Below are 70,704 nucleotides of genomic sequence, written 5' to 3' on the forward strand. Positions count from 1 at the left end.
AACTGACCTCAGGAACCTGGCCTCGTGTGTTTTGTTTCTCACAGCAAAGGCCATCGTACCTGTCCAGTGTCCCCAGACCCGCAGTGGCCAGGTGCCTGCTGAAATTTTGAACGTCTCAATATACCTCCCAGAAGCAAAGTGCCACCACAGGCAACTGTGGCTTGTTTGACAGTGCCAAGTGCCTCCTGTAAACTGACATTGGGATCCTGGCCTGGTGACTTTTGTTTCTCAGGGAAAAGACCATCATTCCTGTCTATGGTCCTTTAGCCCACAGTGGAGAGGTGCCTGCTGAAATTTTGAACGCCTCAGTATACATCCCAGAATCAAGGTGCCATCTCAGGCAACTGTGGCTTGTTTGACAGTGCCAAGGGCTTCCGGCAAACTGACATCAGGAACCTGGCCAGGTGACTTTTGTTGCTCACAGATTAGGCTCTCGTTCTTGACCACGGTCGTGTGGCCCGAAGTGCCCGGCTACCAGCTGAGATTCAGAACGTCTCTGGATGCCTCCCAGATGCAAGATGCCACCACAGGCAACTGCGGCGGATTTGACAGTGCCAAGTGCCTCCTGCAAACTGACATTAGGAACCTGGCCTCGTGTGTTTTGTTTCCCACAGAAAAGGCCATCGTACCTGTCCAGAGTCCCAAGGACCGCAGTGCCCGGCTAGCGGTTGAGATTCAGAAAATCTCATGGTACCTCCCAGAAGAAAGGAGCTAGCATAGGCAACTGTGGCTGGATTGACAGTGCCAAGTGCCTCATGCAAACTGGCATCAGGAACCTGGCCTGGTGAGTTTCCATTCTCAGAGAATAGGCCACCGTTCTTCTCAACGGTCCTATGGCCTGCTGTGGCCGGCTGACGGCTAAGATTCGGAACGTCTCTGGATGACTCCCAGACGCAAGATGCCATCACAGGCAACTGCGGCGGATTTGACAGTGCCAAGTGCCTCCTGCAAACTGACATCAGGAACCTGGCCTCGTGTGTTTGGTTTCCCACAGCAAAGGCCATCGTACCTGTCCAGTGTCCCCAGACCCGCAGTGGCCAGGTGCCTGCTGAAATTTTGAACGTCTCAATATACCTCCCAGAAGCAAAGTGACTCCACAGGCAACTGTGGCTTGTTTGACAGTGCCAAGTGCCTCCTGTAAACTGACATTGGGATCCTGGCCTGGTGACTTTTGTTTCTCAGGGAAAAGACCATCGTTCCTGTCTAGGGTCCTTTAGCCCACAGTGGCCAGGTGCCTGCTGAAATTTTGAACGACTCAATATACATCCCTGAATCAAGGTGCCATCTCATGCAACTGTGGCTTGTTTGACAGTGCCAAGGGCTTCCGGCAAACTGACATCAGGAACCTGGCCTGGTGAGTTTCCATTCTCAGAGAAGAGGCCACCGTTCTTGTCAACGGTCCTATGGCCTGCTGTGGCTGGCTGACGGCTAAGATTCGGAACGCCTGTGGATGCCTCCCAGACGCAAGATGCCATCACAGGCAACTGCGGCGGATTTGACAGTGCCAAGTGCCTCCTGCAAACTGACATCAGGAACCTGGCCTGGTGAGTTTTGTTTCTCTGGGGAAAGACCATCGTTCCTGACCAGGGCCCGCTGATCCGAAGTGGCCGGCTGCCTGCTGAAATTCAGAACGTCTCTGGATGCCTCCTGGATGCAAGGTGCCACCACAGGCAATTGTGGCTTGTTTGACTGTGCCAAGTGCCTCCTGCATACTGACCTCAGGAACCTGGCCTCGTGTGTTTTGTTTCCCACAGGAAAGGCCATCGCACCTGTCCAGAGTCCCCAGGACCGCAATGCCCGCCTGCCTGCTGAAATTGCACACGTCTCATGATGCCTCCCGAAGGCAAGATGCCACCACTGGCAACTGTGGCTGATTTGACAGTGCCAAGTGCCTCCTGTAAACTGACATTTGGATCCTGGCCTGGTGAGATTTGTTTCTCTGGGGTATGGCCGTGGTTCTTGTCCATAGCCCTCTGGCCCGGAGTGGCCAGCTGCCGTCTGAAATTCCGAACATCTCGGGATACCTCCCAGAATCAAGGTGCCATCTCAGGCAACTGTGGCTTGTTTGACAGTGCCAAGGGCTTCCGGCAAACTGACATAAGGAACCTGGCCTGGTGACTTTTGTTGCTCACAGAATAGGCTCTCGTTCTTGACCACGGTCGTGTGGCCCGAAGTGTCCGGCTACCGGCTGAGATTCAGAACGTCTCTGGATGCCTCCTGGATGCAAGGTGCCAGCATAGGCAACTGTGGCTGGATTGACAGTGCCAAGTGCCTCATGCAAACTGGCATCAGGAACCTGGCCTGGTGAGTTTCCATTCTCAGAGAAGAGGCCACCGTTCTTGTCAACGGTCCTATGGCCTGCTGTGGCTGGCTGACGGCTAAGATTCGGAACGTCTCTGGATGACTCCCAGACGCAAGATGCCACCACAGGCAACTGTGGTTTGTTTGTCAGTGCCAAGTGCCTCCTGCAAACTGACCTCAGGAACCTGGCCTCGTGTGTTTTGTTTCTCACAGCAAAGGACATCGTACCTGTCCAGTGTCCCCAGACCCGCAGTGGCCAGGTGCCTGCTGAAATTGCACACGTCTCATGATGCCTCCCGAAGGCAAGATGCCACCACTGGCAACTGTGGCTGATTTGACAGTGCCAAGTGCCTCGTGTAAGCTGACATTGGGATCCTGGCCTGGTGAGTTTTGTTTCTCACAGAAAAGGCCATCGAAACTGCCCAGAGTCCCCAGGCCCGCATTGGCCGGCTGCCTTCTGATATTCCGAACATCTGTGGATGCCTCCCAAAAGCAAGGTGCCACCGCAGGCAAATGTGGCTTGTTTGACTGTGCCAAGTGCCTCGTGTAAACTGACATTGTGATCCTGGCCTGGTGACTTTTGTTTCTCAGGGAAAAGACCATCGTTCCGGTCTAGGATCCTTTAGCCCACAGTGGCCAGGTGCCTGCTGAAATTTCGAACGTCTCAATATACCTCCCAGAAGCAAAGTGCCACCACAGGCAACTGTGGCTTGTTTGACAGTGCCAAGTGCCTCCTGTAAACTGACATGGGGATCCTGGCCTGGTGAGTTTTGTTTCTCTGGGGTATGGCCGTGGTTCTTGTCCATAGTCCTATGGCCCGGAGTGGCCAGCAGCCGTCTGAAATTCCGAACACCTCGGGATACCTCCCAGAAGCAAGGAGCCACCACAGGCAACTGTGGTTTGTTTGTCAGTGCCAAGTGCCTCCTGCAAACTGACCTCAGGAACCTGGCCTCGTCTGTTTTGTTTCTCACAGCAAAGGCCATCGTACCTGTCCAGTGTCCCCAGACCCGCAGTGGCCAGGTGCCTGCTGAAATTTTGAACGTCGCATTATACCGCCCAGAAGCAAAGTGCCACCAAAGGCAATTGTGGCTTGTTTGACTGTGCTAAGTGCCTCCTGTAAACTGACATTGGGATCCTGGCCTGGTGAGATTTGTTTCTCAGGGAAAAGACCATCATTCCTGTCTATGGTCCTTTAGCCCACAGTGGCCAGGTGCCTGCTGAAATTTTGAACGTCTCAATATACATCCCAGAATCAAGGTGCCATCTCAGACAACTGTGGCTTGTTTGACAGTGCCAAGGGCTTCCGGCGTACTGACATCAGGAACCTGGCCTGGTGACTTTTGTTGCTCACAGAATAGGCTCTCGTTCTTGACCACGGTCGTGTGGCCCGAAGTACCCGGCTACCAGCTGAGATTGAGAACGTCTCTGGATGCCTCCTGGATGCAAGGTGCCAGCATATGCAACTGTGGCTGGATTGACAGTGCCAAGTGCCTCCTGTAATGTGACATCAGGAACCTGGCCTTGTGTGTTTTGTTTCTCACAGCAAAGGCCATCGTACCTGTCCAGTGTACCTAGACCCGCTGTGGCCAGATGCCTGCTGAAATTTTGAACATCTCAATATACATCCCAGAAGCATAGTGCCTCCACAGGCAACTGTGGCTTGTTTGACAGTGCCAAGTGCCTCCTGCAATGTGACATTGGGATCCTGGCCTGGTGACTTTTGTTTCTCACTGAAAAGACCATCGTTCTTGACCACGGTCGTGTGGCCCGAAGTGCCCGGCTACCGGCTGAGATTCAGAACGTCTCTGGATGCCTCCTGGATGCAAGGTGCCAGCATAGGCAACTGTGGCTGGATTGACAGTGCCAAGTGCCTCATGCAAACTTGCATCAGGTACCTGGCCTGGTGAGTTTCCATTCTCAGAGAATAGGCCACCGTTCTTGTCAACGGTCCTATGGCCTGCTGTGGCCGGCTGACGGCTAAGATTCGGAACGTCTCTGGATGACTCCCAGACGCAAGATGCCATCACAGGCAACTGCGGCGGATTTGACAGTGCCAAGTGCCTCCTGCAAACTGACATCAGGAACCTGGCCTCGTGTGTTTTGTTTCTCACAGCAAAGGCCATCGTACCTGTCCAGTGTCCCCAGACACGCAGTGGCCAGGTGCCTGCTGAAATTTTGAACGTCTCAATATACCTCCCAGAAGCAAAGTGCCTCCACAGGCAACTGTGGCTTGTTTGACAGTGCCAAGTGCCTCCTGTAAACTGACATTGGGATCCTGGCCTAGTGACTTTTGTTTCTCAGGGAAAAGACCATCATTCCTGTCTATGGTCCTTTAGCCCACAGTGGCCAGGTGCCTGCTGAAATTTTGAACGTCTCAATATACATCCCAGAATCAAGGTGCCATCTCAGGCAACTGTGGCTTGTTTGACAGTGCCATGGGCTTCCGGCAAACTGACATCAGGAACCTGGCCTGGTGACTTTTGTTTCTCACAGAAAAGGCTGTCGTTCTAGACCACGGTCGTGTGGCCCGAAGTGCCCGGCTACCGGCTGAGATTCAGAACATCTCTGGATGCCTCCTGGATGCAATGTGCCAGCATAGGCAACTGTGGCTGGATTGACAGTGCCAAGTGCCTCATGCAAACTGGCATCAGGAACCTGGCCTGGTGAGTTTCCATTCTCAGAGAATAGGCCACCGTTCTTGTCAACGGTCGTGTGGCCTGCTGTGGCCGGCTGACGGCTAAGATTCGGAACGTCTGTGGATGCCTCCCAGACGCAAGATGCCACCACTGGCAACTGCGGCTGATTTGACAGTGCCAAGTGCCTCCTGCAAACTGACATCAGGAACCTGGCCTGGTGACTTTTGTTTCTCAGAGAAAACGCCATGGTAACTGTCCAGTGTCCCCAGGCCCGCATTGGCTGGGCTGCCTACTGATATTCCGAACATCTCATGGATGCCTCCCAAAAGCAAGGTGCCACCACAGGCAACTGTGGCTTATTTGAGTGTGCCCAGTGCCTCCTGCAAACTGACATTGGGATCCTGGCCTGGTGAGTTTTGTTTCTCAGAGAAAAGGCCATCTTTTTTGTCCAGGGCCCGGTGGCCCCAAGTGGCCAGCTGCCGGCTGAAATTCCGAACACCTCGGGATACCTCCCAGAAGCAAGGAGCCACCACAGGCAACTGTGGTTTGTTTGACAGTGCCAAGTGCCTCCTGCAAACTGACCTCAGGAACCTGGCCTCGTGTGCTTTGTTTCCCACAGAAAAGGCCATCGCACCTGTCCAGAATCCCCAGGACCGCAGTGCCCTCCTGCCTGCTGAAATTGCGCACGTCTCATGATGCCTCCCGAAGGCAAGATGCCACCACTGGCAACTGTGGCTGGATTGACAGTGCCAAGTGCCTCCTGCAAACTGACCTCAGGAACCTGGCCTCGTGTGCTTTGTTTCCCACAGAAAAGGCCATCGCACCTGTCCAGAGTCCCCAGGCCCCAGTGGCCAGCTGCCTACTCATATTCCCAGCGTCTCTGGATGCCTCCCGGACACAAGGTGACATCACAGGCAACTGTGGCTAATTTGACAGTGCCAAGTGCCTCCTGCAAACTGAAAACAGAAACCTGGCCTGGTGAGTTTTGTTTCTCTCAGGAAAGGCCATCGTACCTGTGTAAAATCCCCAGTTCTGCAGTGGCCGGCGGCCTACTGAAATTCCGCACATCCTAGGATGCCTCCCAGACGCAAAGTGCCACCACAGGCAACTGTGGCTTGTTTGCCAAGTGCCAAGTGCCTCCTGCAAACTGACATCAGGGACCTGACCTGCTGAGTTTTGTGTCTCTGGGGAAAGGCCATCGTTCCTGGCCAGGTTCCTGTCTCCCGCAGTGGCTGTCTACCTGTTGAAATCCAAAATGTCTCCACATGCCGCCCAGAAGCAAAGCGCCACCAGAGGCAGCTATGGCTGGTTTGACAGTGCCAAGTGCCTCCTGCAAACTGACATCAGCAACCTGGCCTGGTGAGTTTTGTTTCTTACAGAAAATGCATTGTTTTTTCCAGGCTCCCGTGTCCCAAAATGGCTGTCTGGCTGCTGAAATTCTAAAACACTCAATTAACCTCCCAGAAGTAAAGTGCCGCCAGAGGCAACTGTGGCTTGTTTGACAGTGCCAAGTGCCTCCTGCAAATTGACATCAGGAACCTGGGTTGGTGAGTTTTCTTTCTCTGGGGAAAGGCCATCGTTCCTGGCCAGGGTCCGGTCTCCCACAGTGGCTGTCTGCCGGTTGAAACAGACAAAGTCTCCATATGCCTCCCAGAAGCAAGGTGCCACCAGAGGCAAGTGTGGCTGGTTTGACAGTGCCAAGTGCCTCCTGCAAAATAACATGAGGAACCTGGCCTGGTGAGTTTTCTTTCTCTGGGGAAAGGCCATCGTTCCTGTCCATGGCCCGTTGGCCCAATGTAGCTGGCTATCTGTTGAAATTTCGAACAACTCAGGATGACTCCCAGACTCAAGGTGCAAGCACAGGCAACCGTGGCTGGTTGGCCAGTGCCAAGGGCGTCCTGCAAAATGACATCAAGTACCTGTACTGGTGAGTTTTGTTTCTCTGGGGAACGGCGGTAGTTCCTAGCCAGGTTCCGGTGGCCAGTAGTGGCAGGGTGCTTCTTAAAATTCTGAATTCAGGAAACTTACCTGGTAAGTTTGGTTTCTTACGGAAAAAGCCTTGTTTTTTTCTAGGTTCCCGTGTCCCGAAGTGTCCGTCTCCCTGCTGAAATTCTGAAAGACTCAATTAACCTCGCAGAAGCAACATGCCACCACAGGCACCTGTGGCTTGTTTGACTGTGCCAAGTACCTCCTGCAAACTGACATCAGGAAACTGGCCTGGTGAGTTTTGCTTCTCTGGGGAAAGGCCAGCGTTCTTGTCCAGTTTCCGGTGGCCCGGAGTGGCCGGGTACCAGTTGAAATTCCGCTCATCTCGGGAGGCCTAACAGACGCAACGTTTCACTAGAGGCGACTGTGGCTGGTTTGACAGTGCCAAGTGCCTCCTGCAAACTGACATCAGGAACCTGACCTGGGGAGTTTTGTTTCTCTGGGGAAAGGCCATCGTTCCTGGCCAGGTTCCTGTCTCCCGCAGTGGCTGTCTACCTGTTGAAATCCGGAATGTCTCCACATGCCGCCCAGAAGCAAGGTGCCACCAGAGGCAACTGTGGCTAGTTTGACAGTGCCAAGTGCCTCCTGCAATGTGACCTCAGGAACCTGGCCTGGTGACTTTTGTTTCTCACAGAAAAGGCCGTCGTTCGTGTCCAGGGTCCGGTGGCCCGGAGAGGCCAGGTGCCTGCTGAAATTCCAAACTTCTCTGGATGCCTCGCCGTCGCAACGTGCCATCACCTGCAATTCTGGTTGATTTGATAGTGACAAGTGCCTCCTGCAAACTGTCATCAGGAACCTGGACTGGTGAGTTTTGTTTCTCTGGGGAAAGGCCATCGTTCTTGTCCAGTTTCGGGGGGCCTGGAGTGGCCGGGTACCAGTTGACATTCCGCTCATCTCGGGAGGCCTAACAGACGCAACGTTTGACTAGAGGCAACTGTGGCTGATTTGACAGTGCCAAGTGCCTCCTGCAAGCTGACATCCGGAACCTGGCCTGGTGAGTTTTGTTTCTCAGAGGAAAGTCCATTGTTCGTGTCCTGGTTCCCGTGGCCCAGGTTGGCAAGCTGCCTGCTGAAATTCCGAACTTCGCAGGATGCCTCCTAGAAGCAAGGCGCCACCAGAGGCAAGTGTGGCCGATTTGACCGTGCCAAGTGCCTCCTGCAAACTGACATCAGGAACCTTGCCTGGTGAGTTTTCTTTCTCTGGGGAAAGGCCAGCGTTCTTGTCCAGTTTCCAGTGGCCCGGAGTGGCCGGGTACCAGTTGAAATTCTGCTCATCTTGGGAGGCCTAACAGACGCAACGTTTGACTAGAGGCAACTGTGGCTGATTTGACAGTGCCAAGTGCCTCCTGCAATGTGACATCAGGAACCTGGCCTGGTGAGTTTTGTTTCTCAGAGAATAGGCCATCGTTGCTGTCCAGGGCCCGCTGGCATGCATTGGCCAGCTGCATTCTGAATTTCCAAATATATCAGATTGCCTCCAAGATGCAAAGTGCCAGCACAGGCGACTGTGGCTGCTTGGACAGTGCCAAGTGCCTCCTGCAAACTGACATCAAGAACAAATCAAAACAAACCCAACCATTCCAAAAATGTGTCAAAATATTTTACAAACCCTCAGATCTAATCAAAACATTTTGAAAAGGAGCCAAAGTATTTTAAAACCAGTCAGAAGTGGTCAAAACATTCAAAAAAACCCACCAAAACTTGATAAAGCCCAGCAAAAGTAATCCAAACACACCAGAAACCCGACTAAAAATCATCAAAACAACACAAATCATTCCAAAATCCTGCTAAAAAGTTTTAAAACCTGCCAAAATTGATCAAACCATTTTGAAAAGAAGCCAAAATACTATAAAACCAGCCAGAACTGATCAGAACATTCAAAAAACTTGACAAAACAGAATAAGAACAAATCAAAACCAACAAAAACATTCTAAAAACCCGCCAAAATATTCTGAAAACTTGCTAAAACATAACAAAAACGAATCTAAACAAACCAAAACATTCTAAAAACCCCACAAAATATTTCAAAACCCATCAAAAGTAATTAAAACATTCTAAAGCACAGCTAAACAATAATAAAAACTTGCCAAAACATGATAAAGCCCAGCAAAACTAATCCAAACACACCAAAAACCCAACTAAACATCATAAAAACAAATCTAAACAAACCAAAACATTCCAAAAACCCGCCAAAAGATTTTAAAAAGCCGCCAAAATGAATCAAAATTTTCCAAAAACCAGTCAAATCTTTATAAGAACAAATCAAAGGAACAATTAAATTCTAAACACCAGCCAAAATATTATAAAACCCGCCGAAACTGGTCACAACATTCTAAAAACCAGCCAAAACACACTAAAAACAAATCTCGAAAACCAAAACATTCAAAAATACGACTCAATTTAATAAAACCCGCACGAACTGATCAAAACATTCGAAAACCCCGTCAAAATATTATAAAACCAGCCAGAAGTGATCAAAACATTCAAAAAACTAACCAAAACCTTATAAAAACAAATCAAAACCAACCAAAACATTCCAAAAACCTGCCAAAATATTTTAAAACCCGCCAAAAACAAATCAAAACATTCCAAAACCCGCCAACACAATAAAAACAACACAAGAAAAAACAAAACATTCTAAAGCACCACCAATACCTTCCGAAAACCCGTCAAAACATAATAAAAACCCTTCAAAACAAACCAAACAATAATAGGAACAGGGCAACATATTGGCAACCAAGAGACGGAGAGCGCGGCACCTTCTAGGAGGTGAAGAAGGAAGCTGCTCAACACCTGGACTGTGTCTGCACCTTTCAAACTGCTAGAAGACAGTGGCTTGCCACTCGCCTGCCTCTTCAATTCGCATTAGCATTCGAATGGGAGGTATTCTTGGACAACTTTTCTGTGCTTGCTGCTAGTTCTGCCCCAGCCTACCATAGATAACCTTGCTCTTCCCTTTAGGCTCTGAGATGCCAAGAACTTGTGAACTTCAAAGGGCGGGCCGTGGTTCATATACTGAGCTGGCACAGTTTCTCCTTGCTAGACATAGTGGAAAAGCATTTTGCTGAGATGCAGAAGACAAGAAATGCAGAATACAGATACACGGAGCTGTCCGAAGTTAAGTGCCACTGCCAGGTGTCTTTCGGTAGAAGGAGCGGCCCGGAGCGCACCGCAACCGGCACCGTAATCTCTGCCCAAACAGCCAAAATATCCTAAAACCCGCCAAAACTAATAAAAAAATATTTTAAAACCCGCCAAAATATAAAACCAGACAGAAGTGATCAAAACATTCGAAAAAACCCGCCAAAAGATGATAAAGCCCACCAAAGCTAATCCAAACACACCAAAAACTGGACTAAACATAATCAAAACAAATCAAAACAAATCAAAACATTCTAAAAAACTGCCAAAATATTTCAAAACCTGTCAAAAGTAATCAAAACATTCCAAAAACCAGCCAAAACATTCCAAATACCCGCCAAATTATTTTAAAACCCACCAAAACTGATCAAAACATTCTGAAAAGACTCCAGAATGCTAGAAAACCAGCCAGAACTGACCAAAACACACAAAAAACTTGCCAAAACATAATAAAAATAAATAAAACCAATCAAAACATTCTAAAAACCCGCCAAAACATGATATAGCCCAACAAAACTAATGCAAACACACAAAAAACCCAAATAAACACAATAAAAAGAAATCAAAACAAACCAAAACATTCTAAAAACACGCCAAAATATTTCAAAACCCGCCAAACTAATCAAAGCATTCTAAAAACCTGCCAAAACATCATAAAAACAAATCTAAACAAACCAAAACATTCTAAAAGCCCACCAAAACAATTTAAAACCCGCCAAAACTAATCAAAATGTTCCAAAACCCGCCAAAAAAATAAAAACAACACAAGAGAAAACAAAACATTCTAAAACCCCACCTAAACATTCCGAGAATCCGACTAAACATAATGAAAACAAATCAAAAAAATTCAAAACATTCCAAAAACCTGCCAAAATATTTTAGAACCCGACAAAACCAATCAAAACATTCTGAAAAGACGCCAAAATACTAGAAAACCAGCAATAATTGACCAAAACATACAAAAAACTTTCCAAAACATAATAAAAATAAACCAAAGCAAAACATTCCAAAACCCCACCAAAACATTCCGATAAACTGCCAAAATATTTCAGAACCCCCCCAAAACGGATCAAAGCTTTCTGAAAACTCACAAAATATTATAAAATCTGTCAGAAGTGATCAAAACATTCAAAAAAACCACCAAAACATGATAAAGCTTGCCAAAACTAATCCAAACACACAAAAGACCCGCCAAAATATAATAAAAACAAATCTAAACAAAACAAAACATTGCAAAAACCAACCAAAATAGTTTAGAACCCACCAAAACTGACCAAAACATTCTGAAAAGCCACCAAAATACTATAAAACCAGCCAGAACTGATCAAAACATTTAAAAAACATGACAAAACATAATAAAAACAAATCAAAATAAACCAAAACATTCTAAAAACCCTCCAAAATATTTCAAAACCAGTCAAAACTAATCAAAACATTCTAAAACCAGCCAAAACATAATAAAAAAAAAATCTAAACAAACCAAAATATCCAAAAGCCAGCCAAAAATAATTTAAAACCCGCCAAAACGAATCAAAACATACCAAAACCCACCAACACAATAAAAACAACACAAGAGAAAAGAAAACATTCTAAAACCCCAACAAAACATTCCGAAAACCTGTCAAAATAATTTAGAACTCGCAAAAAATGATCAAAACATTCTGAAAAGACGCCAAAATACTAGAAAACCAGCCAGAGCTGATCTAAACATACAAAAAACTTGCCAAAACATCATAAAAACTAATGAAAGCAAATCAAAACATTCTAAACACCCCCCAAAACATTTTAAAAACAAATTAAAATATAACAAAATTCCATAAAATTGCCAAACTATTAAAAAACCCGCCGAAACTGATCACAACATTCTAAAAACCAGCCAGAACATACGAAAAACAAATCTAAACAAACCAGAACAAAAACCTGACCAATTATTATCAAACTAGCCAGAACTGATCAAACTATTCCAAACCCCTGTCAAAACGCAATAAAAACCCCCCAAAATAAACCAAACAAAAATAGGCACATGGCAACATATTCCCAAGAGACGGAGAGTGCGGCACCTTCTAGGAGGCGAAGCGTAAAGCCGCATGACAGCTGGACTGTGTCCACACCTTTCTAACTACTAGAAGATCATGGCTTGCACTCGCTCTGCCTCTTCAATTTGCATTAGCATTGGAATGGAAGGTTGTCTTGGACAACTTTTCTGTGCTTGCTGCTAGTTCTGCCCCAGCCCTCCGCGGATAACCCTGCTCTTCCATTTAGGCTCTGAGATGCCGGGACCTTCAGAATTTAGAACACCAGTCTGGGTACGTATACTGAGCCGGCACAGTTTCTCCTTGCTAGACTCAGTGGAAATGCTTTTTGCTGAGTTGCAGAGGGCAAGAAATGCAGAATACGCAGACACGAAACTGTCCGAAGTTAAGTGCCGCTGCCAGGCGTCATTCGACAGAAGGAGCGAACCGGAGCACACAGCAACCGGCACAGTGCTCTCTGCGCAAAGAGCCGCTTACTTGCATCTGAGAGACGGAGAGCGCAGTACCATGTGGGAGGCAAAGAAGGAAGCAGCACAACACCCGGACTGTGTCTGCAGCGTTCTAACTGCTAGAAGATCATGGCTTGCGGCTTGCTTCATTTAGATTTGTTTTTATAGTGTATTGGTGGTTTTTTTGTGTGTTTGGGTTAGTTTTGGGGGGCTTTATCATGTTTTGGCGGGTTTTCAGAATGTTTTGGCAGGTTCTAAAATACTTTGGCCTGTTTTTGGAATGTTTTGGTTTGTTTTGATTTGTTTTTATGATGTTTTGGCGGTTTTTAAAATGTTGTGGTGTGTTTTGATTTGTTTTTATTATGTTTTAGCAAGTTTTTGGTATATTTTGATCAGTTCTGGCTGTTTTTTTAATGTTTTGGCATCTTTTCAGAATGTTTTGATCAGTTTTGCGGGTTCTAAATTATTTTGGCAGATTTTTGGAATTTTTTGATTTCTTTTTTTATTTTTTGGCGGGTTTTCGGAATGTTTTGGGTTTTTTTTATTATGCTGAATTGGGTTTTTGGAGTGTTTCGATTAGTTTTGCTGGGCTTTATCATGTTTGATGGGTTTTTATTATGTTTTGATTACTTTTGATGGGTTTTGAAGTATTTTGTCGGGTTTTTAGAAGGTTTTGTTTTGATTGGTTTTTATTGTGTTTATTCGGGATTTTGGTGTGCTTCGATTAGTTTTGGCAGGCTTTATCATGTTTTGGCGGGTTTTTTTAAATATTTTGATCACTTCTGACTGGTTTTATAATATTTTGGGAGGTTTTCAGAATGTTTTGATCAGTTTTGGCAGGTTCTAAAACATTTTGGCAGGTGTTTGGAATGTTTCGGTTGGTTTTCATTTGCTTTTATTATGTTTTGGCAGGTTTTCGGTATATTTTGGTGGGGTTTTTAGAGTGTTTTAGTTGGTTTTCATTTGTTTGTATTATGTTTTGTCAAGGTTTTTGAATGTTTTGTTCACTTCTGGCTGGTTTTCTAGTATTTTGTCATCATTGAACAATGTTTTGGTCAGTTTTGGCAGGTTCTAAAATATTTTGGCAGGTTTTTGGAATGATTTGATTTCTTTTTATTATGTTTTGGCAGGTTTTCGGACTATATGGTGGAGTTTTTGAATGTTTTGTTTTGTCTTGTGTTGTTTTTATTGTGTTGGCAGGTTTTGGAATGCTTGGATTCATTTTGGCGGGTTTTAAAATATTTTGGCCGGAATTTGGAATGTTTTGGCGGGTTTTCGGACTGTTTTGAAATATTTTGGTGGGTTTTTAGAATGTTTTGATTTGTTTTGATTATGTTTAGTCCAGTTTTTGGTGTGTTTGGATTAGCTTTGGTGGGCTTTATCATCTTTTGGCGGTTTTTTTCGAATGTTTTGATCACTTCTGTCTGGTTTTATATTTTGGCGGGTTTTAAAATATTTTTTGATTAGTTTCGGCGGGTTTTAGGATATTTTGGCTGTTTGCGCAGAGATTACGGTGCCGGTTGCGGTGCGCTCCGGGCCGCTCCTTCTACCGAAAGACACCTGGCAGTGGCACTTAACTTCGGACAGCTCCGTGTATCTGTATTCTGCATTTCTTGTCTTCTGCATCTCAGCAAAATGCTTTTCCACTATGTCTAGCAAGGAGAAACTGTGCCAGCTCAGTATATGAACCACGGCCCGCCCTTTGAAGTTCACAAGTTCTTGGCATCTCAGAGCCTAAAGGGAAGAGCAAGGTTATCTATGGTAGGCTGGGGCAGAACTAGCAGCAAGCACAGAAAAGTTGTCCAAGAATACCTCCCATTCGAATGCTAATGCGAATTGAAGAGGCAGGCGAGTGGCAAGCCACTGTCTTCTAGCAGTTTGAAAGGTGCAGACACAGTCCAGGTGTTGAGCAGCTTCCTTCTTCACCTCCTAGAAGGTGCCGCGCTCTCCGTCTCTTGGTTGCCAATATGTTGCCCTGTTCCTATTATTGATATTTTGTTTTGGAGGGTTTTTATTATGTTTTGACGGGGTTTTTGAATGGTTTTATCACTTCTGTCTGGTTTGATAAAATTAGTCGGGTTTTTGAGTGTTTTGGTTTGTTGAGATTTGTTTAGAATATGCTTTGGCTGGTTTTTAGAATGTTGTGATCAGTTTCGGCAGGTTTTAAAATATTTTGGCTGGTTTTTGGAATTTTTTAATATGTTTTGATTTGTTTTATATAATATTTTGATGGGTTTTTTTGATTAATTTTGGCGGGTTTAAAAATAATTTGGAGGGTTTTAAGAGTGTTTCTGTTGGGTTTCATTTGTTTTTATTACGTTTTGTCAAGTTTTGTGAATGTTTTCATGAGTTCTGGCTGTTTTTATAGAATTTTGGCACCTTTTCAGAATGTTTTCATCAGTTTTTGGGGGTTCTAAAATATTTTGGTTGTTTTTTAAAATGTTTTGTTTTATTTTGATTTGTTTTTATTATGATTTGGCGGGTTTTTGGATTGTTTTGGTTTGGTTTGATTTGTTTTTAATATGTTTTGGTGGGTTTTGGAATGTTTTGGTTTGTTTTGTTGGGTTTTAAAATATTTTGGCAGGTTTTTAGAATGTTTTGGTTGGTTTTCATTTGTTTTCATTATGTTTTGGCAAGTTTTTTTAATATTTTCATCAGTTTAGGCTGGTTTTATAATATTTTGGCAGGTTTTCAGAATTGTTTTGATCAGTTTTGGTGGGTTTTAAAATATTTTAGAGGGTTTTTTTCATATTTTGGTTTGTTTAGATTTGTTTTTATTATATTTTGGCGGGTTTTTTAAATGTTTTGATCACTTCTGGCTGGTTTTATAATATTTTGGTGGGTTTTTAGAATTTATATTATTTTGGCTCTTCTCGCAGAGATTATGGTGCCAGTTGCGGTGCGCTTCGTGGCGCTTCTGTGGCATGACACCTGGAAGTGGAACTTATGTTCTAAGGCTCTGTATCCAGACGCAATGTGCCACCAGACGCCAGTGTGGCTGCTTTGACAGTGCCACGTGCCTCCTGTAAACTGACATCAGGAGCATAGGCACATGAGTTTTTTTTCCCCAGGGAAAAGGGTCGTGTCCCTGTCCATGGGAAAGAGTCCTGGAGTGAATGGCTGCCTGCTGAAATTCCAAACATCACACGATGCCTCCCAGATGCAGCTGCCACCAAATGCAACTTTGGCTGTGTTGCAGTCCATTTCGGGAGGGAGCACCCCGGGGAGTCACCGGAGGGCCCCCTAGGCTGTGAGTGCACTGGCAGCAGCAGGCAGGCAAGGAGATTCCACACAGATTCTGAGGGTGCTGATTAAATGAGGGTTTATTGGGGGTCCCATCCCCGGGAACAGCATGGTTTCTGAGGGAAAAAGGGGGAAGGGGGAGGGGGAAGGAGGGGGAGCCTAGGGGAGGGAAGAGCCAAGAGGGTAGGAAAGCGAAGAGGGAGGAAAGGCTAAGAGAGCGACTGGTGTCGCTCGCACGGTTTATAAGGCAGATTGAAAGTGGGCACGGAACGAGACTTGTGGCAATGGGATTACAGATACGGGATGCTTCAGGGCAGGACCACAGGCTTGGGATAGACAATAACTTTTGGAGGGGTGAGACAGAGCATACCATTTAAATAAAATGCAATACTACATGGATGGTTTGACAGTGCCAAGTGTCTCCTGCAAACTGACATCAGGAACCTGGACTGGTAAGTTTTGTTCCCCAGTTAAAAGGGCCAGCAGTTGTGTAAAACAGCCAGTGGCAGGGAGTGGCCGGCTGCCTGCTGAAATTCCAAAGGTAGCAGGATGCCTCCAGGACACAAAGTGCAAACTTCAACAAGTCTGGCTGCTATGACAGTAACACGTGCCTCCTGCAAACTATCAGGAACCTGGGCTGATGAGTTTTGTTTCCCAGGGAAAAGGGCCAGTGTTTGGGTCCAACCACCAGTGGCCCAGACAGGCCAGATGCCTGCTGAAATTCCAAAGGTCGCAGGATGCGACCCAGACCCAATGTGCCACCATCAGCAACTGTGGCTGGTTTGACAGTGCCAAGTGCCTCCTGCAAACTGACCTCAGCAATCTGGGCTCCTGAGGTTCATTACCCAGGAAAAAGTTTCAGCTCTCGTGTCGAGGCGCAAGGGGCATGGAGTGGACAGCTGCCTGATGAAATGCCAAAGGTCGCAGGATGACTTCCAGACGCATGGTGCCACCATCAGCAACTGTGGCTGGATTGACAGTGCCAAGTGCCTCCTGCAAATGGACATCAAGAACCAGGGCAGATCAGTTTTGTTCCCCAGCCAAAAGGTCCACTGTTTTTTTGCAAGGTGCCAAAGGCCCAGGATGGCCAGCTGCCTCCTGAAATCCTGAATGTCGCAGGATGCCTCCTAGATGCAAGGTGCCACCATGAGCAACTGTGGCTGGTTTGACAGTGCCAAGTGCCTCCTGCAAACTGACATCAGGCATCTGGCCTGTTCAGATTCATCTCCCAGGCAAAAGGCCCAGTGTTCGTTTGCATGTGACAGTGGCCCAGAGTGGCTGGCTGACTGCCAAAATTCCGAACATCGCAGGATGCCTCCCAGTTGCAAGCTGCCAGCAAATGCAACTGTGGCTGATTTTTCAGTGAAAAGTGCCTCCTACAAACGGACATCAGGAACCTAGGAACGTGAATTTTGTTTCCCAAGGAAAAGGGCCGGTGTCCCTGTCCATGGAAAAGAGCCCTGGAGTGACTGGCTGCCTGCTGAAATTCAGAACATCGCAGGATGCCTCCCAGTTGCAAGCTGCCAGCAAATGAAACTGTGGCTGATTTTTCAGTGAAACGTGCCTCCTACAAACGGACATCAGGAACCAAGGCACGTGAATTTTGTTTCCTAGGGAAATGGGCCAGCATTGGTGTCCAACGAGCATTGGCATGGAATGGCCTGCTGCCTCCTGAAATTCCGAACGTCGCAGGATGCGTCCCAGACGCAAGCTGCCGCCAAATGCAACTGTGGCTGTTTTGACAGTGCCACTTGCTTCCTGCAAACTGACATCAGGAACCTGGACTGGTAAGTTTTCTTTCCCCTGCTAAAGGGCCAGCGAACGGGTCCAGGGCCCAATGGCACAAAGTGGCTGGCTGCCTGGTGAAATTCCACACGTCGCAGGGTGCCTCGCAGAGTCAAGGTGTCACCAAATGCAACTGTGACTAGATTGACAGTGCCAAGTCCCTCCTGCAATCTTACATGAGGAACGTGGGCCGGTGAGTTTTGTTTCCCGGGGAAAAGGGCCAGCATTTCGGTCAATGGGTCAGTGGTCCGGAGAGGCCTGGTGCCTGCTGAAATTCCGAACATCGCAGGATGGCTCCCAGATGCAAGGTGCCCCCACAGGCAACTGTGGCTGCCATGACAGTGCCAAGTGCCTCTTGCAAACGGACATCAGGAACCTGGCCTGGTGAGTTTTGTTTCCCAGGGGAAAGGGCCAGCATTTGTTTGTAGCTGCCAAAGGCAAGGGGAGGCCAGCTGCAGACAGAAAGTCCGAAAGTCGCAGGATTCCCCCAGATGCGAGGTGTCACCAGAGGACACTGTGGCTGGATTGACAGTGCCACGTGCCTCCTGCAAACGGAAATCAAGAACCAGGGCTGATCAGTTTTGTTCCCCAGCCAAAGGGTCCACTGTTTTTACAAGGTGCCAATGGCCCAGAATGGCCAGCTGCCTCCTGAAATTCCGAATGTCGCAGGAGGCCTCCTAGATGCAAGGTGCCACCAAAGACAACTGTTGCTGGTTTCACAGTGCCAAGTGCCTCCTGCAAACTGGCATCAGGAACCTGGCCTGTCAGTTTTGTTTCTCTGGGGAAAGGCCATTGTTTGTGTCCCGGTTCCGGAGGCACTGAGTGGCCCGGTGCCCCTTAAAATTCAAATATCTGAGGATGCCTCCCAGAAGCAAGGCGCCACCACAGGCAACTGTGGCTGCTTTGACAGTGCCAAGTGCCTCCTGCAAACTGGCATCAGGAACCTGGCCTGGTGAGTTTTGTTTCTCAGAGAAAAGGCCATTGTTCTTTTCCATGGTCCGGTGGCCCGGAGAGGCCTGGTGCCTGCTGAAATTCCGAACGTCCCATTATAACAGCCAGAAGCAATGTGCCAACACTGGCAACTGTGGCTGATTTGACAATGCCAAGTGCCTCCTGCAAACTGGCATCAGGAGCCGAGCCTGGTGAGTTTTGTTTCTCTGGGGAAAGGCCATCGTTCCTGGCCAGCTTCCAGCGCCTCGCAGTGCCCGGCTGCGTGCTGAAATTCCGAAAGTCGCCATATAACTCCGAGAAGCAAGGTGCCAGCCCAGGCAACTGTAGCTGGTTTGAAAGGGCCAAGTGCCTCCTGCAAACTGGCATCAGGAACCTGGCCTGGTGAGTTTTGTTTCTCAGAGAAAAGGCCATCGTTCTTGTCCAGGGCCCACTGGTACGCAGTGGCTGGCTGCATTCTGAAATTCCGAATGTCTCAGGATGCCTCCAAGACGCAGAGTGCCGTCTCAGGCACCTGTGGTTTGTTGGACAGTGCCAAGTGCCAAGTGCCTCCTGCAAACTGGCATCAGGAACCTGGCCTGGTGAGTTTTGTTTCTCTGGGGAAATGCAATTGTTTTTGTCCCGGTTCCGGTGGCACTGCGTGGCCTGGTGCCCCTTAAAATCCAAATATTGGAGGATGCCTCCCAGAAGCAAGGCACCACCACAGGCAACTGTGGCTGCTTTGACAGTGCCAAGTGCCTCCTTCAAATTGGGATCAGGAGCCTGGCCTGGTGTGTTTTGTTTCGCATAGAAAAGGCCATTGTTCTTGTCCATGGTCCAGTGGCCCGGAGCGGCCTGGTGCCTGCTGAAATTCCGAAAGTTGCCATATAACACCCAGAAGCAAGGTGCCAGCCCAGGCAACTGTAGCGGGTTTGAAAGTGCCAAGTGCCTCCTGCAAACTGGCCTCAGGAACCTGGCCTGGTGAGTTTTGTTTCTCTGGGGAAATGCAATTGTTTTTGTCCCGGTTCCGGTGGCCCTGAGTGGCCTGGTGCCCCTTAAAATTCAAATATCGTAGGATGCCTCCCAGAAGCAAGGCGCCACCATGAGCAACTGTGGTTGGTTGGACAGTGCCAAGTGCCTCCTGCAAACTGGCATCAGGAACCTGGCCTGGTGAGTTTTGTTTCTCTGGGGAACGGCCATAATTCCTCGCCAAGTTCTGGAGGCCTGTCGCGACAGGGTGCTTTTTAAAATTCCAAACATCTCAGGATGCCTCCCAGAAGCAAGGTGCCACCAAAGACAACTGTTGCTGCTTTGACAGTGCCAAGTGCCTCCTTCAAACAAACCTCAGGAACCTGGCCTGGTGTGTTTTGTTTCTCAGAGAAAAGGCCATTGTTCTTTTCCATGGTCCGGTGGCCCGGAGAGGCCAGGTGCCTGCTGAAATTCCGAAAGTCCCATTATAACAGCCAGAAGCAATGTGCCAACACTGGCAACTGTGGCTGATTTGACAATGCCAAGTGCCTCCTGCAAACTGGCATCAGGAACCTGGCCTGGTGAGTTTTGTTTCTCTGGGGAAAGGCCATCGTTCCTGGCCCGCTTCCAGCGCCTCGCAGTTCCCGGCTGCGTGCTGAAATTCCGAAATTCTCCATATAACTCCGAGAAGCCAGGTGCCATCACAGGCAACGGTGGCTGGTTGGACAATGCCAAGTGCCTCCTGCAAACTGGCATCAGGAACCTGACCTGGTGAGTTTTGTTTCTCAGAGAAAAGGCCATCGTTCTTGTGCAGGGCCCACTGGTACGCAGTGGCTGGCTGCATTCTGAAATTCTGAATGTCTCAGGATGCCTCCAAGACGCAAAGTGCCGTCTCAGGCAACTGTGGCTGGTTGGACAGTGCCAAGTGCCTCCTGCAAACTGGCATCAGGAGCCTGGCCTGGTGAGTTTTGTTTCTCTGGGGAAAGGCCATTATTTGTGTCCCGGTTCCGGAGGCACTAAGTGGCCCGGTGCCCCTTAAAATTCAAATATCTGAGGATGCCTCCCAGAAGCAAGGCGCCACCACAGGTAACTGTGGCTGGTTTGACAGTGCCAAGTGCCTCCTGCAAACTGGCATCAGGAACCTGGCCTGGTGAGTTTTGTTTCTCTGGGGAACAGCCATCATTCCTGGCCTGGTTCTGGAGGCCTGTCGCGACAGGGTGCTTTTTAAAATTCCAAACATCTCAGGATGCCTCCCAGAAGCAAGGTGCCACCAAAGACAGCTGTTGCTGCATTGCCAGTGCCAAGTGCCTCCTGCAAACTGACCTCAGGAACCTGGCCTGGTGTGTTTTGTTCCTCAGAGAAAAGGCCATTGTTCTTTTCCATGGTCCGGTGGCCCGGAGAGGCCAGGTGCCTGCTGAAATTCCGAACGTCCCATTATAACAGCCAGAAGCAATGTGCCAACACTGGCAACTGTGGCTGATTTGACAATGCCAAGTGCCTCCTGCAAACTGGCATCAGGAGCCTGCCCTGGTGAGTTTTGTTTCTCTGGGGAAAGGCCATCGTTCCTGGCCAGCTTCCAGCGCCTCGCAGTGCCCGGCTGCGTGCTGAAATTCCGAAAGTCGCCATATAACTCCGAGAAGCAAGGTGCCAGCCCAGGCAACTGTAGCTGGTTTGAAAGGGCCAAGTGCCTCCTGCAAACTGGCATCAGGAACCGGGCCTGGTGAGTTTTGTTTCTCAGAGAAAAGGCCATCGTTCTTGTCCAGGGCCCACTGGTACGCAGTGGCTGGCTGCATTCTGAAATTCTGAATGTCTCAGGATGCCTCCAAGACGCAGAGTGCCGTCTCAGGCACCTGTGGTTTGTTGGACAGTGCCAAGTGCCAAGTGCCTCCTGCAAACTGGCATCAGGAACCTGGCCTGGCGAGTTTTGTTTCTCTGGGGAACGGCCATAATTCCTGGCCAGGTTCTGGAGGCCCGTCGCGACAGGGTGATTTTTAAAATTCCAAACATTTCAGGATACCTCCCAGAAGCAAGGCGCCACCACCGGCAACTGTGGCTGGTTGACAGTGCCGAGTGCCTCCTTCAAACAAACCTCAGGAACTTGGCCTGGTGTGTTTTGTTTCTCAGAGGAAAGGCCATTGTTGGTGTTCAGGATCCCGTGGCCCGAAGAGGCCTGGTGCCTGTTGAAATTCTAAACGTCCCATTATAACAGCCAGAAGCATGGTGCCAACACTGGCAAATGTGGCTGATTTGACAGTGCCAAGCGCCTCCAGCTAACTAACAGCAGGAATGTGGCCTGGTGAGTTTCGTTTCTCTGGGGAACGGCCATAGTTCCTGGCCAGGATCCGGAGGCTCGTAGTGACAGGGTGATTCTTAAAATTCCGAACATTTCAGGATACCTCGCAGAAGATGCAAGGCGCCAACACAGACAACTGTGGCTGGTTGGACAGTGCCAAGTGCTTCCTGCAAACTGGCATCAGTAACCGGGCCTGGTGAGTTTTGTTTCTCTGGGGAACGGCCATAGTTCCTGGCCAGGACCCGGAGGCTTGTAGTGACATGGTGATTCTTAAAATTCCGGACATCTCAGGATACCTCGCAGATGATGCAAGGCGCCAACACAGACAGCTGTGGCTGGTTTGACAGTTCCAAGTGCCTCCTGCAAACTGGCATCAGGAACCTGGCCTGGTGAGTTTTGTTTCTCTGGGGAAAGGCCATCGTTCTTGTTCTGGTTCCGGTGCCCCAGGGTGGCAAGCTGCAGGCCGAAATTCCGCACGTCTCAGGATGCCTTGCGGAAGCAAGGTGCCATCTCAGGCAACTGTGGCTGGTTGGACAGTGCCAAGTGCCTCCTGCAAACTGGCATCAGGAACCTGGCCTCTCAGTTTTGTTTCTCTGGGGAAAGGCCATTGTTTCTGTCCCGGTTCCGGAGGCCCTGAGTGGCCCAGTGCCCCTTAAAAATCAAATATCTGAGGATGCCTCCCAGAAGCAAGGCGCCACCACAGGCAACTGCGGCTGGTTTGACAGTGCCAAGTGCCTCCTGCTAACTGACATCAGGAACCTCGCTCGGTGAGTTTTGTTTCTCTGGGGAAAGGCCATCGATCTTGGCCAGCTTCCAGCGCCTCGCAGTGCCCGGCTGCGTGCTGAAATTCCGATAGTCTCCATATAACTCCCAGAAGCCAGGTGCCATCACCGGCAAGTGTAGCTGGTTGGAGAGTGCCAAGTGCGTCCTGCAAGCTGGCATCAGGAACCTGGCCTGGTGAGTTTTGTTTCTCAGAGGAAAGGCCATCGTTCTTGTTCAGGGCCCACGGGTACTCAGTGGCCGGCTGCATTCTGAAATTCCGAATGTCTCAGGATGTGTCCAAGACGCAAAGTGCCGTCTCAGGCAACTGTGGCTGGTTGGACAGTGCCAAGCGCCTCCTGCAAACTGGCATCAGGAACCTATCCTGGTGAGTTTTGTCTCTCAGAGAAAAGGCCATTGTTGGTGTCCACGGTCCGGTGGCCCGGAGAGGCCTGGTGCCTTCTCAAATTCCTAACGTCCCAATATAAGAACCAGAAGCAAGGTGCCACCACTGGCAACCTTGTCTGGTTGGACAGTGCCAAGTGCCTCCTGCAAACTGACCTCAGGAACCTGGCCTGGTGAATTTTGTTTCTCTGGGGAATGGCCATCGTTCCTGGCCAGGTTTCCTTGCCCTGGAATGGCTGCGTGCCTGTTAAAATTGCAGACATCTAAGGATGCCTCCCAGAAGCAGAGCGCCAGCTGAGGCAATTGTGGTGGATTTGATAGTGCCAAGTGCCCCATGCAAACTGACCTCAGGAACCTGGTCTGGTGACTTTTGTTTCTCTGGGAAACAGCCATCATTCTTGGCCAGGACGCGGTGGCCCGGAGAGGCCTGGTGCCAGCTGAAATTCCGAACGTCCCAATATAACAGCCAGAAGCATGGTGCCAACACTGGCAAATGTGGCTGATTTGACAGTGCCAAGCGCCTCCGGCTAACTAACAGCAGGAACGTAGCCTGGTGAGTTTCGTTTCTCTGGGGAACCGCCATAGTTCTTGTTCTGGTTCCGGTGCCCCAGGGTGGCAAGCTGCAGGCCGAAATTCCGCACGTCTCAGGATGCCTTGCGGAAGCAAGGTGCCATCTCAGGCAACTGTGGCTGGTTGGACAGTGCCAAGTGCCTCCTGCAAACTGGACTCAGGAAGCTGGCCTGTCAGTTTTGTTTCTCTGGGGAAAGGCCATTGTTTGTGTCCCGGTTCCGGAGGACCTGAGTGGCCCAGTGCCCCTTAAAAATCAAATATCTGAGGATGCCTCCCAGAAGCAAGGCGTCACCACCGGCAACTCTGGCTGGTTTGACAGTGCCGAGTGCCTCCGGCAAACTGGCTTCAGGAACCTGGCCTGGCGAGTTTTGTTTCTCTGGGGAACGGCCATAATTCCTGGCCAGGTTCTGGAGGCCCGTCGCGACAGGGTGATTTTTAAAATTCCAAACATTTCAGCATACCTCCCAGAAGCAAGGCGCCACCACCGGCAACTGTGGCTGGTTTGACAGTGCCAAGTGCCTCCTTCAAACAAACCTCAGGAACCTGGCCTGGTGTGTTTTGTTTCTCAGAGGAAAGGCCATTGTTGGTGTTCAGGATCCGGTGGCCCGGAGAGGCCTGGTGCCTGTTGAAATTCTAAACGTCCCATTATAACAGCCAGAAGCAATGTGCCAACACTGGCAACTGTGGCTGATTTGACAATGCCAAGTGCCTCCTGTAAACTGGCATCAGGAACCTGGCCTGGTGAGTTTTGTTTCTCTGGGGAAAGGCCATCCTTCTTGTTCTGGTTCCGGTGCCCCAGGGTGGCAAGCTGCAGGCCGAAATTCCGCACGTCTCAGGATGCCTTGCGGAAGCAAGGTGCCATCTCAGGCAACTGTGGCTGGTTGGACAGTGCCAAGTGCCTCCTGCAAACTGGACTCAGGAAGCTGGCCTGTCAGTTTTGTTTCTCTGGGGAAAGGCCATTGTTTGTGTCCCGGTTCCGGAGGCCCTGAGTGGCCCAGTGCCCCTTAAAAATCAAATATCTGAGGATGCCTCGCAGAAGCAAGGCGTCGCCACCGGCAACTGTGGCTGGTTTGACAGTGCCGAGTGCCTCCTGTAAACTGGCATCAGGAACCTGGCCTGGTGAGTTTTGTTTCTCTGGGAAACAGCCATCGTTCCTCGCCAGCTTCCAGCGCCTCGCAGTGGCCAGCTGAGTGCTGAAATTCCGAAAGTCTCCATATAACTCCCAGAAGCGAAGTGCCGTCACTGGCAACCTTGTCTGGTTGGACAGTGCCAAGCGCCTTCTGCAAACTGGCATCAGGAACCTGGCCTGGTGAGTTTTGTTTCTCTGGGAAACAGCCATCATTCCTGGCCAGGATGCGGTGGCCCGGAGAGGCCTGGTGCCAGCTGAAATTCCGAAAGTCCCAATATAACAGCCAGAAGCATGGTGCCAATACTGGCAAATGTGGCTGATTTGACAGTGCCAAGCGCCTCCAGCTAACTAACAGCAGGAATGTGGCCTGGTGAGTTTCGTTTCTCTGGGGAACGGCCATAGTTCCTGGCCAGGATCCGGAGGCTCGTAGTGACAGGGTGATTCTTAAAATTCCGAACATCTCAGGATACCTCACAGAAGATGCAAGGCGCCAACACAGACAGCTGTGGCTGGTTGGACAGTGCCAAGTGCGTCCTGCAAACTGGCATCAGTAACCGGGCCTGGTGAGTTTTGTTTCTCTGGGGAACGGCCATTGTTTGTGTCCCGGTTCCGGAGGCCCTGAGTGGCCCAGTGCCCCTTAAAAATCAAATATCTGAGGATGCCTCCCAGAAGCAAGGCGTCACCACTGGCAACTGTGGCTGGTTTGACAGTGCCGAGTGCCTTCTGCAATCTGGCATCAGGAACCTGGCCTGGTGGGTTTTGTTTCTCTAGGGAACGGCCATAATTCCTGGCCAGGTTCTGGAGGCCGGTCGCGACAGGGTGCTTTTTAAAATTCCAAACATCTCAGGATACCTCCCAGAAGCAAGGCGCCACCACCGGCAACTCTGGCTGGTTTGACAGTGCCGAGTGCCTCCGGCAAACTGGCTTCAGGAACCTGGCCTGGCGAGTTTTGTTTCTCTGGGGAACGGCCATAATTCCTGGCCAGGTTCTGGAGGCCCGTCGCGACAGGGTGCTTTTTAAAATTCCAAACATTTCAGGATACCTCCCAGAAGCAAGGCGCCACCACCGGCAACTGTGGCTGGTTTGACAGTGCCGAGTGCCTCCTCCAAACAAACCTCAGGAACCTGGCCTGGTGTGTTTTGTTTCTCAGAGGAAAGGCCATTGTTGGTGTTCAGGATCCGGTGGCCCGGAGAGGCCTGGTGCCTGTTGAAATTCTAAACGTCCCATTATAACAGCCAGAAGCAATGTGCCATCACTGGCAACTGTGGCTGATTTGACAATGCCAAGTGCCTCCTGTAAACTGGCATCAGGAACCTGGCCTGGTGAGTTTTGTTTCTCTGGGGAAAGGCCATCGTTCCTCGCCAGCTTCCAGCGCCTCGCAGTGGCCAGCTGCGTGCTGGAATTCCGAAAGTCTCCATATAACTCCCAGAAGCGAAGTGCCGTCACTGGCAACCTTGTCTGGTTGGACAGTGCCAAGCGCCTTCTGCAAACTGGCATCAGGAAGCTGGCCTGGTGAGTTTTGTTTCTCTGGGAAACAGCCATCATTCCTGGCCAGGATGCGGTGGCACGGAGAGGCCTGGTGCCAGCTGAAATTCCAAACGTCCCAATATAAGAACCAGAAGCAAGGTGCCACCACTGGCAACCTTGTCTGGTTGGACAGTGCCAAGTGCCTCCTGCAAACTGACCTCCGGAACCTGGCCTGGTGAATTTTGTTTCTCTGGGGAATGGCCATCGTTCCTGGCCAGGTTTCCTTGCCCTGGAATGGCTGCGTGCCTGTTAAAATTGCAGACATCTAAGGATGCCTCCCAGAACCAGAGCGCCAGCTGAGGCAACTGTGGTGGATTTGATAGTGCCAAGTGCCCCCTGCAAACTGACCTCAGGAACCTGGTCTGGTGACTTTTGTTTCGCTGGGAAACAGCCATCATTCCTGGCCAGGACGCGGTGGCCCGGAGAGGCCTGGTGCCAGCTGAAATTCCGAACGTCCCAATATAACAGCCAGAAGCATGGTGCCAACACTGGCAAATGTGGCTGATTTGACAGTGCCAAGCGCCTCCGGCTAACTAACAGCAGGAACGTAGCCTGGTGAGTTTCGTTTCTCTGGGGAACGGCCATAGTTCCTGGCCAGGACCCAGAGGCTTGTAGTGACAGGGTGATTCTTAAAATTCCGGACATCTCAGGATACCTCGCAGATGATGCAAGGCGCCAACACAGTCAACTGTGGCTGGTTGGACAGTTGAAAGTGCTTCCTGCAAACTGGCATCAGGAACCTGGCCTGGTGTGTTTTGTTTCTCAGAGGAAAGGCCATTGTTGGTGTTCAGGATCCGGTGGCCCGGAGAGGCCTGGTGCCTGTTGAAATTCTAAACGTCCCATTATAACAGCCAGAAGCAATGTGCCAACACTGGCAACTGTGGCTGATTTGACAATGCCAAGTGCCTCCTGTAAACTGGCATCAGGAACCTGGCCTGGTGAGTTTTGTTTCTCTGGGGAAAGGCCATCGTTCTTGTTCTGGTTCCGGTGCCCCAGGGTGGCAAGCTGCAGGCCGAAATTCCGCACGTCTCAGGATGCTTTGCGGAAGCAAGGTGCCATCTCAGGCAACTGTGGCTGGTTGGACAGTGCCAAGTGCCTCCTGCAAACTGGACTCAGGAAGCTGGCCTGTCAGTTTTGTTTCTCTGGGGAAAGGCCATTGTTTGTGTCCCGGTTCCGGAGGCCCTGAGTGGCCCAGTGCCCCTTAAAAATCAAATATCTGAGGATGCCTCGCAGAAGCAAGGCGTCACCACCGGCAACTGTGGCTGGTTTGACAGTGCCGAGTGCCTTCTGCAATCTGGCATCAGGAACCTGGCCTGGTGAGTTTTGTTTCTCTAGGGAACGGCCATAATTCCTGGCCAGGTTCTGGAGGCCCGTCGCGACAGGGTGCTTTTTAAAATTCCAAACATCTCAGGATACCTCCCAGAAGCAAGGCGCCACCACCGGCAACTCTGGCTGGTTTGACAGTGCCGAGTGCCTCCTTCAAACAAACCTCAGGAACCTGGCCTGGTGTGTTTTGTTTCTCAGAGGAAAGGCCATTGTTGGTGTTCAGGATCCGGTGGCCCGGAGAGGCCTGGTGCCTGTTGAAATTCTAAACGTCCCATTATAACAGCCAGAAGCAATGTGCCAACACTGGCAACTGTGGCTGATTTGACAATGCCAAGTGCCTCCTGTAAACTGGCATCAGGAACCTGGCCTGGTGAGTTTTGTTTCTCTGGGAAACAGCCATCATTCCTGGCCAGGATGCGGTGGCACGGAGAGGCCTGGTGCCAGCTGAAATTTCGAACGTCCCAATATAAGAACCAGAAGCAAGGTGCCACCACTGGCAACCTTGTCTGGTTGGACAGTGCCAAGTGCCTCCTGCAAACTGACCTCCGGAACCTGGCCTGGTGAATTTTGTTTCTCTGGGGAATGGCCATCGTTCCTGGCCAGGTTTCCTTGCCCTGGAATGGCTACGTGCCTGTTAAAATTGCAGACATCTAAGGATGCCTCCCAGAACCAGAGCGCCAGCTGAGGCAACTGTGGTGGATTTGATAGTGCCAAGTGCCCCCTGCAAACTGACCTCAGGAACCTGGTCTGGTGACTTTTGTTTCGCTGGGAAACAGCCATCATTCCTGGCCAGGACGCGGTGGCCCGGAGAGGCCTGGTACCAGCTGAAATTCCGAACGTCCCAATATAACAGCCAGAAGCATGGTGCCAACACTGGCAAATGTGGCTGATTTGACAGTGCCAAGCGCCTCCGGCTAACTAACAGCAGGAACGTAGCCTGGTGAGTTTCGTTTCTCTGGGGAACGGCCATAGTTCCTGGCCAGGACCCGGAGGCTTGTAGTGACAGGGTGATTCTTAAAATTCCGGACATCTCAGGATACCTCGCAGATGATGCAAGGCGCCAACACAGTCAACTGTGGCTGGTTGGACAGTTGAAAGTGCCTCCTGCAAACTGGCATCAGGAACCTGGCCTGGTGTGTTTTGTTTCTCAGAGGAAAGGCCATTGTTGGTGTTCAGGATCCGGTGGCCCGGAGAGGCCTGGTGCCTGTTGAAATTCTAAACGTCCCATTATAACAGCCAGAAGCAATGTGCCAACACTGGCAACTGTGGCTGATTTGACAATGCCAAGTGCCTCCTGTAAACTGGCATCAGGAACCTGGCCTGGTGAGTTTTGTTTCTCTGGGGAAAGGCCATCGTTCTTGTTCTGGTTCCGGTGCCCCAGGCTGGCAAGCTGCAGGCCGAAATTCCGCACGACTCAGGATGCTTTGCGGAAGCAAGGTGCCATCTCAGGCAACTGTGGCTGGTTGGACAGTGCCAAGTGCCTCCTGCAAACTGGACTCAGGAAGCTGGCCTGTCAGTTTTGTTTCTCTGGGGAAAGGCCATTGTTTGTGTCCCGGTTCCGGAGGCCCTGAGTGGCCCAGTGCCCCTTAAAAATCAAATATCTGAGGATGCCTCGCAGAAGCAAGGCGTCACCACCGGCAACTGTGGCTGGTTTGACAGTGCCGAGTGCCTTCTGCAATCTGGCATCAGGAACCTGGCCTGGTGAGTTTTGTTTCTCTAGGGAAGGGCCATAATTCCTGGCCAGGTTCTGGAGGCCCGTCGCGACAGGGTGCTTTTTAAAATTCCAAACATCTCAGGATACCTCCCAGAAGCAAGGCGCCACCACCGGCAACTCTGGCTGGTTTGACAGTGCCGAGTGCCTCCTTCAAACAAACCTCAGGAACCTGGCCTGGTGTGTTTTGTTTCTCAGAGGAAAGGCCATTGTTGGTGTTCAGGATCCGGTGGCCCGGAGAGGCCTGGTGCCTGTTGAAATTCTAAACGTCCCATTATAACAGCCAGAAGCAATGTGCCAACACTGGCAACTGTGGCTGATTTGACAATGCCAAGTGCCTCCTGTAAACTGGCATCAGGAACCTGGCCTGGTGAGTTTTGTTTCTCTGGGAAACAGCCATCGTTCCTCGCCAGCTTCCAGCGCCTCGCAGTGGCCAGCTGAGTGCTGAAATTCCGAAAGTCTCCATATAACTCCCAGAAGCGAAGTGCCGTCACTGGCAACCTTGTCTGGTTGGACAGTGCCAAGCGCCTTCTGCAAACTGGCATCAGGAAGCTGGCCTGGTGAGTTTTGTTTCTCTGGGAAACAGCCATCATTCCTGGCCAGGATGCGGTGGCCCGGAGAGGCCTGGTGCCAGCTGAAATTCCGAACGTCCCAATATAACAGCCAGAAGCATGGTGCCAAAGCTGGCAAATGTGGCTGATTTGACAGTGCCAAGTGCCTCCAGCTAACTAACAGCAGGAATGTGGCCTGGTGAGTTTCGTTTCTCTGGGGAACGGCCATAGTTCCTGGCCAGGATCCGGAGGCTCGTAGTGACAGGGTGATTCTTAAAATTCCGAACATCTCAGGATACCTCACAGAAGATGCAAGGCGCCAACACAGACAGCTGTGGCTGGTTGGACAGTGCCAAGTGCTTCCTGCAAACTGGCATCAGTAACCGGGCCTGGTGAGTTTTGTTCCTCTGGGGAACGGCCATAGTTCCTGGCCAGGACCCGGAGGCTTGTAGTGACATGGTGATTCTTAAAATTCCGGACATCTCAGGATACCTCGCAGATGATGCAAGGCGCCAACACAGTCAACTGTGGCTGGTTGGACAGTGCCAAGTGCCTCCTGCAAACTGGACTCAGGAAGCTGGCCTGTCAGTTTTGTTTCTCTGGGGAAAGGCCATTGTTTGTGTCCCGGTTCCGGAGGACCTGAGTGGCCCAGTGCCCCTTAAAAATCAAATATCTGAGGATGCCTCCCAGAAGCAAGGCGTCACCACCGGCAACTGTGGCTGGTTTGACAGTGCCGAGTGCCTTCTGCAATCTGGCATCAGGAACCTGGCCTGGTGAGTTTTGTTTCTCTAGGGAACGGCCATAATTCCTGGCCAGGTTCTGGAGGCCCGTCGCGACAGGGTGCTTTTTAAAATTCCAAACATCTCAGGATACCTCCCAGAAGCAAGGCGCCACCACCGGCAACTGCGGCTGATTTGACAATGCCAATTGCCTCCTGTAAACTGGCATCAGGAACCTGGCCAGGTGAGTTTTGTTTCTCAGAGGAAAGGCCATTGTTGGTGTTCAGGATCCGGTGGCCCGGAGAGGCCTGGTGCCTGTTGAAATTCTAAACGTCCCATTATAACAGCCAGAAGCAATGTGCCAACACTGGCAACTGTGGCTGATTTGACAATGCCAAGTGCCTCCTGTAAACTGGCATCAGGAACCTGGCCTGGTGAGTTTTGTTTCTCTGGGAAACAGCCATCGTTCCTCGCCAGCTTCCAGCGCCTCGCAGTGGCCAGCTGAGTGCTGAAATTCCGAAAGTCTCCATATAACTCCCAGAAGCGAAGTGCCGTCACTGGCAACCTTGTCTGGTTGGACAGTGCCAAGCGCCTTCTGCAAACTGGCATCAGGAACCTGGCCTGGTGAGTTTCGTTTCTCTGGGAAACAGCCATCATTCCTGGCCAGGATGCGGTGGCCCGGAGAGGCCTGGTGCCAGCTGAAATTCCGAAAGTCCCAATATAACAGCCAGAAGCATGGTGCCAATACTGGCAAATGTGGCTGATTTGACAGTGCCAAGCGCCTCCAGCTAACTAACAGCAGGAATGTGGCCTGGTGAGTTTCGTTTCTCTGGGGAACGGCCATAGTTCCTGGCCAGGATACGGAGGCTCGTAGTGACAGGGTGATTCTTAAAATTCCGAACATCTCAGGATACCTCACAGAAGATGCAAGGCGCCAACACAGACAGCTGTGGCTGGTTGGACAGTGCCAAGTGCATCCTGCAAACTGGCCTCAGTAACCGGGCCTGGTGAGTTTTGTTTCTCTGGGGAACGGCCATAGTTCCTGGCCAGGACCCGGAGGCTTGTAGTGACAGGGTGATTCTTAAAATTCCGGACATCTCAGGATACCTCGCAGATGATGCAAGGCGCCAACACAGTCAACTGTGGCTGGTTGGACAGTTCCAAGTGCCTCCTGCAAACTGGCATCAGGAACCTGGCCTGGTGTGTTTTGTTTCTCAGAGGAAAGGCCATTGTTGGTGTTCAGGATCCGGTGGCCCGGAGAGGCCTGGTGCCTGTTGAAATTCTAAACGTCCCATTATAACAGCCAGAAGCAATGTGCCAACACTGGCAACTGTGGCTGATTTGACAATGCCAAGTGCCTCCTGTAAACTGGCATCAGGAACCTGGCCTGGTGAGTTTTGTTTCTCTGGGAAACAGCCATCGTTCCTCGCCAGCTTCCAGCGCCTCGCAGTGGCCAGCTGAGTGCTGAAATTCCGAAAGTCTCCATATAACTCCCAGAAGCGAAGTGCCGTCACTGGCAACCTTGTCTGGTTGGACAGTGCCAAGCGCCTTCTGCAAACTGGCATCAGGAACCTGGCCTGGTGAGTTTCGTTTCTCTGGGAAACAGCCATCATTCCTGGCCAGGATGCGGTGGCCCGGAGAGGCCTGGTGCCAGCTGAAATTCCGAAAGTCCCAATATAACAGCCAGAAGCATGGTGCCAAAACTGGCAAATGTGGCTGATTTGACAGTGCCAAGCGCCTCCAGCTAACTAACAGCAGGAATGTGGCCTGGTGAGTTTCGCTTCTCTGGGGAACGGCCATAGTTCCTGGCCAGGATACGGAGGCTCGTAGTGACAGGGTGATTCTTAAAATTCCGAACATCTCAGGATACCTCACAGAAGATGCAAGGCGCCAACACAGACAGCTGTGGCTGGTTGGACAGTGCCAAGTGCTTCCTGCAAACTGGCATCAGTAACCGGGCCTGGTGAGTTTTGTTTCTCTGGGGAACGGCCATAGTTCCTGGCCAGGACCCGGAGGCTTGTAGTGACATGGTGATTCTTAAAATTCCGGACATCTCAGGATACCTCGCAGATGATGCAAGGCGCCAACACAGTCAACTGTGGCTGGTTGGACAGTGCCAAGTGCCTCCTGCAAACTGGACTCAGGAAGCTGGCCTGTCAGTTTTGTTTCTCTGGGGAAAGGCCATTGTTTGTGTCCCGGTTCCGGAGGCCCTGAGTGGCCCAGTGCCCCTTAAAAATCAAATATCTGAGGATGCCTCGCAGAAGCAAGGCGTTACCACCGGCAACTGTGGCTGGTTTGACAGTGCCGAGTGCCTTCTGCAATCTGGCATCAGGAACCTGGCCTGGTGAGTTTTGTTTCTCTAGGGAACGGCCATAATTCCTGGCCAGGTTCTGGAGGCCCGTCGCGACAGGGTGCTTTTTAAAATTCCAAACATCTCAGGATACCTCCCAGAAGCAAGGCGCCACCACCGGCAACTCTGGCTGGTTTGACAGTGCCGAGTGCCTCCTTCAAACAAACCTCAGGAACCTGGCCTGGTGTGTTTTGTTTCTCAGAGGAAAGGCCATTGTTGGTGTTCAGGATCCGGTGGCCCGGAGAGGCCTGGTGACTGTTGAAATTCTAAACGTCCCATTATAACAGCCAGAAGCAATGTGCCAACACTGGCAACTGTGGCTGATTTGACAATGCCAAGTGCCTCCTGTAAACTGGCATCAGGAACCTGGCCTGGTGAGTTTTGTTTCTCTGGGAAACAGCCATCGTTCCTCGCCAGCTTCCAGCGCCTCGCAGTGGCCAGCTGAGTGCTGAAATTCCGAAAGTCTCCATATAACTCCCAGAAGCGAAGTGCCGTCACTGGCAACCTTGTCTGGTTGGACAGTGCCAAGCGCCTTCTGCAAACTGGCATCAGGAAGCTGGCCTGGTGAGTTTTGTTTCTCTGGGAAACAGCCATCATTCCTGGCCAGGATGCGGTGGCCCGGAGAGGCCTGGTGCCAGCTGAAATTCCGAACGTCCCAATATAACAGCCAGAAGCATGGTGCCAAAACTGGCAAATGTGGCTGATTTGACAGTGCCAAGCGCCTCCAGCTAACTAACAGCAGGAATGTGGCCTGGTGAGTTTCGTTTCTCTGGGGAACGGCCATAGTTCCTGGCCAGGATCCGGAGGCTCGTAGTGACAGGGTGATTCTTAAAATTCCGAACATCTCAGGATACCTCACAGAAGATGCAAGGCGCCAACACAGACAGCTGTGGCTGGTTGGACAGTGCCAAGTGCTTCCTGCAAACTGGCATCAGTAACCGGGCCTGGTGAGTTTTGTTTCTCTGGGGAACGGCCATAGTTCCTGGCCAGGACCCGGAGGCTTGTAGTGACATGGTGATTCTTAAAATTCCGGACATCTCAGGATACCTCGCAGATGATGCAAGGTGCCAACACAGTCAACTGTGGCTGGTTGGACAGTGCCAAGTGCCTCCTGCAAACTGGACTAAGGAAGCTGGCCTGTCAGTTTTGTTTCTCTGGGGAAAGGCCATTGTTTGTGCCCCGGTTCCGGAGGACCTGAGTGGCCCAGTGCCCCTTAAAAATCAAATATCTGAGGATGCCTCGCAGAAGCAAGGCGTCACCACCGGCAACTGTGGCTGGTTTGACAGTGCCGAGTGCCTTCTGCAATCTGGCATCAGGAACCTGGCCTGGTGAGTTTTGTTTCTCTAGGGAACGGCCATAATTCCTGGCCAGGTTCTGGAGGCCCGTCGCAACAGGGTGCTTTTTAAAATTCCAAACATCTCAGGATACCTCCCAGAAGCAAGGCGCCACCACCGGCAACTGCGGCTGATTTGACAATGCCAATTGCCTCCTGTAAACTGGCATCAGGAACCTGGCCAGGTGAGTTTTGTTTCTCTGGGGTAAGGCCATCGTTCCTCGCCAGCTTCCAGCGCCTCGCATTGGCCAGCTGCGTGCTGAAATTCGGAAAGTCTCCATATAACTCCCAGAAGCGAAGTGCCGTCACTGGCAACCTTGTCAGGTTGGACAGTGCCAAGCGCCTTCTGCAAACTGGCATCAGGAACCTGGTCTGGTGACATTTGTTTCGCTGGGAAACAGCCATCATTCCTGGCCAGGACGCGGTGGCCCGGAGAGGCCTGGTGCCAGCGGAAATTCCGAACGTCCCAATATAACAGCCAGAAGCATGGTGCCAACACTGGCAAATGTGGCTGATTTGACAGTGCCAAGCGCCTCCGGCTAACTAACAGCAGGAATGTGGCCTGGTGAGTTTCGTTTCTCTGGGGAACGGCCATAGTTCCTGGCCAGGATCCAGAGGCTCGTAGTGACAGGGTGATTCTTAAAATTCCGGACATCTCAGGATACCTCGCAGAAGATGCAAGGCGCCAACACAGACAGCTGTGGCTGGTTGGACAGTGCCAAGTGCGTCCTGCAAACTGGCATCAGTAACCGGGCCTGGTGAGTTTTGTTTCTCTGGGGAACGGCCATAGTTCCTGGCCAGGACCCGGAGGCTTGTAGTGACATGGTGATTCTTAAAATTCCGGACATCTCAGGATACCTCGCAGATGATGCAAGGCGCCAACACAGTCAACTGTGGCTGGTTGGACAGTTCCAAGTGCCTCCTGCAAACTGGCATCAGGAACCTGGCCTGGTGTGTTTTGTTTCTCAGTGGAAAGGCCATTGTTGATGTTCAGGATCCGGTGGCCCGGAGAGGCCTGGTGCCTGTTGAAATTCTAAACGTCCCATTATAACAGCCAGAAGCAATGTGCCAACACTGGCAACTGTGGCTGATTTGACAATGCCAAGTGCCTCCTGTAAACTGGCATCAGGAACCTGGCCTGGTGAGTTTTGTTTCTCTGGGGAAAGGCCATCGTTCTTGTTCTGGTTCCGGTGCCCCAGGGTGGCAAGCTGCAGGCCGAAATTCCGCACGTCTCAGGATGCCTTGCGGAAGCAAGGTGCCATCTCAGGCAACTGTGGCTGGTTGGACAGTGCCAAGTGCCTCCTGCAAACTGGACTAAGGAAGCTGGCCTGTCAGTTTTGTTTCTCTGGGGAAAGGCCATTGTTTGTGTCCCGGTTCCGGAGGCCCTGAGTGGCCCAGTGCCCCTTAAAAATCAAATATCTGAGGATGCCTCGCAGAAGCAAGGCGTCACCACCGGCAACTGTGGCTGGTTTGACAGTGCCGAGTGCCTTCTGCAATCTGGCATCAGGAACCTGGCCTGGTGAGTTTTGTTTCTCTAGGGAACGGCCATAATTCCTGGCCAGGTTCTGGAGGCCCGTCGCGACAGGGCGCTTTTTAAAATTCCAAACATCTCAGGATACCTCCCAGAAGCAAGGCGCCACCACCGGCAACTCTGGCTGGTTTGACAGTGCCGAGTGCCTCCTCCAAACAAACCTCAGGAACCTGGCCTGGTGTGTTTTGTTTCTCAGAGGAAAGGCCATTGTTGGTGTTCAGGATCCGGTGGCCCGGAGAGGCCTGGTGCCTGTTGAAATTCTAAACGTCCCATTATAACAGCCAGAAGCAATGTGCCAACACTGGCAACTGTGGCTGATTTGACAATGCCAAGTGCCTCCTGTAAACTGGCATCAGGAACCTGGCCTGGTGAGTTTTGTTTCTCTGGGAAACAGCCATCGTTCCTCACCAGCTTCCAGCGCCTCGCAGTGGCCAGCTGAGTGCTGAAATTCCGAAAGTCTCCATATAACTCCCAGAAGCGAAGTGCCGTCACTGGCAACCTTGTCTGGTTGGACAGTGCCAAGCGCCTTCTGCAAACTGGCATCAGGAACCTGGCCTGGTGAGTTTTGTTTCTCTGGGAAACAGCCATCATTCCTGGCCAGGATGCGGTGGCCCGGAGAGGCCTGGTGCCAGCTGAAATTCCGAACGTCCCAATATAACAGCCAGAAGCATGGTGCCAAAACTGGCAAATGTGGCTGATTTGACAGTGCCAAGCGCCTCCAGCTAACTAACAGCAGGAATGTGGCCTGGTGAGTTTCGTTTCTCTGGGGAACGGCCATAGTTCCTGGCCAGGATCCGGAGGCTCGTAGTGACAGGGTGATTCTTAAAATTCCGAACATCTCAGGATACCTCACAGAAGATGCAAGGCGCCAACACAGACAGCTGTGGCTGGTTGGACAGTGCCAAGTGCTTCCTGCAAACTGGCATCAGTAACCGGGCCTGGTGAGTTTTGTTTCTCTGGGGAACGGCCATAGTTCCTGGCCAGGACCCGGAGGCTTGTAGTGACATGGTGATTCTTAAAATTCCGGACATCTCAGGATACCTCGCAGATGATGTAAGGTGCCAACACAGTCAACTGTGGCTGGTTGGACAGTGCCAAGTGCCTCCTGCAAACTGGACTAAGGAAGCTGGCCTGTCAGTTTTGTTTCTCTGGGGAAAGGCCATTGTTTGTGTCCCGGTTCCGGAGGCCCTGAGTGGCCCAGTGCCCCTTAAAAATCAAATATCTGAGGATGCCTCCCAGAAGCAAGGCGTCACCACCGGCAACTGTGGCTGGTTTGACAGTGCCGAGTGCCTTCTGCAATCTGGCATCAGGAACCTGGCCTGGTGAGTTTTGTTTCTCTAGGGAACGGCCATAATTCCTGGCCAGGTTCTGGAGGCCCGTCGCGACAGGGTGCTTTTTAAAATTCCAAACATCTCAGGATACCTCCCAGAAGCAAGGCGCCACCACCGGCAACTGCGGCTGATTTGACAATGCCAATTGCCTCCTGTAAACTGGCATCAGGAACCTGGCCAGGTGAGTTTTGTTTCTCTGGGGAAAGGCCATTGTTCCTCGCCAGCTTCCAGCGCCTCGCATTGGCCAGCTGCGTGCTGAAATTCCGAAACTCTCCATATAACTCCCAGAAGCGAGGTGCCGTCACTGGCAACCTTGTCTGGTTGGACAGTGCCAAGCGCCTTCTGCAAACTGGCATCAGGAACCTGGCCTGGTGAGTTTTGTTTCTCTGGGAAACAGCCATCATTCCTGGCCAGGACGCGGTGGCCCGGAGAGGCCTGGTGCCAGCTGAAATTCCGAACGTCCCAATATAACAGCCAGAAGCATGGTGCCAACACAGGCAAATGTGGCTGATTTGACAGTGCCAAGCGCCTCCGGCTAACTAACAGCAGGAACGTAGCCTGGTGAGTTTCGTTTCTCTGGGGAACGGCCATAGTTCCTGGCCAGGATACGGAGGCTCGTAGTGACAGGGTGATTCTTAAAATTCCGGACATCTCAGGATACCTCGCAGAAGATGCAAGGCGCCAACACAGACAGCTGTGGCTGGTTAGACAGTGCCAAGTGCGTCCTGCAAACTGGCATCAGTAACCGGGCCTGGTGAGTTTTGTTTCTCTGGGGAAAGGCCATCGTTCCTGGCCAGGACCCGGAGGCTTGTAGTGACATGGTGATTCTTAAAATTCCGGACATCTCAGGATACCTCGCAGATGATGCAAGGCGCCAACACAGTCAACTGTGGCTGGTTGGACAGTTCCAAGTGCCTCCTGCAAACTGGCATCAGGAACCTGGCCTGGTGTGTTTTGTTTCTCAGAGGAAAGGCCATTGTTGGTGTTCAGGATCCGGTGGCCCGGAGAGGCCTGGTGCCTGTTGAAATTCTAAACGTCCCATTATAACAGCCAGAAGCAATGTGCCAACACTGGCAACTGTGGCTGATTTGACAATGCCAAGTGCCTCCTGTAAACTGGCATCAGGAACCTGGCCTGGTGAGTTTTGTTTCTCTGGGGAAAGGCCATCGTTCTTGTTCTGGTTCCGGTGCCCCAGGGTGGCAAGCTGCAGGCCGAAATTCCGCACGTCTCAGGATGCCTTGCGGAAGCAAGGTGCCATCTCAGGCAACTGTGGCTGGTTGGACAGTGCCAAGTGCCTCCTGCAAACTGGACTCAGGAAGCTGGCCTGTCAGTTTTGTTTCTCTGGGGAAAGGCCATTGTTTGTGTCCCGGTTCCGGAGGCCCTGAGTGGCCCAGTGCCCCTTAAAAATCAAATATCTGAGGATGCCTCGCAGAAGCAAGGCGTCACCACCGGCAACTGTGGCTGGTTTGACAGTGCCGAGTGCCTTCTGCAATCTGGCATCAGGAACCTGGCCTGGTGAGTTTTGTTTCTCTAGGGAACGGCCATAATTCCTGGCCAGGTTCTGGAGGCCCGTCGCGACAGGGTGCTTTTTAAAATTCCAAACATCTCAGGATACCTCCCAGAAGCAAGGCGCCACCACCGGCAACTCTGGCTGGTTTGACAGTGCCGAGTGCCTCCTCCAAACAAACCTCAGGAACCTGGCCTGGTGTGTTTTGTTTCTCAGAGGAAAGGCCATTGTTGGTGTTCAGGATCCGGTGGCCCGGAGAGGCCTGGTGCCTGTTGAAATTCTAAACGTCCCATTATAACAGCCAGAAGCAATGTGCCAACACTGGCAACTGTGGCTGATTTGACAATGCCAAGTGCCTCCTGTAAACTGGCATCAGGAACCTGGCCTGGTGAGTTTTGTTTCTCTGGGAAACAGCCATCATTCCTGGCCAGGATGCGGTGGCCCGGAGAGGCCTGGTGCCAGCTGAAATTCCGAACGTCCCAATATAACAGCCAGAAGCATGGTGCCAATACTGGCAAATGTGGCTGATTTGACAGTGCCAAGCGCTTCCAGCTAACTAACAGCAGGAATGTGGCCTGGTGAGTTTCGTTACTCTGGGGAACGGCCATAGTTCCTGGCTAGGATCCGGAGGCTCGTAGTGACAGGGTGATTCTTAAAATTCCGAACATCTCAGGATACCTCACAGAAGATGCAAGGCGCCAACACAGACAGCTGTGGCTGGTTGGACAGTGCCAAGTGCTTCCTGCAAACTGGCATCAGTAACCGGGCCTGGTGAGTTTCGTTTCTCTGGGGAACGGCCATAGTTCCTGGCCAGGATCCAGAGGCTCGTAGTGACATGGTGATTCTTAAAATTCCGGACATCTCAGGATACCTCGCAGATGATGCAAGGCGCCAACACAGTCAACTGTGTCTGGTTGGACAGTGCCAAGTGCCTCCTGCAAACTGGACTCAGGAAGCTGGCCTGTCAGTTTTGTTTCTCTGGGGAAAGGCCATTGTTTGTGTCCCGGTTCCGGAGGCCCTGAGTGGCCCAGTGCCCCTTAAAAATCAAATATCTGAGGATGCCTCCCAGAAGCAAGGCGTCACCACCGGCAACTGTGGCTGGTTTGACAGTGCCGAGTGCCTTCTGCAATCTGGCATCAGGAACCTGGCCTGGTGAGTTTTGTTTCTCTAGGGAACGGCCATAATTCCTGGCCAGGTTCTGGAGGCCCGTCGCGACAGGGTGCTTTTTAAAATTCCAAACATCTCAGGATACCTCCCAGAAGCAAGGCGCCACCACCGGCAACTCTGGCTGGTTTGACAGTGCCGAGTGCCTCCTTCAAACAAACCTCAGGAACCTGGCCTGGTGTGTTTTGTTTCTCAGAGGAAAGGCCATTGTTGGTGTTCAGGATCCGGTGGCCCGGAGAGGCCTGGTGACTGTTGAAATTCTAAACGTCCCATTATAACAGCCAGAAGCAATGTGCCAACACTGGCAACTGTGGCTGATTTGACAATGCCAAGTGCCTCCTGTAAACTGGCATCAGGAACCTGGCCTGGTGAGTTTTGTTTCTCTGGGAAACAGCCATCGTTCCTCGCCAGCTTCCAGCGCCTCGCAGTGGCCAGCTGAGTGCTGAAATTCCGAAACTCTCCATATAACTCCCAGAAGCGAAGTGCCGTCACTGGCAACCTTGTCTGGTTGGACAGTGCCAAGCGCCTTCTGCAAACTGGCATCAGGAACCTGGCCTGGTGAGTTTTGTTTCTCTGGGAAACAGCCATCATTCCTGGCCAGGATGCGGTGGCCCGGAGAGGCCTGGTGCCAGCTGAAATTCCGAACGTCCCAATATAACAGCCAGAAGCATGGTGCCAAAACTGGCAAATGTGGCTGATTTGACAGTGCCAAGCGCCTCCAGCTAACTAACAGCAGGAATGTGGCCTGGTGAGTTTCGTTTCTCTGGGGAACGGCCATAGTTCCTGGCCAGGATCCGGAGGCTCGTAGTGACAGGGTGATTCTTAAAATTCCGGACATCTCAGGATACCTCGCAGATGATGCAAGGCGCCAACACAGTCAACTGTGGCTGGTTGGACAGTGCCAAGTGCCTCCTGCAAACTGGACTCAGGAAGCTGGCCTGTCAGTTTTGTTTCTCTGGGGAAAGGCCATTGTTTGTGTCCCGGTTCCGGAGGACCTGAGTGGCCCAGTGCCCCTTAAAAATCAAATATCTGAGGATGCCTCCCAGAAGCAAGGCGTCACCACCGGCAACTGTGGCTGGTTTGACAGTGCCGAGTGCCTTCTGCAATCTGGCATCAGGAACCTGGCCTGGTGAGTTTTGTTTCTCTAGGGAACGGCCATAATTCCTGGCCAGGTTCTGGAGGCCCGTCGCGACAGGGTGCTTTTTAAAATTCCAAACATCTCAGGATACCTCCCAGAAGCAAGGCGCCACCACCGGCAACTGCGGCTGATTTGACAATGCCAATTGCCTCCTGTAAACTGGCATCAGGAACCTGGCCAGGTGAGTTTTGTTTCTCTGGGGAAAGGACATCGTTCCTCGCCAGCTTCCAGCGCCTCGCATTGGCCAGCTGCGTGCTGAAATTCCGAAACTCTCCATATAACTCCCAGAAGCGAGGTGCCGTCACTGGCAACCTTGTCTGGTTGGACAGTGCCAAGCGCCTTCTGCAAACTGGCATCAGGAACCTGGTCGGGTGACTTTTGTTTCGCTGGGAAACAGCCATCATTCCTGGCCAGGACGCGGTGGCCCGGAGAGGCCTGGTGCCAGCTGAAATTCCGAACGTCCCAATATAACAGCCAGAAGCATGGTGCCAACACAGGCAAATGTGGCTGATTTGACAGTGCCAAGCGCCTCCGGCTAACTAACAGCAGGAACGTAGCCTGGTGAGTTTCGTTTCTCTGGGGAACGGCCATAGTTCCTGGCCAGGATACGGAGGCTCGTAGTGACAGGGTGATTCTTAAAATTCCGGACATCTCAGGATACCTCGCAGAAGATGCAAGGCGCCAACACAGACAGCTGTGGCTGGTTGGACAGTGCCAAGTGCGTCCTGCAAACTGGCATCAGTAACCGGGCCTGGTGAGTTTTGTTTCTCTGGGGAACGGCCATAGTTCCTGGCCAGGACCCGGAGGCTTGTAGTGACATGGTGATTCTTAAAATTCCGGACATCTCAGGATACCTCGCAGATGATGCAAGGCGCCAACACAGTCAACTGTGGCTGGTTGGACAGTTCCAAGTGCCTCCTGCAAACTGGCATCAGGAACCTGGCCTGGTGTGTTTTGTTTCTCAGAGGAAAGGCCATTGTTGGTGTTCAGGATCCGGTGGCCCGGAGAGGCCTGGTGCCTGTTGAAATTCTAAACGTCCCATTATAACAGCCAGAAGCAATGTGCCAACACTGGCAACTGTGGCTGATTTGACAATGCCAAGTGCCTCCTGTAAACTGGCATCAGGAACCTGGCCTGGTGAGTTTTGTTTCTCTGGGGAAAGGCCATCGTTCTTGTTCTGGTTCCGGTGCCCCAGGGTGGCAAGCTGCAGGCCGAAATTCCGCACGTCTCAGGATGCCTTGCGGAAGCAAGGTGCCATCTCAGGCAACTGTGGCTGGTTGGACAGTGCCAAGTGCCTCCTGCAAACTGGACTCAGGAAGCTGGCCTGTCAGTTTTGTTTCTCTGGGGAAAGGCCATTGTTTGTGTCCCGGTTCCGGAGGCCCTGAGTGGCCCAGTGCCCCTTAAAAATCAAATATCTGAGGATGCCTCCCAGAAGCAAGGCGTCACCACCGGCAACTGTGGCTGGTTTGACAGTGCCGAGTGCCTTCTGCAATCTGGCATCAGGAACCTGGCCTGGTGAGTTTTGTTTCTCTAGGGAACGGCCATAATTCCTGGCCAGGTTCTGGAGGCCCGTCGCGACAGGGTGCTTTTTAAAATTCCAAACATCTCAGGATACCTCCCAGAAGCAAGGCGCCACCACCGGCAACTCTGGCTGGTTTGACAGTGCCGAGTGCCTCCTCCAAACAAACCTCAGGAACCTGGCCTGGTGTGTTTTGTTTCTCAGAGGAAAGGCCATTGTTGGTGTTCAGGATCCGGTGGCCCGGAGAGGCCTGGTGCCTGTTGAAATTCTAAACGTCCCATTATAACAGCCAGAAGCAATGTGCCAACACTGGCAACTGTGGCTGATTTGACAATGCCAAGTGCCTCCTGTAAACTGGCATCAGGAACCTGGCCTGGTGAGTTTTGTTTCTCTGGGAAACAGCCATCATTCCTGGCCAGGATGCGGTGGCCCGGAGAGGCCTGGTGCCAGCTGAAATTCCGAACGTCCCAATATAACAGCCAGAAGCATGGTGCCAATACTGGCAAATGTGGCTGATTTGACAGTGCCAAGCGCTTCCAGCTAACTAACAGCAGGAATGTGGCCTGGTGAGTTTCGTTACTCTGGGGAACGGCCATAGTTCCTGGCTAGGATCCGGAGGCTCGTAGTGACGGGGTGATTCTTAAAATTCCGAACATCTCAGGATACCTCACAGAAGATGCAAGGCGCCAACACAGACAGCTGTGGCTGGTTGGACAGTGCCAAGTGCTTCCTGCAAACTGGCATCAGTAACCGGGCCTGGTGAGTTTCGTTTCTCTGGGGAACGGCCATAGTTCCTGGCCAGGATCCAGAGGCTCGTAGTGACATGGTGATTCTTAAAATTCCGGACATCTCAGGATACCTCGCAGATGATGCAAGGCGCCAACACAGTCAACTGTGGCTGGTTGGACAGTGCCAAGTGCCTCCTGCAAACTGGACTCAGGAAGCTGGCCTGTCAGTTTTGTTTCTCTGGGGAAAGGCCATTGTTTGTGTCCCGGTTCCGGAGGCCCTGAGTGGCCCAGTGCCCCTTGAAAATCAAATATCTGAGGATGCCTCGCAGAAGCAAGGCGTCGCCACCGGCAACTGTGGCTGGTTTGACAGTGCCGAGTGCCTTCTGCAATCTGGCATCAGGAACCTGGCCTGGTGAGTTTTGTTTCTCTAGGGAACGGCCATAATTCCTGGCCAGATTCTGGAGGCCCGTCGCGACAGGGTGCTTTTTAAAATTCCAAACATCTCAGGATACCTCCCAGAAGCAAGGCGCCACCACCGGCGACTGTGGCTGGTTTGACAGTGCCGAGTGCCTCCTTCAAACACACCTCAGGAACCTGGCCTGGTGTGTTTTGTTTCTCAGAGGAAAGGCCATTGTTGGTGTTCAGGATCCGGTGGCCCGGGGAGGCCTGGTGCCTGTTGAAATTCTAAACGTCCCATTATAACAGCCAGAAGCAATGTGCCAACACTGGCAACTGTGGCTGATTTGACAATGCCAAGTGCCTCCTGTAAACTGGCATCAGGAACCTGGCCTGGTGAGTTTTGTTTCTCTGGGAAACAGCCATCGTTCCTCGCCAGCTTCCAGCGCCTCGCAGTGGCCAGCTGCGTGCTGAAATTCCGAAACTCTCCATATAACTCCCAGAAGCGAAGTGCCGTCACTGGCAACCTTGTCTGGTTGGACAGTGCCAAGCGCCTTCTGCAAACTGGCATCAGGAACCTGGCCTGGTGAGTTTTGTTTCTCTGGGAAACAGCCATCATTCCTGGCCAGGATGCGGTGGCCCGGAGAGGCCTGGTGCCAGCTGAAATTCCGAACGTCCCAATATAACAGCCAGAAGCATGGTGCCAACACTGGCAAATGTGGCTGATTTGACAGTGCCAAGCGCCTCCGGCTAACTAACAGCAGGAACGTAGCCTGGTGAGTTTCGTTTCGCTGGGGAACGGCCATAGTTCCTGGCCAGGATCCAGAGGCTCGTAGTGACAGGGTGATTCTTAAAATTCCGGACATCTCAGGATACCTCGCAGATGATGCAAGGCGCCAACACAGTCAACTGTGGCTGGTTGGACAGTTCCAAGTGCCTCCTGCAAACTGGCATCAGGAACCTGGCCTGGTGAGTTTTGTTTCTCTGGGGAAAGGCCATCGTTCTTGTTCTGGTTCCGGTGCCCCAGGGTGGCAAGCTGCAGGCCGAAATTCCGCACGTCTCAGGATGCCTTGCGGAAGCAAGGTGCCATCTCAGGCAACTGTGGCTGGTTGGACAGTGCCAAGTGCCTCCTGCAAACTGGACTCAGGAAGCTGGCCTGTCAGTTTTGTTTCTCTGGGGAAAGGCCATTGTTTGTGTCCCGGTTCCGGAGGCCCTGAGTGGCCCAGTGCCCCTTAAAAATCAAATATCTGAGGATGCCTCGCAGAAGCAAGGCGTCACCACTGGCAACTGTGGCTGGTTTGACAGTGCCGAGTGCCTTCTGCAATCTGGCATCAGGAACCTGGCCTGGTGAGTTTTGTTTCTCTAGGGAACGGCCATAATTCCTGGCCAGGTTCTGGAGGCCCGTCGCGACAGGGTGCTTTTTAAAATTCCAAACATCTCAGGATACCTCCCAGAAGCAAGGAGCCACCACCGGCAACTCTGGCTGGTTTGACAGTGCCGAGTGCCTCCGGCAAACTGGCTTCAGGAACCTGGCCTGGCGAGTTTTGTTTCTCTGGGGAACGGCCATAATTCCTGGCCAGGTTCTGGAGGCCCGTCGCTACAGGGTGATTTTTAAAATTCCAAACATTTCGGGATACCTCCCAGAAGCAAGGCGCCACCACCGGCAACTGTGGCTGGTTTGACAGTGCCGAGTGCCTCCTTCAAACTCACCTCAGGAACCTGGCCTGGTGTGTTTTGTTTCTCAGAGGAAAGGCCATTGTTGGTGTTCAGGATCCGGTGGCCCGGGGAGGCCTGGTGCCTGTTGAAATTCTAAAGGTCCCATTATAACAGCCAGAAGCAATGTGCCAACACTGGCAACTGTGGCTGATTTGACAATGCCAAGTGCCTCCTGTAAACTGGCATCAGGAACCTGGCCTGGTGAGTTTTGTTTCTCTGGGGAAAGGCCATCGTTCCTCGCCAGCTTCCAGCGCCTCGCAGTGGCCAGCTGCGTGCTGAAATTCCGAAAGTCTCCATATAACTCCCAGAAGCGAAGTGCCGTCACTGGCAACCTTGTCTGGTTGGACAGTGCCAAGCGCCTTCTGCAAACTGGCATCAGGAACCTGGCCTGGTGAGTTTTGTTTCTCTGGGAAACAGCCATCATTCCTGGCCAGGACGCGGTGGCCCGGAGAGGCCTGGTGCCAGCTGAAATTCCGCAAGTCCCAATATAACAGCCAGAAGCATGGTGCCAACACTGGCAAATGTGGCTGATTTGACAGTGCCAAGCGCCTCCGGCTAACTAACAGCAGGAACGTAGCCTGGTGAGTTTCGTTTCTCTGGGGAACGGCCATAGTTCCTGGCCAGGATCCAGAGGCTCGTAGTGACGGGGTGATTCTTAAAATTCCGAACATCTCAGGATACCTCACAGAAGATACAAGGCGCCAACACAGACAGCTGTGGCTGGTTGGACAGTGCCAAGTGCGTCCTGCAAACTGGCATCAGTAACCGGGCCTGGTGAGTTTTGTTTCTCTGGGGAACGGCCATAGTTCCTGTCCAGGACCCGGAGGCTTGTAGTGACAGGGTGATTCTTAAAATTCCGGACATCTCAGGATACCTCGCAGATGATGCAAGGCGCCAACACAGTCAACTGTGGCTGGTTGGACAGTTCCAAGTGCCTCCTGCAAACTGGCATCAGGAACCTGGCCTGGTGAGTTTTGTTTCTCTGGGGAAAGGCCATCGTTCTTGTTCTGGTTCCGGTGCCCCAGGGTGGCAAGCTGCAGGCCGAAATTCCGCACGTCTCAGGATGCCTTGCGGAAGCAAGGTGCCATCTCAGGCAACTGTGGCTGGTTGGACAGTGCCAAGTGCCTCCTGCAAACTGGACTCAGGAAGCTGGCCTCTCTGTTTTGTTTCTCTGGGGAAAGGCCATTGTTTGTGTCCCGGTTCCGGAGGCCCTGAGTGGCCCAGTGCCCCTTAAAAATCAAATATCTGAGGATGCCTCGCAGAAGCAAGGCGTCACCACCGTCAACTGTGGCTGGTTTGACAGTGCCGAGTGCCTTCTGCAATCTGGCATCAGGAACCTGGCCTGGTGAGTTTTGTTTCTCTAGGGAACGGCCATAATTCCTGGCCAGGTTCTGGAGGCCCGTCGCGACAGGGTGCTTTTTAAAATTCCAAACATCTCAGGATACCTCCCAGAAGCAAGGCGCCACCACCGGCAACTCTGGCTGGTTTGACAGTGCCGAGTGCCTCCGGCAAACTGGCTTCAGGAACCTGGCCTGGCGAGTTTAGTTTCTCTGGGGAACGGCCATAATTCCTGGCCAGGTTCTGGAGGCCCGTCGCGACAGGGTGCTTTTTAAAATTCCAAACATTTCAGGATACCTCCCAGAAGCAAGGCGCCACCACCGGCAACTGTGGCTGGTTTGACAGTGCCGAGTGCCTCCTTCAAACAAACCTCAGGAACCTGGCCTGGTGTGTTTTGTTTCTCAGAGGAAAGGCCATTGTTGGTGTTCAGGATCCGGTGGCCCGGGGAGGCCTGGTGCCTGTTGAAATTCTAAACGTCCCATTATAACAGCGAGAAGCAATGTGCCAACACTGGCAACTGTGGCTGATTTGACAATGCCAAGTGCCTCCTGTAAACTAGCATCAGGAACCTGGCCTGGTGAGTTTTGTTTCTCTGGGGAAAGGCCATCGTTCCTCGCCCGCTTCCAGCGCCTCGCAGTGGCCAGCTGCGTGCTGAAATTCCGAAAGTCTCCATATAACTCCCAGAAGCGAAGTGCCGTCACTGGCAACCTTGTCTGGTTGGACAGTGCCAAGCGCCTTCTGCAAACTGGCATCAGGAACCTGGCCTGGTGAGTTTTGTTTCTCTGGGAAACAGCCATCATTCCTGGCCAGGATGCGGTGGCACGGAGAGGCCTGGTGCCAGCTGAAATTCCGAACGTCCCAATATAAGAACCAGAAGCAAGGTGCCACCACTGGCAACCTTGTCTGGTTGGACAGTGCCAAGAGCCTCCTGCAAACTGACCTCAGGAACCTGGCCTGGTGAATTTTGTTTCTCTGGGGAATGGCCATCGTTCCTGGCCAGGTTTCCTTGCCCTGGAATGGCTGCGTGCCTGTTAAAATTGCAGACATCTAAGGATGCCTCCCAGAAGCAGAGCGCCAGCTGAGGCAACTGTGGTGGATTTGATAGTGCCAAGTGCCCCCTGCAAACTGACCTCAGGAACCTGGTCGGGTGACTTTTGTTTCGCTGGGAAACAGCCATCATTCCTGGCCAGGACGCGGTGGCCCGGAGAGGCCTGGTGCCAGCTGAAATTCCGAACGTCCCAATATAACAGCCAGAAGCATGGTGCCAACACTCGCAAATGTGGCTGATTTGACAGTGCCAAGCGCCTCCGGCTAACTACCAGCAGGAACGTAGCCTGGTGAGTTTCGTTTCTCTGGGGAATGGCCATAGTTCCTGGCCAGGATCCAGAGGCTCGTAGTGACAGGGTGATTCTTAAAATTCCGAACATCTCAGGATACCTCGCAGAAGATGCAAGGCGCCAACACAGACAGCTGTGGCTGGTTGGACAGTGCCAAGTGCGTCCTGCAAACTGGCCTCAGTAACCGGGCCTGGTGAGTTTTGTTTCTCTGGGGAACGGCCATAGTTCCTGGCCAGGACCCGGAGGCTTGTAGTGACAGGGTGATTCTTAAAATTACGGACATCTCAGGATACCTCGCAGATGATGCAAGGCGCCAACACAGTCAACTGTGGCTGGTTGGAAAGTTCCAAGGGCCTCCTGCAAACTGGCATCAGGAACCTGGCCTGGTGTGTTTTGTTTCTCAGAGGAAAGGCCATTGTTGGTGTTCAGGATCCGGTGGCCCGGAGAGGCCTGGTGCCTGTTGAAATTCTAAACGTCCCATTATAACAGCCAGAAGCAATGTGCCAACACTGGCAACTGTGGCTGATTTGACAATGCCAAGTGCCTCCTGTAAACTGGCATCAGGAACCTGGCCTGGTGAGTTTTGTTTCTCTGGGGAAAGGCCATCGTTCCTCGCCAGCTTCCAGCGCCTCGCAGTGGCCAGCTGCGTGCTGAAATTCCGAAAGTCTCCATATAACTCCCAGAAGCGAAGTGCCGTCACTGGCAACCTTGTCTGGTTGGACAGTGCCAAGCGCCTTCTGCAAACTGGCATCAGGAACCTGGCCTGGTGAGTTTTGTTTCTCTGGGAAACAGCCATCATTCCTGGCCAGGACGCGGTGGCCCGGAGAGGCCTGGTGCCAGCTGAAATTCCGAACGTCCCAATATAACAGGCAGAAGCATGGTGCCAACACTGGCAAATGTGGCTGATTTGACAGTGCCAAGCGCCTCCGGCTAACTAACAGCAGGAACGTAGCCTGGTGAGTTTTGTTTCTCTGGGGAACGGCCATAGTTCCTGGCCAGCACCCGGAGGCTTGTAGTGACAGGGTGATTCTTAAAATTCCGGACATCTCAGGATACCTCGCAGATGGTGCAAGGCGCCAACACAGTCAACTGTGGCTGGTTGGACAGTTCCAAGTGCCTCCTGCAAACTGGCATCAGGAACCTGGCCTGGTGAGTTTTGTTTCTCTGGGGAAAGGCCATCGTTCTTGTTCTGGTTCCGGTGCCCCAGGGTGGCAAGCTGCAGGCCGAAATTCCGCACGTCTCAGGATGCCTTGCGGAAGCAAGGTGCCATCTCAGGCAACTGTGGCTGGTTGGACAGTGCCAAGTGCCTCCTGCAAACTGGACTCAGGAAGCTGGCCTGTCAGTTTTGTTTCTCTGGGGAAAGGCCATTGTTTGCGTCCCGGTTCCGGAGGCCCTGAGTGGCCCAGTGCCCCTTAAAAATCAAATATCTGAGGATGCCTCCCAGAAGCAAGGCGTCACCACCGGCAACTGTGGCTGGTTTGACAGTGCCGAGTGCCTTCTGCAATCTGGCATCAGGAACCTGGCCTGGTGAGTTTTGTTTCTCTAGGGAACGGCCATAATTCCTGGCCAGGTTCTGGAGGCCGGTCGCGACAGGGTGCTTTTTAAAATTCCAAACGTCTCAGGATACCTCCCAGAAGCAAGGCGCCACCACCGGCAACTCTGGCTGGTTTGACAGTGCCGAGTGCCTCCGGCAAACTGGCTTCAGGAACCTGGCCTGGCGAGTTTAGTTTCTCTGGGGAACGGCCATAATTCCTGGCCAGGTTCTGGAGGCCCGTCGCGACAGGGTGCTTTTTAAAATTCCAAACATTTCAGGATACCTCCCAGAAGCAAGGCGCCACCACCGGCAACTGTGGCTGGTTTGACAGTGCCGAGTGCCTCCTTCAAACAAACCTCAGGAACCTGGCCTGGTGTGTTTTGTTTCTCAGAGGAAAGGCCATTGTTGGTGTTCAGGATCCGGTGGCCCGGGGAGGCCTGGTGCCTGTTGAAATTCTAAACGTCCCATTATAACAGCCCTAAGCAATGTGCCAACACTGGCAACTGTGGCTGATTTGACAATGCCAAGTGCCTCCTGTAAACTGGCATCAGGAACCTGGCCTGGTGAGTTTTGTTTCTCTGGGGAAAGGCCATCGTTCCTCGCCCGCTTCCAGCGCCTCGCAGTGGCCAGCTGCGTGCTGAAATTCCGAAAGTCTCCATATAACTCCCAGAAGCGAAGTGCCGTCACTGGCAACCTTGTCTGGTTGGACAGTGCCAAGCGCCTTCTGCAAACTGGCATCAGGAACCTGGCCTGGTGAGTTTTGTTTCTCTGGGAAACAGCCATCATTCCTGGCCAGGATGCGGTGGCACGGAGAGGCCTGGTGCCAGCTGAAATTCCGAACGTCCCAATATAAGAACCAGAAGCAAGGTGCCACCACTGGCAACCTTGTCTGGTTGGACAGTGCCAAGAGCCTCCTGCAAACTGACCTCAGGAACCTGGCCTGGTGAATTTTGTTTCTCTGGGGAATGGCCATCGTTCCTGGCCAGGTTTCCTTGCCCTGGAATGGCTGCGTGCCTGTTAAAATTGCAGACATCTAAGGATGCCTCCCAGAAGCAGAGCGCCAGCTGAGGCAACTGTGGTGGATTTGATAGTGCCAAGTGCCCCCTGCAAACTGACCTCAGGAACCTGGTCGGGTGACTTTTGTTTCGCTGGGAAACAGCCATCATTCCTGGCCAGGACGCGGTGGCCCGGAGAGGCCTGGTGCCAGCTGAAATTCCGAACGTCCCAATATAACAGCCAGAAGCATGGTGCCAACACTCGCAAATGTGGCTGATTTGACAGTGCCAAGCGCCTCCGGCTAACTACCAGCAGGAACGTAGCCTGGTGAGTTTCGTTTCTCTGGGGAATGGCCATAGTTCCTGGCCAGGATCCAGAGGCTCGTAGTGACAGGGTGATTCTTAAAATTCCGAACATCTCAGGATACCTCGCAGAAGATGCAAGGCGCCAACACAGACAGCTGTGGCTGGTTGGACAGTGCCAAGTGCGTCCTGCAAACTGGCCTCAGTAACCGGGCCTGGTGAGTTTTGTTTCTCTGGGGAACGGCCATAGTTCCTGGCCAGGACCCGGAGGCTTGTAGTGACAGGGTGATTCTTAAAATTACGGACATCTCAGGATACCTCGCAGATGATGCAAGGCGCCAACACAGTCAACTGTGGCTGGTTGGAAAGTTCCAAGGGCCTCCTGCAAACTGGCATCAGGAACCTGGCCTGGTGTGTTTTGTTTCTCAGAGGAAAGGCCATTGTTGGTGTTCAGGATCCGGTGGCCCGGAGAGGCCTGGTGCCTGTTGAAATTCTAAACGTCCCATTATAACAGCCAGAAGCAATGTGCCAACACTGGCAACTGTGGCTGATTTGACAATGCCAAGTGCCTCCTGTAAACTGGCATCAGGAACCTGGCCTGGTGAGTTTTGTTTCTCTGGGGAAAGGCCATCGTTCCTCGCCAGCTTCCAGCGCCTCGCAGTGGCCAGCTGCGTGCTGAAATTCCGAAAGTCTCCATATAACTCCCAGAAGCGAAGTGCCGTCACTGGCAACCTTGTCTGGTTGGACAGTGCCAAGCGCCTTCTGCAAACTGGCATCAGGAACCTGGCCTGGTGAGTTTTGTTTCTCTGGGAAACAGCCATCATTCCTGGCCAGGACGCGGTGGCCCGGAGAGGCCTGGTGCCAGCTGAAATTCCGAACGTCCCAATATAACAGCCAGAAGCATGGTGCCAACACTGGCAAATGTGGCTGATTTGACAGTGCCAAGCGCCTCCGGCTAACTAACAGCAGGAACGTAGCCTGGTGAGTTTTGTTTCTCTGGGGAACGGCCATAGATCCTGGCCAGCACCCGGAGGCTTGTAGTGACAGGGTGATTCTTAAAATTCCGGACATCTCAGGATACCTCGCAGATGGTGCAAGGCGCCAACACAGTCAACTGTGGCTGGTTGGACAGTTCCAAGTGCCTCCTGCAAACTGGCATCAGGAACCTGGCCTGGTGAGTTTTGTTTCTCTGGGGAAAGGCCATCGTTCTTGTTCTGGTTCCGGTGCCCCAGGGTGGCAAGCTGCAGGCCGAAATTCCGCACGTCTCAGGATGCCTTGCGGAAGCAAGGTGCCATCTCAGGCAACTGTGGCTGGTTGGACAGTGCCAAGTGCCTCCTGCAAACTGGACTCAGGAAGCTGGCCTGTCAGTTTTGTTTCTCTGGGGAAAGGCCATTGTTTGCGTCCCGGTTCCGGAGGCCCTGAGTGGCCCAGTGCCCCTTAAAAATCAGATATCTGAGGATGCCTCCCAGAAGCAAGGCGTCACCACCGGCAACTGTGGCTGGTTTGACAGTGCCGAGTGCCTTCTGCAATCTGGCATCAGGAACCTGGCCTGGTGAGTTTTGTTTCTCTAGGGAACGGCCATAATTCCTGGCCAGGTTCTGGAGGCCGGTCGCGACAGGGTGCTTTTTAAAATTCCAAACGTCTCAGGATACCTCCCAGAAGCAAGGCGCCACCACCGGCAACTCTGGCTGGTTTGACAGTGCCGAGTGCCTCCGGCAAACTGGCTTCAGGAACCTGGCCTGGCGAGTTTAGTTTCTCTGGGGAACGGCCATAATTCCTGGCCAGGTTCTGGAGGCCCGTCGCGACAGGGTGCTTTTTAAAATTCCAAACATTTCAGGATACCTCCCAGAAGCAAGGCGCCACCACCGGCAACTGTGGCTGGTTTGACAGTGCCGAGTGCCTCCTTCAAACAAACCTCAGGAACCTGGCCTGGTGTGTTTTGTTTCTCAGAGGAAAGGCCATTGTTGGTGTTCAGGATCCGGTGGCCCGGGGAGGCCTGGTGCCTGTTGAAATTCTAAACGTCCCATTATAACAGCCCTAAGCAATGTGCCAACACTGGCAACTGTGGCTGATTTGACAATGCCAAGTGCCTCCTGTAAACTGGCATCAGGAACCTGGCCTGGTGAGTTTTGTTTCTCTGGGGAAAGGCCATCGTTCCTCGCCCGCTTCCAGCGCCTCGCAGTGGCCAGCTGCGTGCTGAAATTCCGAAAGTCTCCATATAACTCCCAGAAGCGAAGTGCCGTCACTGGCAACCTTGTCTGGTTGGACAGTGCCAAGCGCCTTCTGCAAACTGGCATCAGGAACCTGGCCTGGTGAGTTTTGTTTCTCTGGGAAACAGCCATCATTCCTGGCCAGGATGCGGTGGCACGGAGAGGCCTGGTGCCAGCTGAAATTCCGAACGTCCCAATATAACAGCCAGAAGCATGGTGCCAATACTGGCAAATGTGGCTGATTTGACAGTGCCAAGCGCCTCCAGCTAACTAACAGCAGGAATGTGGCCTGGTGAGTTTCGTTTCTCTGGGGAACGGCCATAGTTCCTGGCCAGGACCCGGAGGCTTGTAGTGACAGGGTGATTCTTAAAATTCCGGACATCTCAGGATACCTCGCAGATGATGCAAGGCGCCAACACACACAGCTGTGGCTGGTTGGACAGTGCCAAGTGCTTCCTGCAAACTGGCACCAGTAACCGGGCCTGGTGAGTTTTGTTTCTCTGGGGAACGGCCATAGTTCCTGGCCAGGACCCGGAGGCTTGTAGTGACATGGTGATTCTTAAAATTCCGGACATCTCAGGATACCTCGCAGATGATGCAAGGCGCCAACACAGTCAACTGTGGCTGGTTGGACAGTGCCAAGTGCCTCCTGCAAACTGGACTCAGGAAGCTGGCCTGTCAGTTTTGTTTCTCTGGGGAAAGGCCATTGTTTGTGTCCCGGTTCCGGAGGCCCTGAGTGGCCCAGTGCCCCTTAAAAATCAAATATCTGAGGATGCCTCGCAGAAGCAAGGCGTCACCACCGGCAACTGTGGCTGGTTTGACAGTGCCGAGTGCCTTCTGCAATCTGGCATCAGGAACCTGGCCTGGTGAGTTTTGTTTCTCTAGGGAACGGCCATAATTCCTGGCCAGGTTCTGGAGGCCCGTCGCGACAGGGTGCTTTTTAAAATTCCAAACATCTCAGGATACCTCCCAGAAGCAAGGCGCCACCACCGGCAACTCTGGCTGGTTTGACAGTGCCGAGTGCCTCCGGCAAACTGGCTTCAGGAACCTGGCCTGGCGAGTTTAGTTTCTCTGGGGAACGGCCATAATTCCTGGCCAGGTTCTGGAGGCCCGTCGCGACAGGGTGCTTTTTAAAATTCCAAACATTTCAGGATACCTCCCAGAAGCAAGGCGCCACCACCGGCAACTGTGGCTGGTTTGACAGTGCCGAGTGCCTCCTTCAAACAAACCTCAGGAACCTGGCCTGGTGTGTTTTGTTTCTCAGAGGAAAGGCCATTGTTGGTGTTCAGGATCCGGTGGCCCGGGGAGGCCTGGTGCCTGTTGAAATTCTAAACGTCCCATTATAACAGCGAGAAGCAATGTGCCAACACTGGCAACTGTGGCTGATTTGACAATGCCAAGTGCCTCCTGTAAACTGGCATCAGGAACCTGGCCTGGTGAGTTTTGTTTCTCTGGGGAAAGGCCATCGTTCCTCGCCCGCTTCCAGCGCCTCGCAGTGGCCAGCTGCGTGCTGAAATTCCGAAAGTCTCCATATAACTCCCAGAAGCGAAGTGCCGTCACTGGCAACCTTGTCTGGTTGGACAGTGCCAAGCGCCTTCTGCAAACTGGCATCAGGAACCTGGCCTGGTGAGTTTTGTTTCTCTGGGAAACAGCCATCATTCCTGGCCAGGATGCGGTGGCACGGAGAGGCCTGGTGCCAGCTGAAATTCCGAACGTCCCAATAGAACAGCCAGAAGCATGGTGCCAATACTGGCAAATGTGGCTGATTTGACAGTGCCAAGTGCCTCCAGCTAACTAACAGCAGGAATGTGGCCTGGTGAGTTTCGTTTCTCTGGGGAACGGCCATAGTTCCTGGCCAGGACCCGGAGGCTTGTAGTGACAGGGTGATTCTTAAAATTCCGGACATCTCAGGATACCTCGCAGATGATGCAAGGCGCCAACACACACAGCTGTGGCTGGTTGGACAGTGCCAAGTGCTTCCTGCAAACTGGCACCAGTAACCGGGCCTGGTGAGTTTTGTTTCTCTGGGGAACGGCCATAGTTCCTGGCCAGGACCCGGAGGCTTGTAGTGACATGGTGATTCTTAAAATTCCGGACATCTCAGGATACCTCGCAGATGATGCAAGGCGCCAACACAGTCAACTGTGGCTGGTTGGACAGTGCCAAGTGCCTCCTGCAAACTGGACTCAGGAAGCTGGCCTGTCAGTTTTGTTTCTCTGGGGAAAGGCCATTGTTTGTGTCCCGGTTCCGGAGGCCCTGAGTGGCCCAGTGCCCCTTAAAAATCAAATATCTGAGGATGCCTCGCAGAAGCAAGGCGTCACCACCGGCAACTGTGGCTGGTTTGACAGTGCCGAGTGCCTTCTGCAATCTGGCATCAGGAACCTGGCCTGGTGAGTTTTGTTTCTCTAGGGAACGGCCATAATTCCTGGCCAGGTTCTGGAGGCCCGTCGCGACAGGGTGCTTTTTAAAATTCCAAACATCTCAGGATACCTCCCAGAAGCAAGGCGCCACCACCGGCAACTCTGGCTGGTTTGACAGTGCCGAGTGCCTCCGGCAAACTGGCTTCAGGAACCTGGCCTGGCGAGTTTTGTTTCTCTGGGGAACGGCCATAATTCCTGGCCAGGTTCTGGAGGCCCGTCGCGACAGGGTGATTTTTAAAATTCCAAACATTTCAGGATACCTCCCAGAAGCAAGGCGCCACCACCGGCAACTGTGGCTGGTTTGACAGTGCCGAGTGCCTCCTTCAAACAAACGTCAGGAACCTGGCCTGGTGTGTTTTGTTTCTCAGAGGAAAGGCCATTGTTGGTGTTCAGGATCCGGTGGCCCGGAGAGGCCTGGTGCCTGTTGAAATTCTAAACCTCCCATTATAACAGCCAGAAGCAATGTGCCAACACTGGCAACTGTGGCTGATTTGACAATGCCAAGTGCCTCCTGTAAACTGGCATCAGGAACCTGGCCTGGTGAGTTTTGTTTCTCTGGGGAAAGGCCATCGTTCTTGTTCTGGTTCCGGTGCCCCAGGGTGGCAAGCTGCAGGCCGAAATTCCGCACGTCTCAGGATGCCTTGCGGAAGCAAGGTGCCATCTCAGGCAACTGTGGCTGGTTGGACAGTGCCAAGTGCCTCCTGCAAACTGGACTCAGGAAGCTGGCCTGTCAGTTTTGTTTCTCTGGGGAAAGGCCATTGTTTGTGTCCCGGTTCCGGAGGCCCTGAGTGGCCCAGTGCCCCTTAAAAATCAAATACCTGAGGATGCCTCGCAGAAGCAAGGCGTCACCACCGGCAACTGTGGCTGGTTTGACAGTGCCGAGTGCCTTCTGCAATCTGGCATCAGGAACCTGGCCTGGTGAGTTTTGTTTCTCTAGGGAACGGCCATAATTCCTGGCCAGGTTCTGGAGGCCCGTCGCGACAGGGTGCTTTTTAAAATTCCAAACATCTCAGGATACCTCCCAGAAGCAAGGCGCCACCACCGGCAACTCTGGCTGGTTTGACAGTGCCGAGTGCCTCCTCCAAACAAACCTCAGGAACCTGGCCTGGTGTGTTTTGTTTCTCAGAGGAAAGGCCATTGTTGGTGTTCAGGATCCGGTGGCCCGGAGAGGCCTGGTGCCTGTTGAAATTCTAAACGTCCCATTATAACAGCCAGAAGCAATGTGCCAACACTGGCAACTGTGGCTGATTTGACAATGCCAAGTGCCTCCTGTAAACTGGCATCAGGAACCTGGCCTGGTGAGTTTTGTTTCTCTGGGGAAAGGCCATCGTTCTTGTTCTGGTTCCGGTGCCCCAGGGTGGCAAGCTGCAGGCCGAAATTCCGCACGTCTCAGGATGCCTTGCGGAAGCAAGGTGCCATCTCAGGCAACTGTGGCTGGTTGGACAGTGCCAAGTGCCTCCTGCAAACTGGACTCAGGAAGCTGGCCTGTCAGTTTTGTTTCTCTGGGGAAAGGCCATTGTTTGTGTCCCGGTTCCGGAGGCCCTGAGTGGCCCAGTGCCCCTTAAAAATCAAATACCTGAGGATGCCTCGCAGAAGCAAGGCGTCACCACCGGCAACTGTGGCTGGTTTGACAGTGCCGAGTGCCTTCTGCAATCTGGCATCAGGAACCTGGCCTGGTGAGTTTTGTTTCTCTAGGGAATGGCCATAATTCCTGGCCAGGTTCTGGAGGCCCGTCGCGACAGGGTGCTTTTTAAAATTCCAAACATCTCAGGATACCTCCCAGAAGCAAGGCGCCACCACCGGCAACTCTGGCTGGTTTGACAGTGCCGAGTGCCTCCTCCAAACAAACCTCAGGAACCTGGCCTGGTGTGTTTTGTTTCTCAGAGGAAAGGCCATTGTTGGTGTTCAGGATCCGGTGGCCCGGAGAGGCCTGGTGCCTGTTGAAATTCTAAACGTCCCATTATAACAGCCAGAAGCAATGTGCCAACACTGGCAACTGTGGCTGATTTGACAATGCCAAGTGCCTCCTGTAAACTGGCATCAGGAACCTGGCCTGGTGAGTTTTGTTTCTCTGGGGAAAGGCCATCGTTCTTGTTCTGGTTCCGGTGCCCCAGGGTGGCAAGCTGCAGGCCGAAATTCCGCACGTCTCAGGATGCCTTGCGGAAGCAAGGTGCCATCTCAGGCAACTGTGGCTGGTTGGACAGTGCCAAGTGCCTCCTGCAAACTGGACTCAGGAAGCTGGCCTGTCAGTTTTGTTTCTCTGGGGAAAGGCCATTGTTTGTGTCCCGGTTCCGGAGGCCCTGAGTGGCCCAGTGCCCCTTAAAAATCAAATACCTGAGGATGCCTCGCAGAAGCAAGGCGTCACCACCGGCAACTGTGGCTGGTTTGACAGTGCCGAGTGCCTTCTGCAATCTGGCATCAGGAACCTGGCCTGGTGAGTTTTGTTTCTCTAGGGAATGGCCATAATTCCTGGCCAGGTTCTGGAGGCCCGTCGCGACAGGGTGCTTTTTAAAATTCCAAACATCTCAGGATACCTCCCAGAAGCAAGGCGCCACCACCGGCAACTCTGGCTGGTTTGACAGTGCCGAGTGCCTCCTCCAAACAAACCTCAGGAACCTGGCCTGGTGTGTTTTGTTTCTCAGAGGAAAGGCCATTGTTGGTGTTCAGGATCCGGTGGCCCGGAGAGGCCTGGTGCCTGTTGAAATTCTAAACGTCCCATTATAACAGCCAGAAGCAATGTGCCAACACTGGCAACTGTGGCTGATTTGACAATGCCAAGTGCCTCCTGTAAACTGGCATCAGGAACCTGGCCTGGTGAGTTTTGTTTCTCTGGGAAACAGCCATCGTTCCTCGCCAGCTTCCAGCGCCTCGCAGTGGCCAGCTGAGTGCTGAAATTCCGAAAGTCTCCATATAACTCCCAGAAGCGAAGTGCCGTCACTGGCAACCTTGTCTGGTTGGACAGTGCCAAGCGCCTTCTGCAAACTGGCATCAGGAACCTGGCCTGGTGAGTTTTGTTTCTCTGGGAAACAGCCATCATTCCTGGCCAGGATGCGGTGGCCCGGAGAGGCCTGGTGCCAGCTGAAATTCCGAACGTCCCAATATAACAGCCAGAAGCATGGTGCCAATACTGGCAAATGTGGCTGATTTGACAGTGCCAAGCGCCTCCAGCTAACTAACAGCAGGAATGTGGCCTGGTGAGTTTCGTTTCTCTGGGGAACGGCCATAGTTCCTGGCCAGGATCCGGAGGCTCGTAGTGACAGGGTGATTCTTAAAATTCCGAACATCTCAGGATACCTCACAGAAGATGCAAGGCGCCAACACAGACAGCTGTGGCTGGTTGGACAGTTCCAAGTGCTTCCTGCAAACTGGCATCAGTAACCGGGCCTGGTGAGTTTTGTTTCTCTGGGGAACGGCCATAGTTCCTGGCCAGGACCCGGAGGCTTGTAGTGACATGGTGATTCTTAAAATTCCGGACATCTCAGGATACCTCGCAGATGATGCAAGGCGCCAACACAGTCAACTGTGGCTGGTTGGACAGTGCCAAGTGCCTCCTGCAAACTGGCATCAGGAACCTGGCCTGGTGTGTTTTGTTTCTCAGAGGAAAGGCCATTGTTGGTGTTCAGGATCCGGTGGCCCGGGGAGGCCTGGTGCCTGTTGAAATTCTAAACGTCCCATTATAACAGCCCTAAGCAATGTGCCAACACTGGCAACTGTGGCTGATTTGACAATGCCAAGTGCCTCCTGTAAACTGGCATCAGGAACCTGGCCTGGTGAGTTTTGTTTCTCTGGGGAAAGGCCATCGTTCCTCGCCCGCTTCCAGCGCCTCGCAGTGGCCAGCTGCGTGCTGAAATTCCGAAAGTCTCCATATAACTCCCAGAAGCGAAGTGCCGTCACTGGCAACCTTGTCTGGTTGGACAGTGCCAAGCGCCTTCTGCAAACTGGCATCAGGAACCTGGCCTGGTGAGTTTTGTTTCTCTGGGAAACAGCCATCATTCCTGGCCAGGATGCGGTGGCACGGAGAGGCCTGGTGCCAGCTGAAATTCCGAACGTCCCAATAGAACAGCCAGAAGCATGGTGCCAATACTGGCAAATGTGGCTGATTTGACAGTGCCAAGTGCCTCCAGCTAACTAACAGCAGGAATGTGGCCTGGTGAGTTTCGTTTCTCTGGGGAACGGCCATAGTTCCTGGCCAGGACCCGGAGGCTTGTAGTGACAGGGTGATTCTTAAAATTCCGGACATCTCAGGATACCTCGCAGATGATGCAAGGCGCCAACACACACAGCTGTGGCTGGTTGGACAGTGCCAAGTGCTTCCTGCAAACTGGCACCAGTAACCGGGCCTGGTGAGTTTTGTTTCTCTGGGGAACGGCCATAGTTCCTGGCCAGGACCCGGAGGCTTGTAGTGACATGGTGATTCTTAAAATTCCGGACATCTCAGGATACCTCGCAGATGATGCAAGGCGCCAACACAGTCAACTGTGGCTGGTTGGACAGTGCCAAGTGCCTCCTGCAAACTGGACTCAGGAAGCTGGCCTGTCAGTTTTGTTTCTCTGGGGAAAGGCCATTGTTTGTGTCCCGGTTCCGGAGGCCCTGAGTGGCCCAGTGCCCCTTAAAAATCAAATACCTGAGGATGCCTCGCAGAAGCAAGGCGTCACCACCGGCAACTGTGGCTGGTTTGACAGTGCCGAGTGCCTTCTGCAATCTGGCATCAGGAACCTGGCCTGGTGAGTTTTGTTTCTCTAGGGAACGGCCATAATTCCTGGCCAGGTTCTGGAGGCCCGTCGCGACAGGGTGCTTTTTAAAATTCCAAACATCTCAGGATACCTCCCAGAAGCAAGGCGCCACCACCGGCAACTCTGGCTGGTTTGACAGTGCCGAGTGCCTCCGGCAAACTGGCTTCAGGAACCTGGCCTGGCGAGTTTTGTTTCTCTGGGGAACGGCCATAATTCCTGGCCAGGTTCTGGAGGCCCGTCGCGACAGGGTGATTTTTAAAATTCCAAACATTTCAGGATACCTCCCAGAAGCAAGGCGCCACCACCGGCAACTGTGGCTGGTTTGACAGTGCCGAGTGCCTCCTTCAAACAAACGTCAGGAACCTGGCCTGGTGTGTTTTGTTTCTCAGAGGAAAGGCCATTGTTGGTGTTCAGGATCCGGTGGCCCGGAGAGGCCTGGTGCCTGTTGAAATTCTAAACGTCCCATTATAACAGCCAGAAGCAATGTGCCAACACTGGCAACTGTGGCTGATTTGACAATGCCAAGTGCCTCCTGTAAACTGGCATCAGGAACCTGGCCTGGTGCGTTTTGTTTCTCTGGGGAAAGGCCATCGTTCTTGTTCTGGTTCCGGTGCCCCAGGGTGGCAAGCTGCAGGCCGAAATTCCGCACGTCTCAGGATGCCTTGCGGAAGCAAGGTGCCATCTCAGGCAACTGTGGCTGGTTGGACAGTGCCAAGTGCCTCCTGCAAACTGGACTCAGGAAGCTGGCCTGTCAGTTTTGTTTCTCTGGGGAAAGGCCATTGTTTGTGTCCCGGTTCCGGAGGCCCTGAGTGGCCCAGTGCCCCTTAAAAATCAAATACCTGAGGATGCCTCCCAGAAGCAAGGCGTCACCACCGGCAACTGTGGCTGGTTTGACAGTGCCGAGTGCCTTCTGCAATCTGGCATCAGGAACCTGGCCTGGTGAGTTTTGTTTCTCTTGGGAACGGCCATAATTCCTGGCCAGGTTCTGGAGGCCCGTCGCGACAGGGTGCTTTTTAAAATTCCAAACATCTCAGGATACCTCCCAGAAGCAAGGCGCCACCACCGGCAACTCTGGCTGGTTTGACAGTGCCGAGTGCCTCCTCCAAACAAACCTCAGGAACCTGGCCTGGTGTGTTTTGTTTCTCAGAGGAAAGGCCATTGTTGGTGTTCAGGATCCGGTGGCCCGGAGAGGCCTGGTGCCTGTTGAAATTCTAAACGTCCCATTATAACAGCCAGAAGCAATGTGCCAACACTGGCAACTGTGGCTGATTTGACAATGCCAAGTGCCTCCTGTAAACTGGCATCAGGAACCTGGCCTGGTGAGTTTTGTTTCTCTGGGGAAAGGCCATCGTTCTTGTTCTGGTTCCGGTGCCCCAGGGTGGCAAGCTGCAGGCCGAAATTCCGCACGTCTCAGGATGCCTTGCGGAAGCAAGGTGCCATCTCAGGCAACTGTGGCTGGTTGGACAGTGCCAAGTGCCTCCTGCAAACTGGACTCAGGAAGCTGGCCTGTCAGTTTTGTTTCTCTGGGGAAAGGCCATTGTTTGTGTCCCGGTTCCGGAGGCCCTGAGTGGCCCAGTGCCCCTTAAAAATCAAATACCTGAGGATGCCTCGCAGAAGCAAGGCGTCACCACCGGCAACTGTGGCTGGTTTGACAGTGCCGAGTGCCTTCTGCAATCTGGCATCAGGAACCTGGCCTGGTGAGTTTTGTTTCTCTAGGGAATGGCCATAATTCCTGGCCAGGTTCTGGAGGCCCGTCGCGACAGGGTGCTTTTTAAAATTCCAAACATCTCAGGATACCTCCCAGAAGCAAGGCGCCACCACCGGCAACTCTGGCTGGTTTGACAGTGCCGAGTGCCTCCTCCAAACAAACCTCAGGAACCTGGCCTGGTGTGTTTTGTTTCTCAGAGGAAAGGCCATTGTTGGTGTTCAGGATCCGGTGGCCCGGAGAGGCCTGGTGCCTGTTGAAATTCTAAACGTCCCATTATAACAGCCAGAAGCAATGTGCCAACACTGGCAACTGTGGCTGATTTGACAATGCCAAGTGCCTCCTGTAAACTGGCATCAGGAACCTGGCCTGGTGAGTTTTGTTTCTCTGGGAAACAGCCATCGTTCCTCGCCAGCTTCCAGCGCCTCGCAGTGGCCAGCTGAGTGCTGAAATTCCGAAAGTCTCCATATAACTCCCAGAAGCGAAGTGCCGTCACTGGCAACCTTGTCTGGTTGGACAGTGCCAAGCGCCTTCTGCAAACTGGCATCAGGAACCTGGCCTGGTGAGTTTTGTTTCTCTGGGAAACAGCCATCATTCCTGGCCAGGATGCGGTGGCCCGGAGAGGCCTGGTGCCAGCTGAAATTCCGAACGTCCCAATATAACAGCCAGAAGCATGGTGCCAATACTGGCAAATGTGGCTGATTTGACAGTGCCAAGCGCCTCCAGCTAACTAACAGCAGGAATGTGGCCTGGTGAGTTTCGTTTCTCTGGGGAACGGCCATAGTTCCTGGCCAGGATCCGGAGGCTCGTAGTGACAGGGTGATTCTTAAAATTCCGAACATCTCAGGATACCTCACAGAAGATGCAAGGCGCCAACACAGACAGCTGTGGCTGGTTGGACAGTTCCAAGTGCTTCCTGCAAACTGGCATCAGTAACCGGGCCTGGTGAGTTTTGTTTCTCTGGGGAACGGCCATAGTTCCTGGCCAGGACCCGGAGGCTTGTAGTGACATGGTGATTCTTAAAATTCCGGACATCTCAGGATACCTCGCAGATGATGCAAGGCGCCAACACAGTCAACTGTGGCTGGTTGGACAGTGCCAAGTGCCTCCTGCAAACTGGCATCAGGAACCTGGCCTGGTGTGTTTTGTTTCTCAGAGGAAAGGCCATTGTTGGTGTTCAGGATCCGGTGGCCCGGGGAGGCCTGGTGCCTGTTGAAATTCTAAACGTCCCATTATAACAGCCAGAAGCAATGTGCCAACACTGGCAACTGTGGCTGATTTGACAATGCCAAGTGCCTCCTGTAAACTGGCATCAGGAACCTGGCCTGGTGAGTTTTGTTTCTCTGGGGAAAGGCCATCGTTCCTCGCCCGCTTCCAGCGCCTCGCAGTGGCCAGCTGCGTGCTGAAATTCCGAAAGTCTCCATATAACTCCCAGAAGCGAAGTGCCGTCACTGGCAACCTTGTCTGGTTGGACAGTGCCAAGCGCCTTCTGCAAACTGGCATCAGGAACCTGGCCTGGTGAGTTTTGTTTCTCTGGGAAACAGCCATCATTCCTGGCCAGGATGCGGTGGCACGGAGAGGCCTGGTGCCAGCTGAAATTCCGAACGTCCCAATATAAGAACCAGAAGCAAGGTGCCACCACTGGCAACCTTGTCTGGTTGGACAGTGCCAAGAGCCTCCTGCAAACTGACCTCAGGAACCTGGCCTGGTGAATTTTGTTTCTCTGGGGAATGGCCATCGTTCCTGGCCAGGTTTCCTTGCCCTGGAATGGCTGCGTGCCTGTTAAAATTGCAGACATCTAAGGATGCCTCCCAGAAGCAGAGCGCCAGCTGAGGCAACTGTGGTGGATTTGATAGTGCCAAGTGCCCCCTGCAAACTGACCTCAGGAACCTGGTCGGGTGACTTTTGTTTCGCTGGGAAACAGCCATCATTCCTGGCCAGGACGCGGTGGCCCGGAGAGGCCTGGTGCCAGCTGAAATTCCGAACGTCCCAATATAACAGCCAGACGCATGGTGCCAACACTGGCAAATGTGGCTGATTTGACAGTGCCAAGCGCCTCCGGCTAACTACCAGCAGGAACGTAGCCTGGTGAGTTTCGTTTCTCTGGGGAATGGCCATAGTTCCTGGCCAGGATCCAGAGGCTCGTAGTGACAGGGTGATTCTTAAAATTCCGAACATCTCAGGATACCTCGCAGAAGATGCAAGGCGCCAACACAGACAGCTGTGGCTGGTTGGACAGTGCCAAGTGCGTCCTGCAAACTGGCCTCAGTAACCGGGCCTGGTGAGTTTTGTTTCTCTGGGGAACGGCCATAGTTCCTGGCCAGGACCCGGAGGCTTGTAGTGACAGGGTGATTCTTAAAATTACGGACATCTCAGGATACCTCGCAGATGATGCAAGGCGCCAACACAGTCAACTGTGGCTGGTTGGAAAGTTCCAAGGGCCTCCTGCAAACTGGCATCAGGAACCTGGCCTGGTGTGTTTTGTTTCTCAGAGGAAAGGCCATTGTTGGTGTTCAGGATCCGGTGGCCCGGAGAGGCCTGGTGCCTGTTGAAATTCTAAACGTCCCATTATAACAGCCAGAAGCAATGTGCCAACACTGGCAACTGTGGCTGATTTGACAATGCCAAGTGCCTCCTGTAAACTGGCATCAGGAACCTGGCCTGGTGAGTTTTGTTTCTCTGGGGAAAGGCCATCGTTCCTCGCCAGCTTCCAGCGCCTCGCAGTGGCCAGCTGCGTGCTGAAATTCCGAAAGTCTCCATATAACTCCCAGAAGCGAAGTGCCGTCACTGGCAACCTTGTCTGGTTGGACAGTGCCAAGCGCCTTCTGCAAACTGGCATCAGGAACCTGGCCTGGTGAGTTTTGTTTCTCTGGGAAACAGCCATCATTCCTGGCCAGGACGCGGTGGCCCGGAGAGGCCTGGTGCCAGCTGAAATTCCGAACGTCCCAATATAACAGCCAGAAGCATGGTGCCAACACTGGCAAATGTGGCTGATTTGACAGTGCCAAGCGCCTCCGGCTAACTAACAGCAGGAACGTAGCCTGGTGAGTTTTGTTTCTCTGGGGAACGGCCATAGTTCCTGGCCAGCACCCGGAGGCTTGTAGTGACAGGGTGATTCTTAAAATTCCGGACATCTCAGGATACCTCGCAGATGGTGCAAGGCGCCAACACAGTCAACTGTGGCTGGTTGGACAGTTCCAAGTGCCTCCTGCAAACTGGCATCAGGAACCTGGCCTGGTGAGTTTTGTTTCTCTGGGGAAAGGCCATCGTTCTTGTTCTGGTTCCGGTGCCCCAGGGTGGCAAGCTGCAGGCCGAAATTCCGCACGTCTCAGGATGCCTTGCGGAAGCAAGGTGCCATCTCAGGCAACTGTGGCTGGTTGGACAGTGCCAAGTGCCTCCTGCAAACTGGACTCAGGAAGCTGGCCTGTCAGTTTTGTTTCTCTGGGGAAAGGCCATTGTTTGCGTCCCGGTTCCGGAGGCCCTGAGTGGCCCAGTGCCCCTTAAAAATCAAATATCTGAGGATGCCTCGCAGAAGCAAGGCGTCACCACCGTCAACTGTGGCTGGTTTGACAGTGCCGAGTGCCTTCTGCAATCTGGCATCAGGAACCTGGCCTGGTGAGTTTTGTTTCTCTAGGGAACGGCCATAATTCCTGGCCAGGTTCTGGAGGCCGGTCGCGACAGGGTGCTTTTTAAAATTCCAAACGTCTCAGGATACCTCCCAGAAGCAAGGCGCCACCACCGGCAACTCTGGCTGGTTTGACAGTGCCGAGTGCCTCCGGCAAACTGGCTTCAGGAACCTGGCCTGGCGAGTTTAGTTTCTCTGGGGAACGGCCATAATTCCTGGCCAGGTTCTGGAGGCCCGTCGCGACAGGGTGCTTTTTAAAATTCCAAACATTTCAGGATACCTCCCAGAAGCAAGGCGCCACCACCGGCAACTGTGGCTGGTTTGACAGTGCCGAGTGCCTCCTTCAAACAAACCTCAGGAACCTGGCCTGGTGTGTTTTGTTTCTCAGAGGAAAGGCCATTGTTGGTGTTCAGGATCCGGTGGCCCGGGGAGGCCTGGTGCCTGTTGAAATTCTAAACGTCCCATTATAACAGCCCTAAGCAATGTGCCAACACTGGCAACTGTGGCTGATTTGACAATGCCAAGTGCCTCCTGTAAACTGGCATCAGGAACCTGGCCTGGTGAGTTTTGTTTCTCTGGGGAAAGGCCATCGTTCCTCGCCCGCTTCCAGCGCCTCGCAGTGGCCAGCTGCGTGCTGAAATTCCGAAAGTCTCCATATAACTCCCAGAAGCGAAGTGCCGTCACTGGCAACCTTGTCTGGTTGGACAGTGCCAAGCGCCTTCTGCAAACTGGCATCAGGAACCTGGCCTGGTGAGTTTTGTTTCTCTGGGAAACAGCCATCATTCCTGGCCAGGATGCGGTGGCACGGAGAGGCCTGGTGCCAGCTGAAATTCCGAACGTCCCAATATAACAGCCAGAAGCATGGTGCCAATACTGGCAAATGTGGCTGATTTGACAGTGCCAAGCGCCTCCAGCTAACTAACAGCAGGAATGTGGCCTGGTGAGTTTCGTTTCTCTGGGGAACGGCCATAGTTCCTGGCCAGGACCCGGAGGCTTGTAGTGACAGGGTGATTCTTAAAATTCCGGACATCTCAGGATACCTCGCAGATGATGCAAGGCGCCAACACACACAGCTGTGGCTGGTTGGACAGTGCCAAGTGCTTCCTGCAAACTGGCACCAGTAACCGGGCCTGGTGAGTTTTGTTTCTCTGGGGAACGGCCATAGTTCCTGGCCAGGACCCGGAGGCTTGTAGTGACATGGTGATTCTTAAAATTCCGGACATCTCAGGATACCTCGCAGATGATGCAAGGCGCCAACACAGTCAACTGTGGCTGGTTGGACAGTGCCAAGTGCCTCCTGCAAACTGGACTCAGGAAGCTGGCCTGTCAGTTTTGTTTCTCTGGGGAAAGGCCATTGTTTGTGTCCCGGTTCCGGAGGCCCTGAGTGGCCCAGTGCCCCTTAAAAATCAAATATCTGAGGATGCCTCGCAGAAGCAAGGCGTCACCACCGGCAACTGTGGCTGGTTTGACAGTGCCGAGTGCCTTCTGCAATCTGGCATCAGGAACCTGGCCTGGTGAGTTTTGTTTCTCTAGGGAACGGCCATAATTCCTGGCCAGGTTCTGGAGGCCCGTCGCGACAGGGTGCTTTTTAAAATTCCAAACATCTCAGGATACCTCCCAGAAGCAAGGCGCCACCACCGGCAACTCTGGCTGGTTTGACAGTGCCGAGTGCCTCCGGCAAACTGGCTTCAGGAACCTGGCCTGGCGAGTTTAGTTTCTCTGGGGAACGGCCATAATTCCTGGCCAGGTTCTGGAGGCCCGTCGCGACAGGGTGCTTTTTAAAATTCCAAACATTTCAGGATACCTCCCAGAAGCAAGGCGCCACCACCGGCAACTGTGGCTGGTTTGACAGTGCCGAGTGCCTCCTTCAAACAAACCTCAGGAACCTGGCCTGGTGTGTTTTGTTTCTCAGAGGAAAGGCCATTGTTGGTGTTCAGGATCCGGTGGCCCGGGGAGGCCTGGTGCCTGTTGAAATTCTAAACGTCCCATTATAACAGCGAGAAGCAATGTGCCAACACTGGCAACTGTGGCTGATTTGACAATGCCAAGTGCCTCCTGTAAACTGGCATCAGGAACCTGGCCTGGTGAGTTTTGTTTCTCTGGGGAAAGGCCATCGTTCCTCGCCCGCTTCCAGCGCCTCGCAGTGGCCAGCTGCGTGCTGAAATTCCGAAAGTCTCCATATAACTCCCAGAAGCGAAGTGCCGTCACTGGCAACCTTGTCTGGTTGGACAGTGCCAAGCGCCTTCTGCAAACTGGCATCAGGAACCTGGCCTGGTGAGTTTTGTTTCTCTGGGAAACAGCCATCATTCCTGGCCAGGATGCGGTGGCACGGAGAGGCCTGGTGCCAGCTGAAATTCCGAACGTCCCAATATAAGAACCAGAAGCAAGGTGCCACCACTGGCAACCTTGTCTGGTTGGACAGTGCCAAGAGCCTCCTGCAAACTGACCTCAGGAACCTGGCCTGGTGAATTTTGTTTCTCTGGGGAATGGCCATCGTTCCTGGCCAGGTTTCCTTGCCCTGGAATGGCTGCGTGCCTGTTAAAATTGCAGACATCTAAGGATGCCTCCCAGAAGCAGAGCGCCAGCTGAGGCAACTGTGGTGGATTTGATAGTGCCAAGTGCCCCCTGCAAACTGACCTCAGGAACCTGGTCGGGTGACTTTTGTTTCGCTGGGAAACAGCCATCATTCCTGGCCAGGACGCGGTGGCCCGGAGAGGCCTGGTTCCAGCTGAAATACCGAACGTCCCAATATAACAGCCAGAAGCATGGTGCCAACACTGGCAAATGTGGCTGATTTGACAGTGCCAAGCGCCTCCGGCTAACTACCAGCAGGAACGTAGCCTGGTGAGTTTCGTTTCTCTGGGGAATGGCCATAGTTCCTGGCCAGGATCCAGAGGCTCGTAGTGACAGGGTGATTCTTAAAATTCCGAACATCTCAGGATACCTCGCAGAAGATGCAAGGCGCCAACACAGACAGCTGTGGCTGGTTGGACAGTGCCAAGTGCGTCCTGCAAACTGGCCTCAGTAACCGGGCCTGGTGAGTTTTGTTTCTCTGGGGAACGGCCATAGTTCCTGGCCAGGACCCGGAGGCTTGTAGTGACAGGGTGATTCTTAAAATTACGGACATCTCAGGATACCTCGCAGATGATGCAAGGCGCCAACACAGTCAACTGTGGCTGGTTGGAAAGTTCCAAGGGCCTCCTGCAAACTGGCATCAGGAACCTGGCCTGGTGTGTTTTGTTTCTCAGAGGAAAGGCCATTGTTGGTGTTCAGGATCCGGTGGCCCGGAGAGGCCTGGTGCCTGTTGAAATTCTAAACGTCCCATTATAACAGCGAGAAGCAGTGTGCCAACACTGGCAACTGTGGCTGATTTGACAATGCCAAGTGCCTCCTGTAAACTGGAATCAGGAACCTGGCCTGGTGAGTTTTGTTTCTCTGGGGAAAGGCCATCGTTCCTCGCCAGCTTCCAGCGCCTCGCAGTGGCCAGCTGCGTGCTGAAATTCCGAAAGTCTCCATATAACTCCCAGAAGCGAAGTGCCGTCACTGGCAACCTTGTCTGGTTGGACAGTGCCAAGCGCCTTCTGCAAACTGGCATCAGGAACCTGGCCTGGTGAGTTTTGTTTCTCTGGGAAACAGCCATCATTCCTGGCCAGGATGCGGTGGCCCGGAGAGGCCTGGTGCCAGCTGAAATTCCGAACGTCCCAATATAACAGCCAGAAGCATGGTGCCAACACTGGCAAATGTGGCTGATTTGACAGTGCCAAGCGCCTCCGGCTAACTAACAGCAGGAACGTAGCCTGGTGAGTTTTGTTTCTCTGGGGAACGGCCATAGTTCCTGGCCAGGATCCGGAGGCTGGTAGTGAAAGGGTGATTCTTAAAATTCCGAACATCTCAGGATACCTCGCAGAAGATGCAAGGCGCCAACACAGTCAGCTGTGGCTGGTTGGACAGTGCCAAGTGCCTTCTGCAGACTGACCTCTGGAAGCTGGCCTGGTGAGTTTTGTTTCTCTGGGGAAAGGCCATCGTTCTTGTTCTGGTTCCGGTGCCCCAGGGTGGCAAGCTGCAGGCCGAAATTCCGCACGTCTCAGGATGCCTTGCGGAAGCAAGGTGCCATCTCAGGCAACTGTGGCTGGTTGGACAGTGCCAAGTGCCTCCTGCAAACTGGACTCAGGAAGCTGGCCTGTCAGTTTTGTTTCTCTGGGGAAAGGCCATTGATTGCGTCCCGGTTCCGGAGGCCCTGAGTGGCCCAGTGCCCCTTAAAAATCAAATATCTGAGGATGCCTCGCAGAAGCAAGGCGTCACCACCGGCAACTGTGGCTGGTTTGACAGTGCCGAGTGCCTTCTGCAATCTGGCATCAGGAACCTGGCCTGGTGAGTTTTGTTTCTCTAGGGAACGGCCATAATTCCTGGCCAGATTCTGGAGGCCCGTCGCGACAGGGTGCTTTTTAAAATTCCAAACATCTCAGGATACCTCCCAGAAGCAAGGCGCCACCACCGGCAACTCTGGCTGGTTTGACAGTGCCGAGTGCCTCCGGCAAACTGGCTTCAGGAACCTGGCCTGGCGAGTTTAGTTTCTCTGGGGAACGGCCATAATTCCTGGCCAGGTTCTGGAGGCCCGTCGCGACAGGGTGCTTTTTAAAATTCCAAACATCTCAGGATACCTCCCAGAAGCAAGGCGCCACCACCGGCAACTCTGGCTGGTTTGACAGTGCCGAGTGCCTCCTTCAAACAAACCTCAGGAACCTGGCCTGGTGTGTTTTGTTTCTCAGAGGAAAGGCCATTGTTGGTGTTCAGGATCCGGTGGCCCGGGGAGGCCTGGTGCCTGTTGAAATTCTAAACGTCCCATTATAACAGCCCTAAGCAATGTGCCAACACTGGCAACTGTGGCTGATTTGACAATGCCAAGTGCCTCCTGTAAACTGGCATCAGGAACCTGGCCTGGTGAGTTTTGTTTCTCTGGGGAAAGGCCATCGTTCCTCGCCCGCTTCCAGCGCCTCGCAGTGGCCAGCTGCGTGCTGAAATTCCGAAAGTCTCCATATAACTCCCAGAAGCGAAGTGCCGTCACTGGCAACCTTGTCTGGTTGGACAGTGCCAAGCGCCTTCTGCAAACTGGCATCAGGAACCTGGCCTGGTGAGTTTTGTTTCTCTGGGAAACAGCCATCATTCCTGGCCAGGATGCGGTGGCACGGAGAGGCCTGGTGCCAGCTGAAATTCCGAACGTCCCAATAGAACAGCCAGAAGCATGGTGCCAATACTGGCAAATGTGGCTGATTTGACAGTGCCAAGTGCCTCCAGCTAACTAACAGCAGGAATGTGGCCTGGTGAGTTTCGT

This window comes from Passer domesticus, chromosome W, assembly GCF_036417665.1.
Source record: "Passer domesticus isolate bPasDom1 chromosome W, bPasDom1.hap1, whole genome shotgun sequence".
Taxonomy (NCBI): Eukaryota; Metazoa; Chordata; class Aves; order Passeriformes; family Passeridae; genus Passer; species Passer domesticus.